Raw genomic sequence first — 72,089 nt, forward strand, 5'->3', positions numbered from 1 at the left:
TGAATGGGAAGGAGCTGGATGGTAGAAACATTACTGTTAACCAGGCTCAAAGCAGAACTGGTAGAGAGATCATAGAGAGGGCTCCGCTCGCTCCTCCTTCCTCCTTTGCTTTGCCTTCCTGCCTTTTCTTCTTCTCACGTCCAGCGCAGAGTACCATTTTTATCACTACCCCTCCTTTCGATGTTGGATCAAAAGCTTACATTAGCCACCATTTAGAAATTCCCTGCGCCCCCCATGCCATCCTATTTTCCTCCCGATTCCTCTGCGTTCCTTTTCTCCTTTCGCCTTCTGATTCCCCAAAAAAAACTCCGTGTCTTCCTTTTTTCCAGACCATCTTTTCCCCCCAAATTTGATTCAAAAACAAAAGCTCCTCCCTGTCCTCAGAAAAGCAACACGGCCAATAAAGCTCTCCTTTTTTTCCACAATGGCCTCTCTGAAATTTTACTTTAGTTGGAGTGGCTTTACACCCTTTCAGTGGTATTGACAGATCTTGAGATGTCTAACGGTGAATTTCCATGCAAAAATGTGACCTTCTCGACAAGTTCCACAAAACAATGTGAGCCTTTGGTGCTCTTCGTTTAGTTTCCCTTGCAATGATACTGAAAAGAAGTATTTGTATAGCTGAGCTAGTGACATACCAAAAAGATCCACTTATTCCATATGTAAAAGTCTCATTTGCTGACTATAAGATAATTAAAACCCATGTCCAATGGCTGAAAAAATCTGAACAAACACCCTCTAATTACATGTGATAATAAGAAGCAAGTGCCTTGACAAATAGTCCATATTCAGCATATCCTTTTCGATGGATTCCACATCTCGGATGCGCAGCAGTACGACATCCACCCCCTCTAATCCTGCGCATCCTCCGGATGGGCCAACTACCCATGATCGTTATCATCAAGATCCACAAACAGATCAATCTCTTCATTATGCATTTCCGGTATATCAACAAGATTATCTGTCATATCATTTGTCTCTTCCATTGGAGTTTCTTCTCGTTGCTCTTCTCTTGAAAATTCTTCCAACTCATAATCCTCATCATCCCTTTTCTTGAAAATCTTGATTCTTTTTCCAGCAATAGGCACTCTAAGCACTGTTCCATCCAATTCTATCAGCTCATATGTTGCATTATCAAAGACATGTCTAACTATGTACGGCCCAAACCATCTCTTCACCATCTTCTGAAGTGCAGTATGCTGATTTTCAAGGCTGCTATCAAAGACCAATACCCAATCTCCCTCATCTATTGCTCTAGGCCATAATCGATGCCTGCTGTCAAACCTGTCCTTATTTCTTAGTCTAGCAACCTTCAACCTGTCAATAGCTAGCTGAATATCCTCTGGTCTCCTCTCCAACTGTCGAATCCGAAGAGCTAAGAGCTCTTCTCTCGTCAAATCCTCCTGGCAAGGTAAAACTGACCAAGTTAAAGCACAAGTCTCAATCGGCATAACAGGTTTCTGACCATACATCAACTGTACAGGCATATATCCAGTGGTAACACTATGAGTCGTACGATCAGCCCATAAAGCAAATGGTAGAAGTCTTGGCCATTCTCCAATCCGTTCTCTGCATGCTTTGGCTAATGCTTTCACTATCGGTGGATGCCCTCTTTCACTCTTTCCATTTCCCTCTAGATTGTATGCTGTTGTTAGAGCCAACTTGATTCCTAGCTGAGAGAAAAACTCCCTACCTTCATCTGCATTCAATTCACCACGATCCGCAGTGATCTTACCCACACAACCATACCTGCAAAAAATTTCCTCCAATAAGAACTTACACACTGCACTAGTGGTCTTCGTTCTCAAAGATCTGCCCTCAACATGATTGGTAAGATCCTCTCTAGCCAAAACAATGTATCTCATCTGCCATAGACCCATAGGCATGGTAACCAAATCAACTATCCACTTATAATGAATGCATAGTGGATAGGTCAGATGAAGCTCATCTCGATGACGCACTACTGAATACATCTGGCAGTCTCTGCAAGTCTCAACAAAGTGAGAAACATCTCTATACATGCCTTTCCACCAATATTTCTCCTTGATTTTCTCATAAGTAGCCCATATTCCTCTATGACCAGCCCAAGGACTCTCATGAAACTCCCTCATCACCTGTAACTGTGTCTCTCTATCGCAGACAACCCGCAAAGGTAATCCGCCTCTTTTCTTTGGATGCTTCCAAAGAAATCCGTCCTTGAGAAAATAACCATAGGCTTTCCTTCTGATCTTCTTGAACTCTTCATCTGTCCATTCATCTCTTTTGCTTAGTGTACTAAGGTACCTACCAATCTGCAACCAATCTCCAACATAGAGTTCTTCTGTGAAAGCCACAATATCATAGACATGACAAACATGATCAACCATAGTGGCTAAAATTTCTGCATCATCCTCTCCTGCAAGTAGAGTCTCCTCATCATCATATCTAGCTCTAGACAACATATCTGCCACTGGATTATCCTTCCCTGCTATGTGTTTAAATTCCGGATTTAATGACTTGATGTATGCAATCCATCTCAACATGGCTATATCCGGAGTAGAGCAACTCGTGATCATACCAATCAATGGCAAGCAATCTGTCTCTACGACAACTGAAGCTCCAATAAAGTACTCCTTGTCACATTTGAGAGCCGTGACAATCCCCAATAACTCCCTCTTGATTTGCGGATATTTTCTCTGTCTGTATTTGTTGATCACTGTCAGGTGGAAGCGGTACAGCAACCGGCTTCACCTTCTTATCCACAGTTTTGTATTTCGTGTCAACCCTGGCTTCATTATGCTCTTCTGCATTACATAAACCTTGCTGTAAATCAGCAATTCTGCACTCTAATGGCTGAATATTCTCAGCCCTCTACTCTATGGACTGCATAGGAACAGCCCCAAACTCTGAATGCTGAAATATCTCAGCAGTAAACTCTGTTGGCTGAAAGTTTTCAGCCCTCTGTCTCTCTGAAAGCTGATCATAACCAGCTGGAAACTCTGTTTGCTGAATTTCTTCAGCACTCAACACTCTTTGCTGAGTTACCTCAGCCTCTGACTCAATCTGTGACATAAAAATCTGCAATTTCATGAAACATATCCAAGGACTGCATTAATACATTACCGTGACAATTCAGCATATCAGTTTTCAGCATATCTCCCATCTATGTCATCGTATCTGCACAAATCACATTGTCATACATCCCATCTATGTGCTCATCATCCTCCAAAATTCCTGCATTTTTCAAATTTTTCTCCTTCTTGCATATATACTGCCTGGCAGCTCTAGGCAACCTAGAAGTCTTCTGATAACTCATCGAACTGTTTACTGAAATCCCAACAAAACCGCAGGAGAAAACACTGCTGCCAGGAGGCGAGAACTCTAATCTCCTCTCTATACCACCGTCATCTCGCGAAACGGCGGTACCTAATGAAAACGCGAATCCCTCACAGTGGGCAAAGGTGCATCTCTGAGAGTATCTCTATTTCTAACATGGTTCACACATACAGTCATAAACTGAACTGCTCTCATACCATCTTTACTACGAATCCGTGCATAAGCAGATCCATCATCCATGACCTTTGTTTCCATACGCATCTCTGTAATGAATGACTGACCAAGAAATATGGGATAAGAGCATGAATCCTGCACAAAGAAATGAAAATCATCCTCTACATCACCAATAGAAACCCTGACACTAGGACAAGCAGCATATAAATCACCTGCAGTGTTATAGGCGGCTCTCATATGCCACCCGTGCTCTACATCCATAGGCCATCTGTTACTCTCATAAACTCCACGAACTATGAGATTAATCTCTGAACCATGATCAACCAATGCAACATAAGGCACCTGTTTCTCTCCAATCTTTACCATCGTCTCTGTAGTTGCCCTAGCCCAATGGCTCCGCAAAAAATGACTACGCTGTATCATGACAGGCTCATCAATTTCAGCATAATGCATAGGCTGAACCCTCTTCTCTACCTGCGGGAAAACAGAAGCATTATCAACCATAACCTCATCCTCATCCTCATCCAACTCCCTAATCAAAACTCCCTGTGTATCAGTGGTAGACAATGCATGTCTTTTCCTCTTCAAGTCCTCCTGAAACTGATCCTGAAACTCTCTTTTTGAGATGCCCAAAATCTCAGAAATAGTGAAAGTCACCTCACTGCCAACTATCTTATCATTAAAGATTTTCTTCATGTCTGTAGATGTCTCAATATCGGACATCAATCTGAATCCTGACTGCTTTCTCTCTCTAGGCTCTTGCCTCTTTTCTCTCTTTTGAGCATCTTCCATCTGTCGATCTGGCCCTGGTCTTGAAGACGGTCCTGCAGTAGGTGGAGTAACAAACTCACCCCCTCTAGTCTTCTTAGCTGCACTTGGATTTTCTTCATCCCTCTTACGCTTCTCCTCAACAAGTACATCTGCACCATGAGACTTAGCCAAATAAGCATAAATAGAGTACCTGTCAACAGGCGAGTCCCAACCTGTCTCTAATCTGATGCTAGAGCCTGCACTAGTCAAAACAGTTTGCCGAATTTTCCCCTTGTTTGCAGTCTCCATAGCATAAGTCCATAGTGCTGACTGAGTCTCTGAACCCTTCTCAATCTGTACTCCATATGCAGAAGCATCACCTCTAGCTGTCACATAAGAAGTACGCGCAGCCATGTCCTCCACTAACTTCTTCATTCCACCTTTACCAAAGTTGGTAGCAAGTGGAGCTCTTGTCTCAGACAACCAAATCTTACCATCTTGCCCCCAATATACCAAATTCTGCCTCCTTGCATCCTGGAAAGAGTCACAATCCCTGCAATGCTGATGCTCCGTACTATCACACCAAATACATCTCCGATCTCTCCTAGGTGCACTAGGAGCACTCCTAGGTACAGTACGAGCGCTAGAAGAAGCAGTAGGTGCAGTCGAAGCAAACTGCTCCTTCAACTTTCCCACCAACTCCGCTTTGACTGACTCCAGTGTCAAATCTGTGATGCCTTTGATTATGTCATCAAGAGAAGTAGGTACCGATGGAGCGGATGGTTTTGGAGCAGAAGGTGTAGGCATCGGTCGTGGAACAGGAGGAATAGGTGGAGTGGCAACAGTAGGCACTGGCATAGGCCAAGAAACTGGCTGAGGAGGAGAAGAAATAACAGGGATAGAAGTAGGCATAGGAGCTGATGATGGTGTAGGTGTCATGGAACCATTCTGTAGGCGAGTCTTCCATATCCTCCTCTTGGTCAAAGTCGAGACTGCATCCTGAGCATCCTGCCAATCAGTTTTAAGACCCATAGGCTTCGTGCGATCCTCAAGAAGCTCACCCAATTCTTCTTGAAGAGCAGGATCTGCAGCTTGCAAGAAAAGCTCAACTTTTTCAACATCTAATGCTCTTTGTTCAATGGCATCAAGCTGACTATACCTCTCCTCAAATTCTCGAATCAATTTCGAAGCAGCTAGACCTTTGTTTGGCATGTAGACCCACTCTCGGAATGACCGCCGAGTAGCCATACCAAAGTCCTCAAGGAAGTATTCTTCTTTCAAGGCCTTCTTAAAATCTTTCCAATGTGTATTTTGAATAAAAAGATCAGTCACTTTTGTCCTCAAAGCAGGCGTGACAAGACGAAGGAAGTACTTACTCATAAGTCCAGTAGGAACTCCAAAAAACCCCATCTTGATCTCATATGTCTTCAAATATGCTGAAACATTATGCTCGTCAAATAGCTTCTTCTCATTCTCAACTGCTTCAATAGCCTTAGTCGCGCTGTTTGCATTCTCCTGCTCCGAATAGAGTTGCCTTTGCTGAGACAACTGCTGTTGATGCAATTGTTCTTGCTGCTACATATACATTTGTGTTTGTTGATTTTGGAGCTGCATATACATGGACATATTCTGTAAAATCTGCTTTAGATCCTCTGTTGAAGTACTTGACGCTGCAGCCATTGATGGAGCTGAAGTAGAGGCAGCTGGAATTGTAGAAGAAGCTGAAATAGAGGCTGAAGTATCTCCCATCCTGAAATTTCTGCGACGCTTTCACGTCGGGTTCACCAAAGATGTCGAAGGATTCGTGAAAACAATTTCGCATCCACAGAGGATTTTGAATAATTCCAGGATAGAAGACCAATCAAGTGAATGTTATGTATATGGTATTTATTCAGTTCATCTTATAAGATAATTGACAGCTGCAATTGAGGTTCATGAACGAATACAGGAACTGGATACATAGTTCAGAAGCTCCGTTCAGAAGCTCCTAGTTCACTCAAGAAGTCATGACATTAACATCACAGAAATGCAGCAAAGAACACTACAAAAATCAGTAGCAGTTCTAACTTTGTTGAACTTAGCAAACTCTAGCTCACTAGCACTTTCATTGCAGCTATCACTGTCACTGCCACTATTGCTATCAATGTTGTAGTTGCCAACTCAGCTGTGTCATCTCCGCAAAGCATACGAACTGTCGCAGTTGACAATAATCTATTAATGATATGGCCACTTTCAGCAACACGACGAATACTCTTTGATTAATGAAGCTCCTCCTCCTTTAGAGCAGGTGAAGAAGACACGTCTTTTGATGATGAAGAAAGAGAAGAACTGCTATGTGAGCATGTAGACGTCGTTCTTTCAGCAACAAAGTTTAATAGTAAGCCGACAACCTTCTTGTTGTGCTCCATTTCCCATGCTGATGGTAACACTGAATAGTGTTATTGTCTACCCTCCAGTTGATGCGATGACTCCCTATGATATGCATGTGTCTCCTTCTCTTATGCCACCTCATGCACGGTTCTCGTCCTCAGATTGTATCAGTATGGTGGTCTGAACTCCACAAGCACCGTGACTTTGAGTATGGCGGAGAGAGGTCTTGAGTTAGTAATTTTAAGGTTGCAGAAGTTCTTTGCGCCTCTAAGAGAGCTCTCATAGGAAAAGAAGGGCAAATCCGTACTCACTGTATTGCTTCCGCCATAACCAGTCACCCTCAACCTTTACCTTATTCTGCAGTACAATAAGGCTCTGTCTGCACTATCCACATAAGAAATTTCTGCATACCATGGCGCATAGTTCTGTAGAATAAGTTCTTTCCGTGATGAAACGTTCCAAACGATTATGATGCCCAGTCTCTACGCCACAGTTCAGCTGCAGAGTACAGTATTTCTCTTCCATTCCAGTAGTCGTCTCCTCTCGAGCTCTCCTCTGTTTTTCCTCGTATTCCCTTTTGGTTATTTCTCCCTGCAATTCCTCAGCGCTTTAAACTCGGTATTTCAAAATCAGCTGCGTCCCAATCTTACTCGACAGGTTCGGTGATAGGCATCTCAATCTTCTGCTCAAATGCTCAAACTGACTTTCATGACAGTGAAGATCCAGCCCACAAAGCCCCTAAGTAACTGTGCTCACTATCTCCAGATGACCTTGCACCTGACCTGCAATTTGAGGTCTCCATGTGGTTGAGGAAGGCGACTGCTTCGTTGGAGGCCTCGCTTGGTCCACTGATGATCGTAGCCTCGGAGATGCCTTCTATGCCTTTGGTGAAGTGATCGAGTCCAAGGTTATCAATGGTAGAGAGATCGGTAGATCTCGTGGTTTTGGCTTTGTGACATTTGCTGAGGAGCAGTCTGCGATAGATGCTATCGAATCAATGAATGGGAAGGAGCTGGATGGTAGAAACATTACTGTTAACCAGGCTCAAAGCAGAACTGGTAGAGAGATCGTAGAGAGGGCTCCGCTCGCTCCTCCTTCCTCCTTTGCTTTGCCTTCCTGCATTTTCTTCTTCTCACGTCCAGCGCAGAGTACCATTTTTATCACTACCCCTCCTTTCGATGTTGGATCAAAAGCTTACATTAGCCACCATTTAGAAATTCCATGCGCCCCCCATGCCATCCTTTTTTCCTCCCGATTCCTCTGCGTTCCTTTTCTCCTTTCGCCTTCTGATTCCCCAAAAAAAACTCCGTGTCTTCCTTTTTTCCAGACCATTTTTTCCCCCCAAATTCGATTCAAAAACAAAAGCTCTTCCCTGTCCTCAGAAAAGCAAAACGGCCAATAAAGCTCTCCTTTTTTTCCACAATAGCCTCAGAAAAGCAGCCCTTTTAAATCTTGCACCTTTCTCTGAAATTTTACTTTAGTTGGAGTGGCTTTACACCCTTTCAGTGGTATTGACAGATCTTGAGACGTCTAACGGTGAATTTCCATGCAAAAATGTGACCTTCTCGACAAGTTCCACAAAACAATGTGAGCCTTTGGTGCTCTTCGTTTAGTTTCCCTTGCAATGATACTGAAAAGAAGTATTTGTATAGCTGAGCTAGTGACATACCAAAAAGATCCACTTATTCCATATGTAAAAGTCTCATTTGCTGACTATAAGATAATTAAAACCCATGTCCAATGGCTGACAAAATCTGAACAAACACCCTCTAATTACATGTGATAATAAGAAGCAAGTGCCTTGACAAATAGTCCATATTCAGCATATCCTTTTCGGTGGATTCCACATCTCGGATGCGCAGCAGTACGACAACGCTACAGTAGGCCACGAGGGAGGGCAGGGCAGCGTGATCACCAGGAAGTAGGGGTGGTTTTGTTTCTATTCCAGATGGAGGAGGGGGGGCTACGCTTTTAAAGAGCGGGGGAAGGGTGGTATGGCCGCCACCCCTCCCACCTAGGGGGCTGCATGTGGCCCATCACTCACTTCACTCCCAGATCTCTCTCTCTCCCCGATGTGCTGTCAGCGGGGAGAGACAGAGGGATTAAAAAAATTATACTAAAATTATATTTTTTTAAAAAGGGGGGCATATTACATATATGGAGGACTTTGTAAGATTTTCTTTTGTTTTGCTTACTTATTTTTTTGCAATATCCTTTGTACTGACAATCGTGTTTCTAATGGTTAGTATTTTGTTTCCTTTCAACACTCCATTACAAAACGCGATCCGACGAGCCTTGAGTCTCGATATGCAAAGAGTCACGATCTCATTGCATTGATTGACTGATTGTATGGATGCGACGGCCCTATAAGTCACTCATCTTTCTTGTCTGTAGTTACCATGTTTAATTAGAATGCATTATTGTATGGTGGACTGATGTGTAGTTGTCTCTTTTTTTGCAGAGTTTGTTCGATGCTCCTTTGTGACGGGACGAGCTATTAGATAGCTCACCCTTGGATCCCTGGAGCTCACACACCCTTCTTTTTTGGTCACGTGATCTGTGTAGACATTTTCTATGTAGTAGTGATATCTTGACATGATTGTACTAGTCGCTTTCATTATGCAATCATGTATTTATTTCATGTATCAGTGTTATGATTTAAGTACACTTTGTCTTTATTTACACGAGAATTGTACATAGTGCAGAAACTATTTTGTATGGCCCAAATAAAGCACATAGTGCTATATGTGGCAGGGCAGTAAGCTGCATTGCCACAAAAAAAAATTTCCATGTTACCATCGCTATTAGCGTCACAAATTTACTACACGCGTCGTTATTGTCATCGTTATTAGCATCGCAAAGCTTCATTGTTAGCATCACTATTTGCGTCGGTATCAGCTGGTACCGACGCAAATAGTGATGCTGATAACGACGCTAATACCAACTCTTCTATAGCATCCCCAATAACGACGCTTTTTGCGATGACGGGGGCAAATTTCTTTATTTACATTTTCGTCGCTTTTAACATCGGTATAAGGCCTATATCTTGTAGTGAGTGGTAGTGGTAGTGGTAGTAGTGTAGAGAGAGAGTTGTTGTGGTAGTCATAGTCGTGATCGTAATCGTCATAGTCATGATTGTAATAGTAGTACTAGTAGTAGTAATAGTAGTTTTCTTGTTTGTAGTAGTAGTAGTAGTAGTAGTAGTAGTTTTTTTTCTTTTTTTGTTTATTGTTGTTTATTTTTCTTATTTTTTGTTGTTATTGTTGTAGTAGTAGTCGTAGTAGTAGTGGTTATGGTCGTGGTCATGGTCGTGGTCGTAGTTGTAGTCATAGTTGTTGTCATGGTCGTAGTCATAGTCATACTCATAGTCGTAGTTCTTGTAGTCATGGTTGTAGTAATAGTAGTGGTTTTCTTGTTTTTTGTTGTTGTAGTAGTAGTAATAGTTTTTTTTATTTTCTTGTTTCCTATTGTTTAGTTTTCTTGTTTGTTGTTGTTGTTGTAGTGGTAGTAGTAGTACTTTTTTCTTCTTTTCTTGTGTTGTTGTTGTTATTGTTGGAGTACTAGTAGTAGTTGTTGTTGTTGTTTTTTCTTATTTTCTTACTTATTATAGTGGTAGTGGTAGTGGTAATGGTAGTGATAGTGGTAGAGAGAGAGAAAGAGATGATTTGTTAAAGAAAATTGGTAGTAGAGAGACAGATATGTTTTGTTAAAGGAAGTGAGAGAGGGAAATGAAAATAAAAAGAAAGAAGGAATGAGAGAGAGGGAATAAACATACAACATAATAAAGAAAGAGAAAAAGAGAGAGAGATGGAAGGAGAGGAGAGAATGAATGGATAAAAAACAAAGAGAGAGTGGTGGCGAGGTCCGGTGAGGTCCGATGCAATACAACAAGACGGAAAACACTTTGACATACGTTGTCGAAGGGTTTCAAAAGCAATGTCGCGACTTCAGAAGTCCTTGATAAATTTCAAGATAGAAGATCAGTTCTAAAATAAGAGATATCGGTGATAAAAGATGGATCAATGGATCATCTTGTGTTAGATCTTTTCTATTCAAAGCCGTGCACAGCTGAGAAGTACAAAATTTCAAAAATAAATTCTTCCCAACAATATGAAATCCAAGTTCAAGGAGAAATTGAATCTGAAAATCACAGCAGCAGAGATGTATTCACAAAAAATTTGCCAAGGATTTTGCAATTCATGGCCACACTCAGGAAAGCTTGAGCTTACAAGTTGTAAAAGGACACCTTCCCATTCTCAGCAAGAATTAGACCTTTGTATACAAGGTTTCTGAAGGCTGGCTTATTGAAAAGTGCAGTTGTCAATATCATAAGTGTTTAGAACCAATTAGGGTCTAGTCTAAACTCTCTGTCACTATGTTACTTAATCTGAATTCACTGTTCATCCTGTATACATTCAGCATATCCAGGTAGATAAGTGATATTTGTGTAAGGAAAGGTTATCCAAGCAAAAACAGGGCTGCCACAATCTTGACAAAGGTCAAGAAAGAGTACAAGATCCAGTATGTGAGCCACTGTTGATCATCTTCTTTTGACTCACTTTTGATGGCCTGGACTGACGCATACAAAGGATAGAAAAGCATCAGCAGGGCCAGCACCAGCCATGGGCGTGCCTTCCAAGAGCCCCTCCCTAGATTGCATAAAGAAATTCTGTCTTCTAGTTTCTTCCTGCACTTTTAGAAGTCTGTCACGCTCTAGTTCAAACAAAGATCCTCCAACTAGCTTATTCTCTGGCAATAGGCAAGGTCCATTCGTAATATCCAAGATCCCTGCAGCAGAAATTGTTCGTTGGTATTGTTTGTCTTTTCTCTGAGCTAACTCACAGCCTCCTCTTTGTCAATCTGTTCCAAAGTTGCAACTAGTCAACAACTTTCTCCCACTCTTTGCTGTAACGCATAACGATGCTGCGGCACTCTTCGTTGTAGTTGTCAATGCTCATGGACAGCACCTGGCCTCCCACCAACAGACGCTCTCCATGTAGTGAGGATCCATGGTCTTGTAATCATCCTTGAAATCGATCCAGCTGCAAAATGTCAGTTTGATGCTGATAGATCTTTGGGTACTATGATGTTTACAGGCGTTGCTGAAGTAATGGAGCTTGTTGAATTAGGCAGTTTGAAAGACACGCTAGTTGGGATACCGAGGCTGACTGGTCTGATAAGCTAGGTGATTTTGTGCGCCAGGAGAGATACTATAAGGAAGTTTTTTCGACCTGTGATGCCTGAGATCAGTCTTGCCTGTCTTCCCCTTTGCTTTCCTTCCCCTTCCGACTAGTAAAGCGGCCTCAAATTGCTTTTCTCCCCACCAGAAAAGCTTCCCTTCGCCAGAATTGTAGAAATTCCCCTGCGCCTCAGAGAAATCTTTCCCTCGAAATAGCCTTTAACACCCAGAAAAAACCAGTTATTGCATATACAGACCACACTTATATTTGTATTAAGGCTAGTTTACGAAGTGGACTAGAAGGATGATTAACCCTGTATGCACCAAACCACCAATTTGCAGGCACAATCCTCAATGAACCAGACTACAAATTAGTGTTTTCATATGCTGCTTCCTTCTCTCAATCAAGCATGTGCCCAGATATCGAGTCCAGAATTGGGACATATCCTTCATGCTTCATGCCTGGATTGATATAAAGTTATCCTCATTTCCTCTATTTTGTCTGCATCCCTCCACCTACAGGCAGCTGAATATATATCAGCCATTAAAACATATGCAGCAGCACCTTCTTGATTTGCCTCCAGGAGCTGCTACAAGTACCAGAGAGAGAAACAAACACCCCTACCATCCAGCAGAGTCCCTAAAGAGATCCAAGGCAGTGAGACTGAACCCATTTTAAATATATCTTGGCATTAAAGCATTCCATGACACTTCATTTCTTTCCAGCAAGCCCTTGAAGACTTTATGTGCTTCATTTGAAATTCCACATTTGGCATACATGTCCACAGTCATGCTTCCAATAGCAACATCTGATTCTAGTCCTTGCCGTATCATAAGATCATTTAACAACTTATGCATTTGATGCTGCTACATGCCTTCATAAGGCACAGAAAAGTCACTCTGTCTGGTCTAGTGCCTTCTTGTTTCATCCTCGTAACATTCAAGAGCAACAAGACCAAGTCCATGTTCAGTGTAGCCTGTAATCATGGCACTCTAAGAAATGACATCTTGATATGACATATTGTCAAATACTTCTTGGCTTTTCCAAGCATACCAGATTTTGCATACATGTTAATCAGAGCATTATTGATTAATTCCTCTTACTCCAATCCCTCTTCCACGTAGAACAAAAGTATAAACACAACAACTAAATATGTACAAAGTATCAAATCCCACACACACAACTTTTGGGTGGTTTTCACACCTCGAATGCGCAGCAATACGACAACGTTAATTTGTGGGTGGGTGGATACTTTACATATGTTAATTTTTGCTGAGTTACAAGAGAAGAAATCCCTTCTCAAACAATTTAAGAAAGAAAAAAAGAATGATAACAAAAACAAATTATTTTTCATAATGTAGAAAAAATGGAAAACAATGAAGGTCGTGATGTTCAAGATCGCAAGGCTTATCTTAATCAGTGTGTCCCATATCCTTGCTCTCAATGTAAGCTGGCAATTAGATGAAATCATCGATTTTCGGGGGCTGCTAAACAGTAAATTTTGAGGAATCCAGAGCATATTGGTCATAAATTTTCAGCAGAGACTCTTGCTGAATTGAAAATTGGAAATGGTGATTTCTTGCTACCCATAGAGAAGCAATGCTTTCAGGATATGCTTGAGCATCATGGAAGGGGATTTGCTTTTTTCCCACATGAGATTGGATGTGTGAATCCTGATATTGTTGCTCCTATGGTCATTTTTACTATTCCTCATATTCCATGGAATCTCCGACCTATTCCAGTGCCTAAAGCACACTTGCCAAAGCTGATTGATTTATTGAATGAGAAAATCAGGATGGGAATCCTTGAGCCTTCATCTGCTCCATACTCAAACAGGTGGTTTACAGTTCCAAAGAAGAATGGCACTCTTCGATTTATTCAAGACATGCAGCCAGTTAACAGAGTTACTATCAGGAACGTTGGTATAGGTCCAGTTGTGGATGAGTTTGCAGACGCATTTGCTGGACGTGCCATCTATTCTTTAGGTGATTTGTATTCAGGGTATGATCAGTTTCAGCTGGCTTTGGAAAGCAGGGATATAACCACTATGAGAACTCCTATTGGGCTTGTCAGGATGTGTACCTTGCCTCAAGGTGCCACTAATTCTGTTGCGCATATGATGAATGCCATGCATAAGGTCCTTCGTGATTACATACCTCAGCTTACCATGCCTTTCTTGGATGATGTGCCCATTAAGGGGTGTGCAGAAGAAGAGAAGAATGAGAGCCTAAATGAGCAGGGATGCAGATACTTTGTGGCTGATTATATTTCAGCATGTGAGAAGATTTTGGCCAGGTTAGAAGAAGTAAACTTGACACTTTCAGGGCAAAAATCTGTTTTTGGAGTGAATGAGGTTGTCATTGTTGGACATATGTGTGGATATTATGGTAGGAAACCCTCACCTGATAAGGTGAATGTTATAGGCAAGATTGCAGAGTATTGTTCTACTACTTCAGAGGTACGGAGATTCATTGGTGCTTGTGTGTTTTATATGATTTGGATACCTCATTTTGCACACATAGCAGATTGTTTGTATCAGCTACTTCGAAAGGGGCAGAAATTCTATTGGGATGAGAGCCACACTAGAGCCATGCGGAAATTGAAGAAGTTATTGCAGAAGCTCCTATTCTCAGGAAAGCGGATTATAATTGTGAAAGGCCTATTGTATTGACAGTTGACACTAGTCCAATTGGCATAGGTTGGGCTGTGGGTCAAGATGATGCGTATGGAAATAGGTATGCTATTCGGTTTGGGGCGAAAGTCCTAAACGAGAGACAGAGGAGATATCCGCAAATCAAGAGGGAGTTATTGGGGATTGTCACGTCTCTCAAATGTGACAAGGAGTACTTTATTGGAGCTTCAGTTGTGGTAGAGACAGATTGCTTGCCATTGATTGGTATGATCACGAGTTGCTCTACTCCGGATATAGCCATGTTGAGATGGATTGCATACATCAAGTCATTAAATCCGGAATTTAAACACATAGCAGGGAAGGATAATCCAGTGGCAGATATGTTGTCTAGAGCCAGATATGATGATGAGGAGACTCTACTTGCAGAAGAGGATGATGCAGAAATTTCAGCCACTATGGTTGATCATGTTTGTCATGTCTATGATATTGTGGCTTTCACAGAAGAACTCTATGTTGGAGATTGGTTGCAGATTGGTAGGTACCTTAGTGCACTAAGCAAAATAGATGAATGGACAGATGAAGAGTTCAAGAAGATCAGAAGGAAAGCCTATGGTTATTTTCTCAAGGACAGATTTCTTTGGAAGCATCCGAAGAAAAGAGGCGGATTACCTTTGCGGGTTGTCTGCGATAAAGAGACACAGTTACAGGTGATGAGGGAGTTTCATGAGAGTCCTTGGGCTGGTCATAGAGGAATATGGGCTACTTATGAGAAAATCAAGGAGAAATATTGGTGGAAAGGCATGTATAGAGATGTTTCTCACTTTGTTGAGACTTGCAGAGACTGCCAGATGTATTCAGTAGTGCGTCATCGAGATGAGCTTCATCTGACCTATCCACTATGCATTCATTATAAGTGGGTAGTTGATTTGGTTACCATGCCTATGGGTCTATGGCAGATGAGATACATTGTTTTGGCTAGAGAGGATCTTACCAATCATGTTGAGGGCAGATCTTTGAGAACGAAGACCATTAGTGCAGTGTGTAAGTTCTTATTGGAGGAAATTTTTTGCAGGTATGGTTGTGTGGGTAAGATCACTGCGGATCGTGGTGAATTGAATGCAGATGAAGCTAGGGAGTTTTTCTCTCAGCTAGGAATCAAGTTGGTTCTAACAACAGCATACAATCCAGAGGGAAATGGAAAGAGTGAAAGAGGGCATCTGTCGATAGTGAAAGCATTAGCCAAAGCATGCAGAGAACGGATTGGAGAATGGCCAAGACTTCTACCATTTACTTTATGGGCTGATCGTACGACTCATAGTGTTACCACTGGATATATGCCTGCAGAGTTGATGTATGGTCAGAAACCTGTTATGCTGATTGAGACTTGTGCTTTGACTTGGTCAGTTTTACCTTGGCAGGAGGATTTGACGAGAGAAGAGCTCTTAGCTCGTCGGATTCGACAGTTGGAGAGGAGACCAGAGGATATTCAGCTAGCTATTGACAGGTTGAAGGTTGCTAGACTAAGAAATAAGGACAGGTTTGACAGCAGGCATCGCTTACGGCCTAGAGCAATAGAAGAGGGAGATTGGGTATTGGTCTTTGATAGCAGCCTTGAAAATCAGCATACTGCACTTCGGAAGATGGTGAAAAGATGGTTTAGGCCGTACATAGTTAGACATGTCTTTGATAATGCAACATATGAGCTGACAGAATTGGATGGAACAGTGCTTAGGTGCCTATTGCTGGAAAAAGAATCAAGATTTTCAAGAAAAGGGATGATGAGGATTATGTGTTGGAAGAATTTTCAAGAGAAGAGCAACGAGAAGAAACTCCAATGGAAGAGACAAATGATATGACAAATAATCTTGTTGATATACCGGAAATGCATAATGAAGAGATTGATCTGTTTGTGGATCTTGATGATAACGATCATGGGTAGTTGGCCCATCCGGAGGATGCGCAGGATTAGAGGGGGTGGATGTCGTACTGCTGCGCATCGGAGATGTGGAATCCATCGAAAAGGATATGCTGAATATGGACTATTTGTCAAGGCACTTGCTTCTTATTATCACATGTAATTAGAGGGTGTTTGTTCAGATTTTGTCAGCCATTGGACATGGGTTTTAATTATCTTATAGTCAGCAAATGAGACTTTTACATATGGAATAAGTGGATCTTTTTGGTATGTCACTAGCTCAGCTATACAAATACTTCTTTTCAGTATCATTGCAAGGGAAACTAAACGAAGAGCACCAAAGGCTCACATTGTTTTGTGGAACTTGTCGAGAAGGTCACATTTTTGCATGGAAATTCACCGTTAGACATCTCAAGATCTGTCAATACCACTGAAAGGGTATAAAGCCACTCCAACTAAAGTAAAATTTCAGAGAAAGGTGCAAGATTTAAAAGGGCTGCTTTTCTGAGGCTATTGTGGAAAAAAATGAGAGCTTTATTGGCCGTTTTGCTTTTCTAAGGACAGGGAGGAGCTTTTGTTTTTTAATCGAATTTGGGGGGAAAAAATGGTCTGGAAAAAAGGAAGACATGGAGTTTTTTTTGGGGAATCAGAAGGCGAAAGGAGAAAAGGAACGCAGAGGAATCGGGAGGAAAATAGGATGGCATGGGGGGCGCAGGGAATTTCTAAATGGTGGCTAATGTAAGCTTTTGATCCAACATCGAAAGGAGGGGTAGTGATAAAAATGGTACTCTGCGCTGGACGTGAGAAGAAGAAAAGGCAAGAAGGCAAAGCAAAGGAGGAAGGAGGAGCGAGCGGAGCCCTCTCTACGATCTCTCTACCAGTTCTGCTTTGAGCCTGGTTAACAGTAATGTTTCTACCATCCAGCTCCTTCCCATTCATTGATTCGATAGCATCTATCACAGACTGCTCCTCAGCAAATGTCACAAAGCCAAAACCACGAGATCTACCGATCTCTCTACCATTGATAACCTTGGACTCAATCACTTCACCAAAGGCATAGAAGGCATCTCCGAGGCTACGATCATCAGTGGACCAAGCGAGGCCTCCAACGAAGCAGTCGCCTTCCTCAACCACATGGAGACCTCAAATTGCAGGTCAGGTGCAAGGTCATCTAGAGATAGTGAGCACAGTTACTTAGGGGCTTTGTGGGTTGGATCTTCACTATCATGAAAGTGAGTTTGAGCGTTTGAGCAGAAGATTGAGATGCCTATCATCGAACCTATCGAGTAAGACTGGGATGCAGCTGATTTTGAAATACCGAGTTTAAAGCGCTGAGGAATTGCAGGGAGGAAGAACCAAAAGGGAATACGAGGCAAAACAGAGGAGAGCTCGAGAGGAGACGACTACTGGAATGGAAGAGAAATACTGTACTCTGCAGCTGAACTGTGGCGCAGAGACTGGGCATCATAGTCGTTTGGAACGTTTCATCACGGAAAGAACTTATTCTACAGAACTATGCGCCATGGTATGCAAAAATTTCTTATGTGGATAGTGCAGACAGAGCCTTATTGTACTGCAGAATAAGGTAAAGGTTGAGGGTGACTGGCTATGGCGGAAGCAATACAGTGAGCACCGATTTGCCCTTCTTTTCCTATGAGAGCTCTCTCGGAGGTGCAAAGAACTTCTGCAACCTTAAAATTACTAACTCAAGAACTCTCTCCGCCATACTCAAAGTCACGGTGCTTGTGGAGTTCAGACCACCATACTGATACAATCTGAGGACGAGAACCGTGCATGAGGCGGCATAAGAGAAGGAGACACATGCATATCATAGGGAGTCATCGCATCAACTCGAGGGTAGACAATAACACTATTCAGTGTTACCATCAGCATGGGAAATGGAGCACAACAAGAAGGTGGTCGGCTTACTATTAAACTTTGTTGTTGAAAGAACGACGTCTACATGCTCACATAGCAGTTCTTCTCTTTCTTCATCATCAAAAGACGTGTCTTCTTCACCTGCTCTAAAGGAGGAGGAGCTTCATTAATCAAAGAGTATTCGTCGTGCTGCTGAAAGTGGCCATATCATTAATAGATTATTGTCAACTGCGATAGTTCGTATGCTTTGCAGAGATGACGCAGCTGAGTTGGCAACTACAACATTGATAGCAATAGTGGCAGTGACAGTGATAGCTGCAATGAAAGTGCTAGTGAGCTAGAGTTTGCTAAGTTCAACAAAGTTAGAACTGCTACTGATTTTTGTAGTGTTCTTTGCTGCATTTCTGTGATGTTAATGTCATGACTTCTTGAGTGAACTAGGAGCTTCTGAACTATGTATCCAGTTCCTGTATTCGTTCATGAACCTCAATTGCAGCTGTCAATTATCTTGTAAGATGAACTGAATAAATACCATATACACAACATTCACTTGATTGGTCTTCTATCCTGGAATTATTCAAAATCCTCTGTGGATGCGAAATTGTTTTCACGAATACTTCGACATCTTTGGTGAACCCGACGTGAAAGCGTCGCAGAAATTTCAGGATGGGAGATACTTCAGCCTCTATTTCAGCTTCTTCTACAATTCCAGCTGCCTCTACTTCAGCTCCATCAATGGCTGCAGCGTCAACTACTTCAACAGAGGATCTAAAGCAGATTTTACAGAATATGTCCGTATATGCAGCTCCAAAATCGGCAAACACAAATGTATATGCAGCAGCAACAACAATTGCATCAACAGCAGTTGTCTCAGCAAAGGCAACTCTATTCGGAGCAGGAAAATGCAAACAGCGCGACTAAGGCTATTGAAGCAGTTGAGAATGAGAAGAAGCTATTTGACGGGCGTAATGTTTCAGCATATTTGAAGACATATGAGATCAAGATGGGGTTTTTTGGAGTTCCTGCTGGACTTATGAGTAAGTACTTCCTTCGTCTTGTCACGCCTGCTTTGAGGACAAAAGTGACTGATCTTTTTATTCAAAATACACATTGGCAAGATTTTAAGAAGGCCTTGAAAGAAGAATACTTCCTTGAGGACTTTGGTATGGCTACTCGACGATCATTCCGAGAGTGGGTCTACATGCCAAACAAAGGTCTAGCTGCTTCGGAATTTATTCGAGAATTTGAGGAGAGGTATAGTCAGCTTGATGCCATTGAACAAAGAGCATTAGATGTTGAAAAAGTTGAGCTTTTCTTGCAAGCTGCAGATCCTGCTCTTCAAGAAGAATTGGTGAGCTTCTTGAGGATCGCATGAAGCCTATGGGTCTTAAAACTGATTGGCAGGATGCTCAGGATGCAGTCTCGACTTTGACCAAGAGGAGGATATGGAAGACTCGCCTACAGAATGGTTCCATGACACCTACACCATCATCAGCTCCTATGCCTACTTCTATCCTTGTTATTTCTTCTCCTCCTCAGCCAGTTTCTTGGCCTATGCCAGTGCCTACTGTTGCCACTCCACCTATTCCTCCTGTTCCACGACCGATGCCTACAGCTTCTGCTCCAAAACCATCCGCTCCATCGGTACCTACTTCTCTTGATGACATAATCAAAGGCATCACAGATTTGACACTGGAGTCAGTCAAAGCGGAGTTGGTGGGAAAGTTGAAGGAGCAGTTTGCTTCGACTACACCTACTGCTTCTTCTAGCGCTCCTACTGCACCTAGGAGTGCTCCTAGTGCACCTAGGAGAGATTGGAGATGTATTTGGTGTGATAGTAGGGAGCATCAGCATTGCAGGGATTGTGACTCTTTCCAGGATGCAAGGAGGCAGAATTTGGTATATTGGGGGCAAGATGGTAAGATTTGGTTGTCTGAGACAGGAGCTCCACTTGCTACCAACTTTGGTAAAGGTGGAATGAAGAAGTTAGTGGAGGACATGGCTGCGCGTACTTCTTATGTGACAGCTAGAGGTGATGCTTCTCCATATGGAGTACAGATTGAGAAGGGTTCAGAGACTCAGTCAGCGCTATGGACTTATGCTATGGAGACTGCAAACAAGGGGAAAATTCAGCAAACTGTTTTGACTAGTGCAGGCTCTAGCATCAGATCAGAGACAGGTTGGGACTCGCCTGTTGACAGGTACTCTATTTATGCTTATTTGGCTAAGTCTCATGGTGCAGATGTACTTGTTGAGGAGAAGCATAAGAAGGATGAAGAAAATCCAAGTGCAGCTAAGAAGACTAGAGGGGGTGAGTTTTTTACTCCACCTACTGCAGGACCGTCTTCAAGATTAGGGCCAGATCGACAGATGGAAGATGCTCAAAAGAGAGAAAAGAGGCAAGAGCCTAGAGAGAGAAAGCAGCCAGGATTCAGATTGATGTCCGATATTGAGACATCTACAGACATGAAGAAAATCTTTAATGATAAGATACTTGGCAGTGAGGTGACTTTCACTATTTCTGAGATTTTGGGCATCTCAAAAAGAGAGTTTCAAGATCAGTTTCAGGAGGTCTTGAAGAGGAAAAGACATGCATTGTCTACCACTGATACACAGGGAGTTTTGATTAGGGAGTTGGATGAGGATGAGGATGAGGTTATGGTTGATAATGCTTCTGTTTTCCCGCAGGTAGAGAAGAGGGTTCAGCCTATGCATTATGCTGAAATTGATGCGCCTGTCATGATACCGCGTAGTCATTTTTCGCGGAGCCATTGGGCTAGGGCAACTACAGGGACGATAGTAAAGATTGGAGAGAAACAAGTGCCTTATGTTGCATTGGTTGATCATGGTTCAGAGATTAATCTCATAGTTCGTGGAGTTTATGAGAGTAACAGATGGCCTATGGATGTAGAGCATGGGTGGCGTATGAGAGCCGCCAATAACACTGCAGGTGATTTATATGCTGCTTGTCCTAGTGTCAGGGTTTCTATTGGTGATGTAGAGGAGGATTTTCATTTCTTTGTGCAGGATTCATGCTCTTATCCCATAATTCTTGGTCAGCCATTCATTACAGAGATGCGCATGGAAACAAAGGTCATGGATGATGGATCTGCTTATGCACGGATTCGTAGTAAAGATGGTATGAGAGCAGTTCAGTTTATGACTGTATGTGTGAACCATGTTAGAAACAGAGATACTCTCAGAGATGCACCTTTGCCCACTGTGAGGGATTCGGGTTTTCATTAGGTACCGCCTTTCGCGAGACGACGGTGGTACAGAGAGGAGATTGGAGTTCTCGCCTCCTGGCAGCAGTGTTTTCTCCTCCGGTTTTGTTGGGATTTCAGTAAACAGTTCGGTGAGTTATCAGAAGACTTCTAGGTTGCCTAGAGATGCCAGGGAGTATATATGCAGGAAGGAGAAAATTTTGAAAAATGCAGGAATTTTGGAGGATGATGAGCACATAGATGGGATGTATGACAGTGTGATTTGTGCAGACCCTCTGGCAAGAAAGTGGCATGTCCTTGATATACCATCTTCTTCATGGCTCGTGACCTTCGGGAGTCTAACTCTAGCCCACACAATGGACATGCATGATAACCTGAGGTAACCAAACCTGTCCCAACACCTCTATCCAATGAATACAAACTTGAATGAGCTATGATAGATATTACCAACGAGAATGGAAACCTACTTACTTGAGCACTCTCCAAATCCCGGACAGTCATGCATTGTCCGCATGAGAATGGCTTGAATATTGGCAGACCATCGACCATCGCGCTTGCTCATATCTTACATGGTGACTCCCTTCTCCCACAAAATCTTAAGCTCATCAACTAATGGACGAGGATACACGCCCATATTTTTGACTTTGTGGAGCCAACAGAGCCATCAGATTTGGGTTCCGGGCAGCAGAGAAAGAGCGTATTTTTCTTATCCACATTTTTGGTCTACGAAGGAGCTCCAGGAGAGCTAATGCTTGGAGATTGCTTCTGAGAAGAGCAAAGATTCCAGGTTCTTTCAATACATATTGTTTCAATTCATTGTGATTTGTTTTTTTCGTGTTTACCACTTGGGTATTCTCTATCTTCTCTTCCATCTCCTATCTCTACTTCCTTCTACTTCTGATCCCCGGTGGATTCGACCTTTCGACAAAAACCCCTCCGACATTGGTGAACTCGATGTGAAAGGTCGTCACAGAAGAAGGAAAGATAAAATGGGAGAACCTTCAAATACAATCTCCAGTGATATTTTGCAAGAGTTGGTGCAAAATATGAATATGCTTATACAGGTACAACAACAACAATAGGTGATGCAAGCTTTAGCTCAAACAGAAAGTGTTGTGATGAATGCTTTGCAAGCAGTTGAGCATGAGGTGAAGTTATTCAATGGCAGGAATGTATCTGCATATGTACATACCTATGTTCAGAAGATGAAATTCTTTGGAGTGGCTCAATTTGCATGGAGCCGGTATTTTGTACGTGTTATTGTTCATGAACTGAAAGCACAGATTACTAAATTATACTTGCAGGATGCTAACTGGGTAGCCTTCAAGAAGACACTCAGGGAAGATTTTTACATTGAGGACACCAGTTTGATTACGCGCAAGACTTTTCAGGAGTGAGTTATACAACCCAAAGGGTCTTGTGGCTATAGAATTGTTAAGAGAATTTGAAAATAGATTTGAGCAGTTGGATCTTACAGAACAACAAGCTCTTGCAAGTCAGAAAATTGAATTGTTTCTACAAGTAGCTGATCCTGAGCTTCAAGAGAAGCTTGATGATTTGCTGGAGGATCAGACGATAGAGACAGGTTTGAAAACAGAGTGGCGACATGTCAACGAAGCTGTTACTGTGCTCGTGAAGAAACATAGAAGAAGAGAAAGATTGCATGTCTCTAGCTTGCCCATTGTTACGGGTAAGACAATTGAAGTATCCAGTAAGCCACCCGCTTCTGTGGCTAACCATATGGCTATACCTACTATTGTTCCCTCTGTTAGGGAAGATGTCTTAGATGAATTGGTGAAAGGGATGCGAGATCTTCAATTGAAGGTTGCAAAATTGGATGAAAAAGGACAAGAGGAAAGGGGACGGGCGGCAGCCCCTAAGCCTGGAAAAAGATGTATGTGGTGTGAGAGTTTGCAGCACGAGAGAAAGAATTGTGCTGCCTATTAGGAGGCCTTGGCACGACAGCTTATCTTTTGGAAAGATGGCAAGATCCATGCACAAGAAACGGGATTGCCCCTTGCTTTGAATTTTGAAAAGGGAGGTATGCAGAAGTTGTTGAAAGACTTGGCTGTCTGAAATGCTTATGCGGCAGTACATGCTTCTACTTTTGGTCTACAGTTGGATAGAATGCATGGCCAAGTGATGGTTGGTCCAAAGGCTGAAATATGGACACATGCTTTACATGCAGCTGAAAAGAGAAAGGTCACTAATAGTGAAATGTCTCATGCAAGGTAAGACATTCGTGGCATAACTGGTTTGGAATCACTGGTAGATGCATATTCAATGTATGCATATTTAGCAAAGGTACAAAACATAGATGTACTTGTGGAAGAAAAACGAAAAAGAGATGAAGATATTGTAGGGACATCTAAAAGAATGACAAAAAGAAGTATGGATCAGCCTAAAGCTGCAAATCAGCCACCTCCCGAGCATGATATGGAAGAGGCCAGTTAGAAGCAAAAACAGGATAACAAACAAGAGGGCAAAAAGAAGGGCAAATAGCCAGGATATAAGCTGCAATTTGACATTGAGACAACGACAGATCTTAAGAAGGTTCTTGAAGAACAGATCCTTAAACACTCAGGTGGAATTTACCTTGGGAAAGGTGCTTGGCATTGCCAAGCAAGAATTTCATGATGAGATCATTGACATAATTAAAAGGAAGCATCAATTTCTTGGTGATACCACTAGTGCATTGCTACAATTTGAAGAGGAAAATGGTTTGTTGGGTATTCGGACTGAATATGAGCATGAAGTAAGTACAGGATTGTCTATGCAGGATGTTACTAATCAATGGACAGCAAGTGGAAAAAAAGTGGTTGAAATTGCATTGTCTTATAGCAATATGCATGGTGGAGTAAGGCAAATGCAACAATATGGAGAAGAGACTCTAGGATTTATTCCTTGAAGTCACTAAACAAGAAATCATTGGGCTAGAGCTACCACTGAAATGGTAGTGAAAATAGGGGAGCGTGAAACTCCTTGTGTTGCTTTACTTGACCATGGGTCTGAGATAAATGTCGTTGAGCGGGGATTGTATGAAAATGGTGCATGGCCTGTGGACACTGATCATGGTTGGTGTATGAGGGCTGCAAATAATTCTTCAGGGGAGATCTATGCTGCATGTCCTAATGTAAAAGTAAGATAATTCCTCATATGCAGTGATTTTGGGACAACCCTATATTACAGGTGTGCGTATGGAAACAAAGGTGCTTGATGATGGTTCTACTTATGCAAGAGTTAGAAGCAAAGATGGGAGAAAAGCAGTCCAATTTCTTACTATTTGTATTAATCATCCTAGAAATCGTGATATGCTTCAAGAGTCTCCTTTGGTTCCAAATGCAAGGGAATTCAAAGACCTGGATTTTCATTAAGCACTGTTGTAATGCGGGGCTATAGTAGTGCTGATCAGAGGGTGTACTCGCCTCTTGATGAAATGAAGCATGTATTTACTATTGGTAATTCTCAGTTTACAACAAACAGTTCATGTTGGTTTAAGCCTATGAAAGCTATGTATAGGGTTGAACGCATATCTATGAAACGGGCTATTAAGAAACTGAGATCATTAGAGATGTTAGCTGAAAATGATGGCATTTCAGGCATCTTTTATGGGCTGAATATTATTGACACTATGGCTGAAATTTCAGCAACTATACATGCAGAAAATGAGGCTGAAAACAGAGTGTTGTTAGTATGTTCTTTGGATATGTATGATGTTATAGCATTTTTTGCTCAGCAGGAAGGATTACAATGGGCTAAAGCACTTGTGGAGACAAAGTATAAGACGATTGACAAAAAGATGAAACCAATTGCTTTGCCACTTCCATCAGAGAGTGAGGGTATATATGAAAAAGTGTCAAGGCAGCCAAGCTTACGGGATCCTAAAGATATAAGTCATCAGTTTACATCTGAAACATTACATGAATTGAAAGTTGGTGTAGAAGGGTTTCTTTTGCCTGTTGAGAGAAACTGTTTTATGCAGATGTTGGCTAGACATGGGAAGGCATTTGCATTTCAACCAAGTGAAATAGGTTGTGTGGATCCAAATGTTGTCTCTCCTATGGTCATATTTATTGTGCCACATGTACCATGGAACTTGAGGCCTATTCCAGTGCCTAAAGCTTACTTGCCAAAGCTGATGGATTTGCTAAATGAAAAGATTCGCTTGAAGATCTTGGAGCCTTCTTCAGCCCCGTACTCAAATCGTTGGTTTACTGTGCCCAAAAAGAATGGGGCTTTGAGATTTATTCAAGACATGCAACCAGTCAATAAAGTGACCATAAGAAATGTGGGTGCAGGTCTTGTGGTTGATGAATTTGCAGAGGCTTTTGCAGGCAGAGCGATCTATTCTTTGGGTGATCTTTACTCGAGGTATGATTAGTTTTAGCTTGCAATTGAAAGTAGGGATATCACAACCATGAAGACTCCTTTGGGGTTAGTATGGATGTGTACTCTCCCACAGGGTGCAACAAACTCAGTGGCACACATGACAAATGCTATGAATAGGGTACTCAGGGATTTTATACCACAATTCACTATGCCCTTCTTGGATGATCTTCCAATCAAAGGGTGTGCAGTGGATGAAAAGAATGAAGAGATGGATGCTCATGGATGTAGACAGTTTGTTGCAAATCATATTGTGGATTGTGAGAGGATTTTGACACGTCTAGAAGAGGTGCATTTAACTCTCTCTGGACAAACGTCTATCTTTGGAGTTGAGGAGTTTTTTATTGTTGGGCATATGTGTGGGCCTTATGGGAGAAGGCCATCACCAGTAAAAATAGATGGGATTGATAGAATGCGAGATGTATGCACGAATGTATTGGAGGTGCGTAGATTATTGGGTGCATGTGTGTTCTATCTAATGTGGATTCCTCACTTTGCACATGTAGCCGATGTTCTTCATCAGCTTCTACAGAAAGGTCAAAAATTTCATAGGGAAAAGAATCAAATTATTCAAAAGGCGAGAATCTACTGCTTATGAGTTGCCACAATTGGAAGAAAATAGTGGCAATGATACAAGGTCTAGCGAGGAAGATATTGAAGATGAAGAAGTAAAGGATATGGTTGCAGAGGATGAGGAGGACTCAAAATTTTTTGACAACTAGGATTTTGGCACATACCGGAGGATGTGCAAGTCCAGAGGGGGTGGATGTCATGATGTTATGAGGACATAGTGTGAAAATATATGGAATGCATCATCATCCGACTTCTCTATTGATCTGAGCCATTAGTACTAGTGCGAGTTGCATGAATTATTCAAAAATACTAGATTTTTGGATAATTTTAGTTTATTTTTTATATTATTTATTATAAAAATCTGAAAAAGTTAGAAAAAGCTTCTAGGTTAGGATGGCATGTAAAAAGCTAGTTGTTTTTTCAGCCAGTTAGGGAATTTTCAAAAGAAGGACAGATTGATGAAATCGCGCGCGTCGCGATCACTGTAAACAGGCTGAAAACTGTAGATTGAACTGAAAGAAGAAGAAGGAGTGATCTGGGAGATCTGTGAGCAAGTGTCCTAAGGTTTTACCCCCCTTTCGGAGCCAACGGAGCCATCAGATTTGGGTTCCACGTAGCGGAGAAAGAGCGGATTTTTCTAATTCATGTTTTTGGTCTACGAAGGAGCTCCAGGAGAACTAATGCCTGGAGATTGCTTTTGAGTAGAGCAAAGATTCCAGGTTCTTTCAATACATATTATTTCAATTCATTGTGATTTTTTTTTTTGTCGTGTTTACCACTTGGGTATTCTCTATCTTCTCTTCCATCTCCTATCTCTACTTCCTTCTACTTCTGATCCCCGATGGATTCGACCTTTCGAGAAAACCCCCTCCAACAACGTATGAATGCCCAAAGTTGGTACGAGCTAAAAATGGTCCACATGAGTCACATCCAAACAGAATGTGACGATTCTCATTTTTCTATGAGTTGCTATATTGGATCCACTTACAGATGAACCACTTGTTGGATCCCTTGCATATTTTCAAAAACGTGGGTAGCTTGCTATGGGACCATGTTGAGTGTTGAAATGACTTGTTTTTTGGCTGATTTTTGTTGTTTTTGAGAGCTAAATGGTTGATTTTATGAGATGATTGATTGATTTGGAAGTGGTTTGAGAATGTTTTGGATGATATTGATGGTGTTTTGGAAGTTCATGATGTTTGTTGGTGGTTCTGTGATATTCTGATAGGTTCTGATTGGTTCTATATACCTTCTGTTTTGCTCTGTTTTGGTTTGTTTTGTTCTGATTGTCTTCTGTAAGGAGGGATGGAGTATTGATTGATGAAGATTGAGATATTGTGAAAGTTTATTGAATGGTTTGTGAGAGTTTGGAATGATTTGAGAATGAGTTATGTGGTTTTGATAACCTTCTGTAACCTTCTGTAGGTCTTCTGTAGAGCTTCTGTCTCTGTTCTGTTCTGTTCTGTACTGTAGCTGTTCTGGTACTGTTCTGTAGACTGTTCTGTATGCTTCTGTATGTGTTGTGGTGGATGAGAGTGTAGCTTGGGAAAGTTTTCTAGCCTTGGAAAGAGGTGAATACAAGTGCAAAAGAGCTGGAAGAAGTGGAAGAAGTAGCTGCTGAAGACTCAAGTAAAGACTAGAGTGAAGTGACAGTAGTGAGCTATGAAAGGACACTGTAGTGGCTCTGGTGACCCTTCATATCAGACATACCTCTTGGGAGGGGTATCCACGACCTAAGAGGGATTATTGAGTGTGATTTTTGAGAGATTGTAGTGAGGATATGATGTATTATTGATGGAGAGAGAGAGAGAGAGGCAGAGATAGTCAATTTTACTGAAACAGAGTGATTGTATATGAGAGATTGAGAGAGAAGACTATGAAGATATTGAAGATGAATACTATGTGATGTATTTCCATTCAAAGATGGTGTATTCCTTTGCTTTCTTTGTTCAATTGATGGATTTTGTGAAGATATTGAAGAATATGGTTGATTCTATTAAAAATCGTGGGAGATCTACATGATGCTGCATGAAGATTTGTTGTGCCTGGTGTTCTTTTCTTCATTGTGATCATATGGAACATAATAAACAAGCTTGTTGATGTTACAAGATAGATTTTCTTACAAGAGAATTCCCTTTTCCTTGGTGTTCCTCTTGGGGCTCCATGTTTTTGGTGCGCAGCCGGGGAAACTTGCCATCAACAAGCATCAGAAGAGGCTGAAAATGAAGGAAATGGCATTGCCAAGAAGAGAAGAATTCAATGGATGTTTGTAAAGTTTCTTCTTCCACTGAAGAGTTGGAATTCCTCATAATCAAAGCCACTTTCCACAAGAAGTTCATCCCACAATGGCGGAAACACATCACCATCATGATGCATGCTCTATGTGGTGGACAGTTTCCTCTTCCTATTGAAGCAACAGAAACTTGCATCTTGGTGGCAAACTGTTTGGGAATAAACTGAAGAGAAGAAACAGAGAGAATGACCATCCATGGAAGATTTGGCATTCATTGAGAAGTTTCCAGACAACATCAAGTGGGAGATTGTGAAGAAGCTTCAGGAGTCTTGGTCTGTAGAGGTTCACAAAGATAAGAAGGAAAAGAGTTGGAATTTGTTTGTGGACGCTCAACAGCAAGATACATGGGATGCTTGGTGTACTAATAATCTTCTGTTTGTTCAATTAGCAACCCACTGGAAGTTGGTAGACAGAGTGTTTTTCACAACATACACTGTTGAAACCATCAGAAGCTGGCATTACTATGATGATGGTACCACCACAATGCTCAGACGTATGCATTTTGACACCTTCCGAACCGAATACCTTCCTCTGTGCAGTGGCATGAAAGCAGAATTCAGGGACATTGAAAGGAAAGAAGTAGAAGAAATGTTGGCAAGAGAGTCCTCCAGAGACTGAAGTCTTCTGTTAACCCTCTGTGGAGCACTAACAACATAGTGGAGCCACACCCCTGATGAATGACGCAATAAAAAGGCAAGCGTTAAAACGAGTCCAGAGGTACGTGAGAAGAGAGAAAGCAAAAATCAAGGCTGAGAACGAGCTAGCAGCAGAAGCTGCCTTTGACGCCCTTGCGGAACTCTTTACAGAAGTCCCAATGGCACATCAAGCCCTTCCTCCTGCTGGAGGTCCACTTCCAAGCCAGATCCGTCCTGAAAATATTGATGATAGGCCAGCGAATGTAGTCCCATTGCCAGTTTTTAAGGGAGAGTACAATGAAGACCCCGATCTTCATGTAGCAGAGTTTATGGTAGCGTGTGTGGCTAACAATGCCAGAACCCCTGAGCATTGGTTAGCAATATTCCTCGCCACTTTCAAGGGCGCGGCGTTTCAGTGGTATGAGAGACAAGCAGCAGGAACTTTTGGCACATGGGACGACCTGAAGTTGACCTTCCTCACTAAATTCAGGCGTGAAGGTTTTGAAGAGCGGATGCGAGAGGAATTTATGAACCTAAGTCAATCTTCTGGAGAAAGAGTGGAAGCTTATGTCTCACGAATGGAATCCATCCTGAAGAGATGGACTAACCATAATCTAGATGATGGCATTCAGAAGGGGGTGTTTCTCAGAGGATTACAACCAGAAGTCCGTAAGTTTGTGGAGCTACAAAGACCAGCCACCCTGCAAGCTGCAACAGAAGGAGCAAGACTATACGATGAAGTGGAAGCTCGATTAGCAATGAATACAGGAAGAGGAGTCCTACCTCCTTTGATGCCAGGAATGATGTATTCACCAAATGCAGTCCCAGGGACTGTTCCCTACCCCTACCAACACATGTCCCCGGTATCACAGTACAGTGCACCAAATCCACAGTGGCCACAATCCATGCCACAAATGATGGTTCAGCCACAACAACAATGGTCCCAACCAATTTCCTCAATGCCAAATCAACAGCAACAGTGGAATCCTACCAACTGGAGCCAACAGCCAACAGTTCAAACAGGAGCACTGAATCAGAACCAGAACAGAGACCCCTCTGTACCAGCCCAACCCGTTTATGCAGTGATTACAGAGACTCCTCAAAACCCTCCTGCCAGTACGTCCGGAGGAGAAAGCTTGAAGGATTACTTATCCAACTCAGTTGCAAACATCAAAAAGGAGTTGATGGATGTGATCACAGAGCAACTACAGACGTTGAAAGTGAACACCGCGAGCATATCCAACATTGCAGGAGCAGGAAGAGATGTGATGCGGTCAAATACTTGGTGTGGTAAGTGTCATCAAGCAGGCCATTCAGCCACTGAATGTACACGAAAACCAACCATCCCTGGAGCCTTCTGTTCCTACTGTTTGCGGAAGAACCATACCGAGGACATTTGCTCTCTGAAGGAGATGCATGATAGGAGAAGGAAGGAAGAAGACGCAAGATTTAACTTGCTGGAATCCAAAATGACAACACAAGATATTGGACCCAAGCCTAGAGAGTTTGGTCCTAATTTCGGACCCAGAAGATTTCCTTCCCAAAGTTACAGAGGAAGACAGTCTGGCGGTGGTCAGAGATCAGAAGTGGAATGTTACAGATGCGGAGAAAAGGGACACATCTCACCAAATTGTCCAAATCCTCGAAGGTCAGTGGATTACAAGCCCTTATGCAGTCGATGCAAAGGAGAAGGCCACACTGCAAAAGACTGTCCAAGCCCAGCCCCAGTGAAAAACAGTGCTACTGATAGTCCGGCCAAGGCCCAAGAGCCTACCTCCAATTTGGTGGAATTGGAAGTTGCTGCCATCACTCGTGCAAAGCAGAAGGAACCACCTATCCAGAAAGAAAATAACCCTCCTGCCAAAACAGTGAAGTTCAATCTTCCACCAGAAGAACAGAACAGAACAGAGCCTAACAGTGCCGTACAGAGCCCTACAGTGCCACAGAGAGTTATAGAGACAGGACCAGAGGTCCAGGAGACAGAAGAGGAGGAAGTGCCACAGGTGGCAGAAGAAGTTCCCATAATTCCTCTGTTGGAAGAAAGAGGGAAAATGAAAATGGGTATTGCCCCATTCCCTAACCGGTTAGAGAAGCCAGTGGATCCTATTAAGGAATACGATCTGGTCAGAGATCTAGATACCTTTAAACCAAACCTCACATTCCGACAATTATTGATGTTGTCTCCCAGTTTCCGGAAAAGGTTCAAAAGTATACTAACAAGAAGACGTGGCTTAAGGATTGCTCCCTCAACAGCAACAAAGTCCAACAAGGCTTCAGAGCCCGTACAAGAAGTGGATGTGGCTGACGCTTTCCTAGATCCGGGTACTCCAGAGACTAGCGTGTGGATAGAAGGCTGTTTCATCGCAAATGCACTGATTGATGGGGGTTCATCAGTGAACATTATGACGGATGTTACAATGAAGGATCTAGGCCTACAAGGAGTGCAACCCACCCAATGGCTCATCAGATTGGCGGATCAGAGTAGAATCAAGCCTTTGGGTATTCTCCCATATGTGAAGACTACAGTGGCTGGAAAAGATTATTGGCTAACCTATTTGGTGGTGAAGCCAAACTCTTATGGTACATCCTATCCTCTGTTACTGGGCAAACCATGGCTTTTTGAAGCCCGAGCAAGGACGGATTGGCTCAAAGGAACCTTGACCTTGGGCAGAGGACCCAATAAAGTGGTGCTGAAACTATATGGTTCTCAAAAAGGACATGGGTCCACCTCCTTGGAATTATCTTCTGACTCCCCTAATGAGGCTACGGATGGAACATCAGCAGACGAAGATGCTGTCAAACAGATCCTTCCCAAGCAAACAGTGGCACATTCCTTAACAGTGGATACTGTAAGCAGACTTCCAAAAGATGCAAAGCCATTATCAATGGGTGAATACTTCCTGCCTGAACCAGGAATGACTTCTGAAATCACTTCTGACAGTGAGATAGAAGCATGGATGTACTGCTCTCCCTGTTATATGGCCATAGCAGAGACAGAGACAGAGGCAGGAGAGGAAACAGAGAATCTATTCTTCTATTACAGAGCTCCTACAGAAACAGAAGCAGAAACAGAAGCAGAAACAGAAGCAGAGACAGAAGCAGAGACAGAGACAGAAGCAGAAGCAGAGACAGAGACAGAAGCAGAAGCAGAGACAAAAGCAGAGACAGAGACAGAAGAGGATGAATATGATATGGACGAAGAAGGTGATGAAAGTGAGCCAGAAGAATCTATCCCACTTGAAGAGGATACATTTGAGGAAGAAGTTCTAGAAGCATCAGAAACAGACGAGCTCATGCTACGGGACAGAATGGTGATGGTACCATTTGGTCTGGTAAATGGATCTTCTCATATGCAAAACCTTTATAAGAAATGGATTAAGAAGAACAAGCCGTCTTTCAAGAGTGGCTCCTGCCGTCCTAACCCATCCTTGCCAAACAAAGATGATGATGATGCACCGTGCCAACAAGCACCAATCCCACCAACCCAACAGGCATCAGAGGGTCCCTGTTATGTGACGTTCCTAGATGTGTCATCTTCAGAAGAGGAGTCTTCAAGCCAAGAGGTAATTAGTTTTGAAACCAAACCTGAAACGGCTCTAATCCCATTTCAACATCTTAAGGAGCAACCTAAGTCTCCACCAAAAGAAGAAGTTGGTTCTAGTGGGACATCAGAAGAAGACACCACTCCCTTGAAGGAGTCAGATCTGTACCCAGAAGCAGTCCGTGGGACCTTCATCTGTGAAGTGGAAGGTGAAAGGCAGTTAACCTTTGTGGATGCCAATGGCACTGAACGCCACTTGAAGGTGGATAGCAGCCTCCCAGAAGAGGAGTTGTCAACTTTGTACAACTTGTTGAAAGAAAATTTGGACGTGTTTGTGTGGTCCTACAAAGACCTAAAGGGGATTGATCCCACAATATATCAACATCATATTGACTTGGAGCCTAATGCTAAGCCAGTACGGCAACGACAGAGGCGAATGAACCCGAATTATTCCACATTGGTGAAAGCGGAGCTGCTGAAGCTTCTGGAAGCCGAGTTCATCTATCCAGTGGCAAATAGTGAATGGGTTTCACCCATCGTGGTTGTACCCAAGAAGAATGGCAAATTGCGAATATGTATGGATTTCCGAAAGCTCAATTCTAAAACAAAGAAGGATCACTTTCCTATCCCTTTCACATACCAACTGTTGGACACAGTGGCAGGACATGAGCTTTATTTCCTTCTGGATGGATTCAGCGGATACAACCAAGTCCAAATCGCAGAAGAAGACCAGTCCAAAACAACCTTCACCACAGAATGGGGGACCTACGCTTACCGAGTGATGTCATTTGGGCTCTGCAATGCCCCTGCTACTTTCCAACGAGTCATGATGGCCGCATTTCAAAATCATTTGCACGATTTCATTGAAGTATATTTGGATGACTTCTGTGTCTATAGTTTGATCCGTGAACACTGGGAACACCTGGAACAATGCTTTGACCGATGCCGGGAGTATGGGATTTCCCTCAACCCCGACAAATGCATCTTTGGAGTCTCTTCTGGAGTTCTGTTGGGCCACATTGTCTCTGCACAAGGGATATCAACAGACCCTGCAAAGATTGAAAAGATCGCAGCTCTGACAGCACCCACCAACCTCAAACAGTTGAGGGGATTCCTAGGCCATGTGGGTTACTACAGAAGGTTTATAGCCCATTTTGCGACAAAGGCAACCTCCTTGCACAAGCTTCTGAGGAAAGATGCAGAGTTTACTTGGACAGAAGAATGTGACAAAGCCTTTCACACTCTGAAGCAGTGTCTGATTGAGGCACCCATTCTGCAACCTCCTGATTGGATGAAAGAGTTTCATGTACACACTGATGCATCAATTGAAGGTTTAGGTGCTGTCCTCTGCCAAAAGGGCTCCTCGAAGTTGGATCAACCAATCTATTATGCAAGCCGAAAAGTCACTAATAGGGAACGGAACTATACAGTGACAGAGCTGGAGTGCTTGGCAATGGTGTTTGCCCTGGAGAAGTTTCGCCATTACCTCCTATCCACCCACTTTAAATTTTATGTGGATCATGAGGCCCTGTCCTTCTTGATGAACAAAGCGGATGTGAAAGGACGAATGATGAGATGGCTCCTTTTATTCCAGGAGTTCGACTTTGAGGTGATTACTAAGCCTGGTCGTTCCCATGTTCTGGCTGATTATCTGTCGCGTATGCCACAAACTGCAGACGAGGAGCAGGATGATCCAGACATCCCTGATGCTTCCCTATTCTTGGTAGAAACTGTAACTCCCTGGTATGCAGACATTGCCAATCTGTTGGCAACCCAACAGTATCCTCCTGGTATCTCTAGTCAGGAAAGGAAGAAGCTCATGCTGGAATCAGCCCCCTACACCCTGCTAGGCGGTGCACTATATAAGAAAGGCAAAGATGAAGTGCTCAGAAGATGTGTTGCAGGAGATGAAATTGGGATTGTTCTGAAGGCTTGCCATGACGAACCATGTGGAGGTCACTTTGCAGGAGAAGCTACAGCCAGGAAGGCTCTGCTAGCAGGTTACTGGTGGCCTACCATCCACAAGGATGCCTATGATTACTGTAAAAGATGTGATGCTTGTCAGAGAATGGGGAAACCCACCAAGACAAGTGCCATGCCACTGCAACCTATCCTTCCTTTGAAGTCGTTTGAGAAGTGGGGCATTGACTTCGTAGTTCCGATCGATCCTCCTACTAGAAGGAAACAGAACCGATACATCCTTGTATATACGGATTATGTCACAAAGTGGTGTGAAGCTAAAGCCTTAAAGCGGGACGATGGTAACAGTGTGGCCCTGTTCATGTACGAAAATATCATCACCCGTTTTGGCAGTCCCTTAGAGCTGGTAAGTGATAGAGGCACTCATTTCCTTAACAAAGTCATGGAAGAATTGACAGAGTTGTATAAGATCCGCCATCGCAAGTCCACTCCTTATTACCCCAAAGCCAATGGCCAAGTCGAAGTCACGAATCGCATCCTCTGCTCGATTCTGACAAGAACAATTGCCGCACATCATCGTGATTGGGATGATCGACTTACAGAGGCCCTCTGGGTATACAGAACCTCCCATAAAGCAGCAACAGGACAGACACCCTTCCAGTTGGTGTATGGTACAGAAGCTGTTTTTCCTGTTGAACTGGAACTACCCTGTTTGAGAGTGGCTATCAAAGAGCGTTTGGGGGATGATGATTCACTACAACGCCATCTCCTGCACCTGGAATGTTTGGACGAAATTCGTAGGATGGCTCTACAGTGCATGGAAGCCACGCAAGCTCGACGTAAGGCTTACCATGATAGCTTCATCAAGCACAAGGAGTCCAAAGAAGGTGATTTGGTCCTAGCCTATGATTCATGCTTTGGCAAGTTTCCTGGCAAGCTCCAACAGCGGTGGATGGGCCCCTATAAGGTACTTGCCGTCAACCCTAATGGCTCTGTCCAAGTACAGACCGTTGATGCCTCTGATGATCCCTTTCTGATCAATGGATATCGCCTGAAGAAGTACTTCCCTCCTTGGGGATCTTGACAATTACGGACACTTGATCTTTTTCCTCATTGGCGCGGCATTATACTTCTTATGATGCTACTTCTGATAGCCGTTCTTCAGTCACTCCTGATGAAGTGGACGCAACCCTCTGTCCCCTCAATTCCACCCTCCAACCTTGATCTCTTATCCTCTATTTTCCACCAGCGATAGTGGCGAGGTTGGTCTTGATACATGGTCTTTCTACCATTCCCTTGCTCAATTTGAAGAAAAAAAAAGAAAAAAAAACAAAACATATCAGTCATGGGAGAAAAGGACTAAGGTCCCTGTCATGCCGGCCTATTCTTCGAGAAAAGGTGGAAACACCCTCGGGAATAGGGGAAAAGAAAAGAGAAAAAAAAAAACAAAAGAAAAACAAATCTGTTATGAGAGAAAAGGAAGCAATTCCCTGTCATAGCAGGCCTTGTTCCAGGAAAATGTGGTAAACACCCTTGGGCGAGAAGCTGGCTGTGGAAAAGGTGGTAACACCCAGCAGTCCAGAAAGTGGATTCATTAATTGATATCCCTAGGATCCAATTCCGAAGCTACCTCCCTTGGTACGCTGTGTCCTGGGTCTCTCTGCGAAGCGTCTAACTGTCCTCTAGCAGACGACATGTTCCTGTCCAACACAACGATTCGATTTGATGGCTACCTCCCTGGGTACGCCTCTTCAACAACTGACGACACGATCTTCATCGACCAACAATCAAGTGACGTGAGCTTTCATCCTAACCGGATGGGGAAGTGAGTATGGGTTGCCCTCTGTAACTATCAACAGAGAGTGAGACAGAGGGTGGGCCGAGAGACCAGTCTTTTCCCTTCAACTCAAATGAGAGGTGAGTAGTGTGAATGAAGTGTTGCACCCACGGGATGGGCCTCTCAATACATAAAGCACAATTTGTTTCTGTGCACTGCACTATCAGGCTCCCTGGCCTTTCTTCTCGCACCGTATGCCGGCACAGGGCGGGATGCACAATTGCACCATCAAATGCGCACAAGGCATACAACCTTTGCACAAGTGACTGTGAGGATTACATCAATGGGTTTCAGGAAAAGGCTGCCCTCCTGTATCTATCAACAGAGAGTGAGACAGAGGGTGGGTTGAGTGTGACTGGAGTTTCTTCAATCAATTACCGAGAGGTGAGATTGAGGAACGTTACGACACTTGGAGTCAGGTATGTTCCCGTTTTCCTATGCACCCACGGGATGGGTCTTTACCGTCAACACAAGACACGTCACCCTGTTCTGTACATTGCACTGTAAGGCTCCCTTGCCTTCCTCCTTGCACTTATGCCAGACAGGGTTGGACGCACTAATGCACCATAAACTGTGCACCCTGGCATACAACTCTCTGCACCATTTCCTTGTCGATTCCTCAACCGGGTATGAGATATGGGTTTCAATCCTTATTCCTCGAGTGATATTAGTCATGGGGCGAGTGACTGTTCTTTCATTCCAATTGAGTGACTGCGAGTTGAGTGAAATATCCCTCATCATCGACGCATTTCCTGCGATTCCTTCCATCAACTACCTCCCTGGGTGCTGCCGCGTGGTCCCTGCCATGAAGGACGTGTGCTGTAAAGATGCCTTGGTACCTCCTACAGTCGACAACAACACTAGACGTGCCATCTACACTCAACCTTGCTTCTTGACGAAATGGGCCAAGTTTTTCTAACCCTCCCACTTTGGTTTCTCCGTGACGTTCATGTTTTAAGTGTGGGGAAGTTAGTGGATGGTCTGTGGCGTGGTGCTAGGTCCCTATTGCTCGGTTAATCCTATCCGTTAAGGTCTTAAGTGTGGGGACGCGTCCCTACGCGTCTATATTGCATACCCCTCTGCATATGCCTTAACCTGCTCATGCATGATTGCCATGACTTGCTTTTACCCTCATGGGGTCCCTTCCCACCCACCCGGTTATGTTCCACCCACCCTTGGGGCTCTTCCCTTGCAGTTTTCCTTCATTCTCTGATTTTGAGGTCCTGCCATGTGACTGCATCCTACGTTCACCGAAGTCCAAATCCAACCTTATAGCCCTGTTCCTCCCTTTGAATGGACCATTTTTCCTTTTTACCTACTCCTGTTCCGATGCACGTTTTTTGAGTTATTAATTTTTGAAGCATTTTGCGCAAATTAGCCGGTTTCCCATGTGAACGTGCTTTTCTTGCTTCGGAACCATGCTCTGACATCATAGCCCTGCCAACCACTTTTCCCCTGACATTTTTCATTTTTACTCCGAGTCATTTTGTTACACGGTTTGTCCACTATTAATTTTCCGGTTTTCGTGCATCTTTTTGACATTTTTCCATGTGAACCTGCCCTGTTTGCATCGGAATTCCAATTTGATCTACCAGCCGTGTCCCCTGTGTCTTCCCCTACCTTTTTCCTTTTTCCTCCACCCTTTTCGACTTCCGGATTTTTACTTATTAATTTTTAAATACGTTTTCGGGAGTATTTTTGGTGTTTTTTCACATGTGAACCCCTCCTCCTTCCACGGGAACTGCGGTTTAACATGATAACCCTGTGTCCCCCCTTCTTGTGGACATTTTTTCTTCTTACTGCATGTCATTTCAGTGCACGGTTCGTCCGATATTAATTTCCAATCTCATTTTCGGGTTTGTTTTTTGGGTTTTTCCCATGTGAACGCGTCTTATCTCCGTCGGAATTATGTTTTGATGTGATAGGATTGTCGGGCATATCTTTCTGCACAGTTTTTCTTTTTTCTGCACCTCATTCCGCTGCACGGATTTTTCGATATTAATGTTTAATTGTGTTTTTTGGTCCGTTTTTCCTGTTTTTTGCACGTGACCGTCCTTTTCCCCTCCCAAAACCTCCGTCATATATTTTTTTTGTTTTCCCCCTGCAGTCCTGCCCACTTTTTGTTTTTACGCTATTTCGTTTTGACGTCCGGATTGGGAGTTATTAATTTTTTTTATTTTTACGTGTATTCGCGCGTCCGTTTTGCGCGTGAACGCCTTTTTTCGATTTTACGAGTCTCCACGCGCCCCGGTTGTGTCCGCATGACCCGTACCGTCATCCCGGTGCCATTTCACTCCCGTCACGGCAAATTTTTTTTTAACCCCGCCCCGCGCACGTGCGCGGGACGGGGATACGTGCCCTTTTGAACCTGCCCACCCCAACCCTTTGGCCTTGCCCACCCCCTACCCTCTTGACCCCTACCCAACCCATGGTCCCCCATGGGCCCCCTCCCCTATTCCACCCCCTTTGGGCCCTGCCCACCATCCTTTCCCACCCCCCTTGTCCCTGCCCACCCGACCCCCAACCACCTCCCTCCCCATCTCCCTTCCCTCCTCCTCCTGCATTCTTCCTCTCCCCTCCTCCTTCCCCTTCTTCTTTCCCTTCTTCCTCCCTATCCCCTCCTCCCACCCTCTCCTTCTTCCTCCCCCCCCGCTGCTTCCTTCTCCCCTCCATCTTCTCCTCCTCCCTACTCTTCCCCTCCCTCCCCCGTCCCATGCCCTCGCCGCCTCAGGTTCAGCCGTCGCAGGCCGCCGTTTAGTCGCAGCAGGCCGCCGTTTCGTCGCAGCAGGTCGCCGTTCCGTCCCAGGCCGCCGCCCTCGTCGCAGGAGGAGGCCGCGCCCCGTTGCCGTCGAGCCGTTGCCGCGCCACTGTCGCCTCCTGCCCGCGCCACTGTCGCCTCCACCAGCCTGTCAGACGGCACCTCCCGTCCGCGATCGTCGCCGCTGCGCAGGACTACCGCCGACGCCGCCGCTCGCCGCCCTCCACGCCCTCCTCCTCCTGCACCTCCACCTACCTCCACCTCCTCCTCCTCTACCCATCTCCTCCTCCTCTAACCACACTAAGGTTAATCACTAACCTAAGCTTCGTTAATCACTAACCTTAGTTACTCACAATTAACTTAACATTAGTTAACCTCTAACTTCACTCCAGTTAACAACTACCTAACTAACCCTAGTTAGTTGGTTACTAACCCTAGTTAGTTGGTTATTAACCCTAGTTAGTTTGTTACTAACCCTAGTTACCATCCCACTAACCCTAACCCTAACCCTAACCCTAACCCACCTTAGGTTACCTAACCCTCTTTAGGTTAGTTTCTACTAACTAGACTTATCTGACTTATTCAACCTGACTAACTTAACTTGACTTGACTTCCTGTGACTAACATGACTTACCCAGACTACCCAGACTTAACTGACTTACTTCTAACTGCCTTATTTGATTAACATGATTTATATGATTTAATTAATTTTTAAATTACTTTTTCCATTAAAAAAAATTCAAAAAAATTTCTAAAAATTCCCTTTGCTTTTTGCCAATTTTTGGGAGTTTGTCCGCTGGAAATTACCTACCCTAAAATTTCGAAAAATTCAATATTTCCTAATTAATCCCCCAAATTGCCAATAAATGTAGAAAATTCATTTAAAAATAGTAAATAATTCTAAAAAGATTCTAAAAAATTCCCCTCACCTCCCTTGCTCATTTTCCATTTATTCAACCATAAATAATCACAACTTAACACCAAAACCAAAAAAAAATAAAAAAAAAATAAAAAACCAACACAAACCAAATCCACACATCCGCTAAGGTGTTGTGTTTGTTGTTTCATTAGTGGTCTTTACTTTTCCTTTACTGGATTCACTTCTTTTGGGAGACTCTTCCGTGCGCATTTCTGCATTACATACACACCCCTTCCAGGTATTTATTTTATGTGTTTTATTTATTTTTATTTCTCCCTTAATCAAAAATTAATTGTTAAAATGAACTCTTTAATTCACTCACAGTTTCCACGTGCATTCGCACTCAACACACACATACTTTTTAATTAAAATAAACTAGCCGTTCACTTAGCACGCGCTACGTGCGCTAAAGAGGCACTTTAATTTTTATTTAAAATGAACCAGCCGTCACATGAGCACGCGCTGGCAAAAAAGCGCTCCACATCACCTTAATTTGTAATTAATGAACTTGCATTTAGAGACCCAGTCGGGTATCGAAGTCCGGGAATCGAATTAATGCACCGCTTCACCTAATAATTGGTAATTTAATTTATAATAAGGAACCGCCGTTTTCTTGCTAAGGTTTATCACCTAATAAAAATTCACCCATTCTTAATCATTTATTAAAATAAACCCTTCATTAAATTAATTCCCCCTCACTGCACTTAATTCCCCTTTTCAATGAACCGTTTTGTGGGATGGGTATGCGCAGTCCTGGTGTATCAACGATGTAGTCTTGATATGTATCGGATGTGGTATTGTTTTGGTTTACTGTCTTTGTTACGGTTACGGGTACGGTATGCAGTTTTTTTCTTTGATTGCCTGATACGGGGTTCAGGGTGCTTGTCTGATGCATCGCATGAAGCTTTCGGTCGCATTTGTCTCAAGGTCATGTCGAATTTTTTCTAGGATGTGGTTTGCTTGGGGTTAGTTGGTCGGGTCACGTTTTCTTGTTTGGTTATTCTCTTATCCATGGTTTTTTTTATCTGTTGCTTTGCAGGCATTCTCCTTGATTGTCTGTGTTTGTGGTGTGTGTGTGTAACCATCTGAATGGCGCCTTCTCATGCTTCTCCCCCTATCCAGTACGTTCCATTAGTTAGTAGGGATTACTCTTCCCTACTTACTTTTGAGCCTCTCACGAAGGCGGGCCTTGCTGCTTTTGTGGCCACTCCTTTTCCATTGCTTCCAAAGGATCTGTCGTTATGTGATGAGTTCCTGGCCTCTTACAGCAAGAAGACGCCTCGTCCAGGGCATTTCTATGACTTTGACACCTCGAGGCTTAGGGAAGGCTCTGTCTCTACCCTTCAAAGGTGAACCTTTTGTGACCACTCGTCAGCTTTTCTCTAATGAAGAGATTCTAAAGCTGTTGCAAAAGCAGACAAGGGAAATGCTCGATGTTAAGAAGGTGATCAACTCTTCAGGAGTTTCTTTTTCTATGATCACTGATCCCGTATGGAAGACGATCTGTCAGTTTCTTCAGGACAGGTTTATGCCTGCCAAAACGCCATCCCAGTATTTGTCCAAAGAGCTTTTTACAGCTTCCAGATGGTGCTGAAAGGAGTTGCTATTGATTGGAGCACTTACCTCCTCACTAAAATGGATCAGCATTTCGTTAAAGTCACCAGGGGTAATGTTACCAATGTCACATATGGATCATATTTGTCTGCCTTCTTGACCTATTCAGGTTTACAGAAGACTGTGCCTCCACCTCCTCCATCAGATCCAGTACCTCCTCCTCCACCTTCAGAAGAGTCAGAACCCATTGACATAGAGGATGATGATTCTCCGCCTCCACTGGTCATACAGCGCAAACGCTTGAAGAGGGTCGCGGATAAAGCTCCTTCTGTACTTCCTTCAGTGCCTATCCCTGCTACTTCTGGCAATGAACTCCCTGGGTATCTCACTTGCAATAACCTATTCCCAGCACATCGCGCAGGATCATTGGACATCTCTGTTCCCTCCCTGAACAATCTAGTTTCAGGAGATGCAATTCCTTTCCTCTGTAAAGATATTCAAAGTTCCATTGAGTTGTCAGTGACAGCCTGTGTTCAACAGCTGTACGCGTCTTTTTATGAAGAGCTCATGCAGTCTAAGGACCAGTTGCATAAGGCAACTTCTGAGTTAGCTTCTGCTAAGGATACCCTAGCAGATTTATTTAAGCAAATGGAACAGCAAACCCAACTGGTTGCCACCCAAAGCGATGAGATTTCTTCTTTGAAGACCCAGTTATTAGAGGCTCAATCACAGGTTACTAGCCTTTCAGCAGAGAAGGAGAGGATGTCCAGAGAAGCGAAGGAATTCCAAGCTATCTTAGATGACAAACTTTCAGCTTTACAGACTGCTAATGACATAGTGGCCAACCAAGCCTCCCAAATCCAGTAGTTGCAAGATCAACTTGCAAAGTCCCGCTCTGTTCCTCCAAGCCCTAATGTTCCATTGATTCCTTCTCTTTCACAGCAGGACTTGGCTGCTCTTCAGAGACAGGCTACTTTATGCCCTCTATTTCAAGATAAAGTGGAAAGATTGCAGTCCAGAATGGACTTGTTATGGTCTACCTTTGAACAGTTTCAGGAATATGTCTTACCAGACCATTCTTTCTTTGTCCACTACCACTTACAGAAGTTGGTCTTCTACATGAAGCTTTCCACGATGGATTTACCTTTTCCAAAGGATGGCTGGAGTGGGGCTTGGTCTGCTGAGTTGTTGACAGAGGTAGTCAGAATGGTCTTTGAAGATTCTGTCACACCAGATACCATGTTGATGTCGTACATGTATCTACGGGGAGACTTGTTAGTTCCAGATGAGGTGGATATGGCATGGTATGTGGGGGATGTGGTCTTACAGGCTGTTTTGTATGTCAACCATTTGGAGTTGCGCATAGCTGACATGTTCCAGAGTTATTCTTCCAAAGTAGCTGACTGTCATGATAATTCTTGGCATCCCATGATTGATTCTGTGGTCCTCAATCAAAGACAAAACACAGCTCCTACCTTTGCCCAGAGTACTAATCAACTGAGGATGGATCTCTTAGCATATCTTTCAAAACATAATCCGTTTGATGCTCCCTTCTTTGATGCCTATCATCGACGATCTCTCTTAGGACCTTCTGTTCCTACCCTCCTCTATTACCAACAAATGGCTCACCGCTATGCTATATATCTTTCCCTTTGTCAATCTAATTCCACAATTATTTTACCCCTTCTTTTCCAACCTTCATCTTTCCCTCAAATTCCCATTTTTAATTATTGTTCCTTTATTGAGGATAGGGTATTTTCCCCTTCTCCACCTTGTTCTTCTCCCTCCATTAATATACCCTCTACATTTCCTATTTATCAGTTAACACCCTTCCTTAGTGATTCCTTACAAATTTCTGCCACTCCTTCTTTAACCTTTTCTTCTTTTTATGATTTTTCCTATCCTTCCCTACATCCACTCTTCCTTATACCATTACCCTCTCCTAACACTTCCATATCTCAACCACCTCAGTTGGTTAGTGACTGTGACGGGTTTGATAATCAGATTTCCAGAAGAAGGGGATGGAGTTCGGATGATTGCCTTACAGGACCGCAGATCAATTGGCCAGTAATTCTAGGAGAATGGACAGCTTCCAGTCAAGCTTATCAGAACTATGTTCATTTTGCCCAGCAGTATTCACAATCTGCAGATCCCTCAGTGAGATTAACTGCTCACTTTTCTTGGTACCTGGCGTATATGCATAGGCACTCTCATAATGATTCCAAGCCTATTCCAAAGTTGTGCATGAATGTCAATGTGAATATTGATTCCCAGCAGCTGGATATATTGTATTTTCATACCCTTTGTTTGCCTAGCAGATACTTGGTCCTGTTGGAAAGGATGTGCTGTCTCCAATTTTTTCAAAATCCTCCCAAAAACTTTGTAGATGAATTCTTGTCTATGGATCATTTCCGACAACATCAATCTTTTAAGAGGGATCATCTTCATTGATACCTTTCCAATGTATGGTGGAAGCTTTCTAATGAAAAACTCTCTTTTTGAAGGAGTCATTCAGATGGTTGTGTTGTGTATTAGTGTTTGTGTTGTGAGTTCATTTATGTCATACGAACGTGGTGGTTTCCTATTGGATTTCGTGTACGAGCTACATTTTGGAGAATTGTGGTGTTGGGGTCGTGGTTGCAAAGTTGAAGCTAATGCTGATGAAGAAGAAGAAAACTCTTATATCCTTTACAAATTTGTTGTGATTTTTAGTTTGATAAGAGGTGTTAATGTATACAGGGTTTTCCTTTCTTTGTATTTTTATATTAGAAACAGGTAATAAGTTGGGGTCGTGGTGGATGGATGATTTTTGAGAAGATATTGAAGATCAAAGTTGAGCTTTTCCCTGAACTTGTATTCCCTTTTTCCTGGGTCGCGAGGACGCTTCCTTATTAAGTGTGGGGATATGTTGAGTGTTAAAATGACTTGTTTTTTGGCTGATTTTTGTTGTTTTTGAAAGCTAAATGGTTGATTTTATGAGATGATTGATTGATTTGGAAGTGGTTTGAGAATGTTTTGGATGATATTGTTGGTGTTTTGGAAGTTCATGATGTTTGTTGGTGGTTCTGTGATGTTCTGATAGGTTCTGATTGGTTCTGTATACCTTCTGTTTTGCTCTGTTTTGGTCTGTTTTGTTCTAATTGTCTTCTGTAAGGAGGGATGGAGTATTGATTGATGAAGATTGAGATATTGTGAAAGTTTATTGAATGGTTTGTGAGAGTTTGGAATGATTTGAGAATGAGTTATGTGGTTTTGATAACCTTCTGTAACCTTCTGTAGGTCTTCTGTAGAGCTTCTGTCTCTGTTCTGTTCTGTTCTGTACTGTAGCTGTTCTGGTACTGTTCTGTAGACTGTTCTGTATGCTTCTGTATGTGTTGTGGTGGATGAGAGTGTAGCTTGGGAAAGTTTTCTAGCCTTGGAAAGAGGTGAATACAAGTGCAAAAGAGCTGGAAGAAGTGGAAGAAGTAGCTGCTGAAGACTCAAGTAAAGACTAGAGTGAAGTGACAGTAGTGAGCTATGAAAGGACACTGTAGTGGCTTTGGTGACCCTTCATATCAGACATACCTCTTGGGAGGGGTATCCACGACCTAAGAGGGATTATTGAGTGTGATTTTTGAGAGATTGTAGTGAGGATATGATGTATTATTGATGGAGAGAGAGAGAGAGAGGCAGAGATAGTCAATTTTACTGAAACAGAGTGATTGTATATGAGAGATTGAGAGAGAAGTGAAGGATGGATTTTAGGCCCCGGAACATGCCTAAAAATAGGAGAAAAATGTGAAAATGCGGGGAAAAATGCTCAACCACGAAGGCGACAGCTCGACCTAGGACGATTTTAAGCGTCAAGTGCTTGACGGGTGCCCGTACGACACTCCGAGAATTATCATAATTTTTTCGTGCACCTGTGCCAGTCAGTGGAGCTGCCGGTCAGTGCGGGATGTCGAGACGAGTTCATAGAAATTTTCAGAGGGACGATCGGGTTCCGTACGCGCAAGATGCCCCGAAACCGGCCGGGGTGCCCAAAGGGGGGCCCAATTTGGGAAATCCCAAGAGGTGTAAGGGAGGGGGGTGACCTTTGGCACCCCACCCCTCCAAAAAAATCGTGATGTAGGAGGGGGGCGGCGGCTGTTTTTGCAGCCACCGAAAAAATCGCGCCCCCCCCCTCCCCCATAATCAAGATGGCAGCCTCTATACACAAGCCATGAGAGATCATGCCAGGCTCCTGCCTCCAGTCTACGCTCCGCATCGCCTCCTCTGGCGCGCAAGATGGTGGCCTGGTTGGAGAGAGAGAAAATCAGTCTTTCTCTCTCCTCCCTCTCTCTCCTCTTAACCCCCGTTCGTGCGTGGAAGAGTAGAATGGAAATGGATGGCCGGATGGATGCCGATTCTTGACGAGATTGAAGGGCAATGCCAAATCATTGTAGATTGCTGATTCCAAGCAGAATTCATGGCTGGAAATCAATCGTGGGACGTGCCAAATTTAATGGAAAACCCGCAAGACACGGTAATAATTATTTTTACAAAGAAAATGGCCTTTTGATGCAAATTTGGTTGATAAAAATGTGTTCATATGGATTGAGTTTTGAGTATGTCGTGCTTTGAGTTGTTTTCTGGCTGTTCTTCATTTAAAAATCAGAAAAACATGTGCGGCATAGTAGAAAATAGAAAATCGAGACACGAAAAATCATAAAAATGAAGGAAAATAGGGTTTTTTGGGCTAAAAATGATGCAATAAATTAATCCACACCTACTAAAATTCTTTTTCTGTTGAAATGAACTAAGGGCCACAGCCCATAAACTGAACTTAATTTTCAGCAATTAAAAAATGGGAGAAAATGGGGAAAATTGCAAGAAAATGGTGGAAAAACCCTAAAAATAGGGGAAAATTTATATTTTGGGCTTCGGAAAATGGGGAAAATTATGAGTAATGTCCGTGAATGTATAGTGAGGCTGAGGCATGAAGATTTGCTTCAGATCAGCCTTGCTTCCGTGTTTTTGTTCGGTTTTTTCCGCTTTTGATATGAAAAATAAGAGAAAAAGCCGTAAAATGCCATGCAACGAAGCATACAATCGTTAGAAAGAAACCATTAAAAGGATGTTTTTGCACTTGTGCACGATACTGTTTTACTAAATGTTTGAGCACTAGACATCCACGAAATGCATAGAGCATGAAAAGAATTTAAAAGTATCAGTGATCAGCTCCTGGACATGCATTGCAATTGGTTTACTAGAACATGACCTACGTTGAGAGGCAGTGAGATACCCATGCTGTAGGCTAGTCGTGGGATCCTAAAGGGGAAATCAAGTAAGGACAATGGTACATTCCTGGACACGCTTATTTGGTACCTTGAGCGACGTTTGTGCGAAATGACTAAATGTTGAGCGATGCATCGAGGGGCCAATCCCCAAGGTGTAGGAGAGTCGCAGAGGGTTGACGGCATTCAGCCATAGGAGGAACCCCATGTGTATGTGATTCGAGCCTTTTGGCTATGTGAAAGGGACTCCCTCTGAGGAGTAATATTGGGTTAGGATCAGTTGGACTACAACGTATTACAAACGCAATGTTTAGGAAGGCAGAGATTTTGATAGACGCTCCTGGCCGCGAGCCGAGGGGTTGTCTTGTGCGTAGTGACGAGGCCCGGCTAGTGCATGAGCCAGTGCCGGCCCTTTTTTGGTCCATCAGTGGTGCGTTTGCCGGGAGCTGCTTAAAAGTGGCGGTTCTCGAATCCTGGTTGTTTAGGGGCCAACTAGCAGTTTATGCCAAAGGATACTGAGATTGATCCGTTATTTATTGATAAGCATCGTCTAGCAGAAATCCAAAAGCAAGAAAGAGACGAAAGAGCTAGGCGACATGCTGAAATTTTTAGGAGATATTCCCCTAAGCGTAGCGGTGCTGAACCCTTACGAGGGAGTGGATCTAGTGGTCTTAGGACCACAAGCAGCAAGTTAGGAGAAGGTGGAAGCTCTAGTGCTCCCCTTCCTTCTATAAGCCAGTCCACGTCAAGTACGGGAGGTGTAACCCCACCATTCCTTATTCCTAGTGCAAATCCAATCCGCGTCATGGCGCAGCCTATTGCAATTCCAGCAGGAACGACGGATTTGCCGGCTCTAGGTTACCCGCTACCCATTTTTAATGGGCTAGTTGAGGAAGATGCGGAACTCCACATTAGGGAGTTTCAAAAGCTGATGTTTAATTGCCGCATCCAAGAAGAAGGACATTTAATGATGTTCTTCAACATGACTCTCAAAGGAAGAGCCGCTATATGGTATCATGGTTTAGAAGCCGGAACCATATTGAACATTGATGCATTTTATGGAGCTTTTCGAAGGGAGTTTGCCCCTGAAAGGGGTGGGCAATATTGGTTGCGTGTACTCAACGTGACCCGCCAAGAACCACACGAGGATATTCGTGCTTATGCGAAGAAGATAAAAAAGGTTTTCCGTAAGTTGGACACCTCTATTCCCATCCCCGCAGCTGCCCAATTGCAATATTTCCTTCATGGTTTGGACTTTAATATCCAATTGCAGTTGAGTAGTGTTCCCTTGGGGGATATAGATACTGCCATTACACGAGCACAAGAGGTGGAATCCCGACTACAAGCAGCCTATGCTTCTCCAGGCAATTTGAACATGGGTTTAGTATTGGGAAATAATGTGGCAATGGCCAATGGCAGTAGTGGTCAAGGGATAGCGATGGCTAACCCTAATGGGAGAGGAAACATGATGCAGAATGTCCCTTTATTACCAGCTCCCCCTAGCATGTCGATGCCTACGGGCAGTCAAATGATTCCAAACAGTGGAAGCCAGGCGGTTAATTCTAATACCATGCTTGTGGCTCAACAACCAGTGCCTAATCGAATTGTTAGGCCGATGGAACGACATGGTAATGACCAAGGCTATGAGTCGAGTGCTTCCAATGTTCTTGGCGAGGTTAAGGACATGATGAAGCATTATACCGACATGATTACGGAGCAGTATCGACAAATAGCCGTTGATGTCAACTTCCTTAAAAAACAACAAAATTTGATAGGAAGTAGATACCCAGAAGAGGGTGCACCGTCGAGGTTTAGTTGCAAATGGTGTGGTGGGCAGTACTATCCAAGAAACTGCCCAAATGTTAAGTGCGACATCTGTGGAAAATCTGGCCATTTAGCAGCTACTTGCTGGAGTAAGATCAGTTCCCTCCAGCGAGGAAGTCGGCAACCAGGGCCTGTTAATCATCGTGCCCCAGGAAATGATTCCCAGCGAGAGGACGGGCCTAAACAAATACTTCAACGACCAAAGACTACAGTGGAGGAGCTACCAAGTGGTAGTGGGGTTAGTTTGATTGAGGCTGTATGTGTTAACGATACTGAAACCTCTAATTTACGAGCTGTTCTTACAAGAGGTCAAAAGGGTAGAGAAGCCGACAAGGATAAGCCTGTCGACGGGAACCCTAAACAAGGCGACAAAGGAACACAAGTTTTGGATCCTTCCATGGAAGGGGGACCTTTGAAGCCCGTAGAAAGTAAAGTCGATAAGGAATCACCAAAGAAGAAGGTGAAAGTTAAAAAAGAGGCAATAAAGCCAGTTCAGCGACCTAAAGAGTGGATGGTTTGGTGTGAAAAGCGAGCTCTATCAAACTATCATGAATTTGATTTGGCGAGCTCTCTTTGCGAAGTCAAGCTGGATGTGAACCTCTTACAGCTTATTAAGCTTTGCCCAGGAGTACGCAAGGAATTTATAAAGATCCTACGTACCGGGTATATTGTAGAACCTTTGGGTATTGCGCGAGTTGGTGATGACTGGTTTGAGCATGTTGAGAAGCATTGCCCAAGGGTTACAGCCTATGTCGATGGGATATTAGTAGATTATGCCATTGTCGACACGGGATCATCTGTTAATATTATGAGTTCTGAACTGATGGAAAGGTTGGGTCTTGCGATCCAGAAAGATACCTCCACAATTCTCAGAATGGCAGATGATAGTTTGAGACAGCCGGAAGGCTGCATTACTAAGGTCCATGTTACTGTTGCAAATGTAGAATGCTTGTTGGACTTTAGGGTGATTCGTTTTGCAGGCCGTCCAAGTTACCAAGTATTACTCGGACGACCTTGGATCTTGCAAGCGGACTGCCAAGTAGATATACCCGCCGGTCGACTGATATTCGGTAGAGGTGCCCAGCGTGTGGTGGTTGATGCTTATCCTGAGTCCCCGAAGAGTGAGAGAGCTCCTCTATCTTCTACAGAATTGGAGACACTAGAAGATTTATCTGTCAGTGAGACATCATCGAGTGATGAGTCCAAAGAGGGATCCACCACAAAGGACATCTATCAGATCACTTTGAATGAGCCGATAGAGGGTCAAGATCGTATAAGAGATGCAGATGTTATCGAGCTAGACCTTGGTATGCCTGATGATTCGCGGCCAATCAAATTAGGTTCTATGCTCAGCTCAGCAGAAAGGGAGGACTATGTGGCCCTGATTCAGGAATTCCGTGATATCTTTGCCTGGAGTTATGATGAGTTGAGAGGCATCCCTCCTAGTCTTGCTCTGCATACAATTCCGTTGAAAGAGGGCAGTCGTCCTATACAGCAGAAAGTAAGGCGTATGCCTTTCGAACTGAGGGACGGGCTGTTTGAAGAGTTACAGAAGCTTCGAAAAGCGGGTTTGATTTTTCCTGTGCAACACACGGAATGGTGTTCACCAGTTGTGATTAGAAAGAAGAAGAATAATCAAATCCGTTTATGTGTAGACTTTAGGGAGCTGAATAAGCAGACAGTTAAGGACTACTACCCATTGCCATTTATTGACCAGATTTTGGATCAATTAGCGGGTAGGGAGATATATTCGTTTATGGATTGTTTTGTAGGATACAACCAAATGGCAATTGCAGAAGAGGACAAGTTGAAAACAACTTTCATCACTGTATTTGGTACTTTTGCGTACCATGTGATGGCCTTTGGTTTATGCAATGCGCCTGGTTCGTGGCAACGAACAGCAGATAAGACATTCGGTGACATATCCCCTGAAGAGTTGAAGGTGTTTATTGATGACTTAGGGGCCGCCACCGTGAGAGAAAGGCAGTTGATCATTTTAAGAAAATGCTTTGAGCGCTGTAGACAATTCTGCATCGCCCTAAATCCAAGGAAGTGTGTTTTTGGAGTACCTTATGGGCTATTGCTGGGTCATGTGGTCAGTTCGGTAGGAATTGCGACAGACCCCGAGAAGGTTAAAGTTATAGTTGCCATGGGTCCACCACGCACTCCGAAGGAGGTGTATAGCTTTCTGTCTTCGGTTGGTTACTACCGTAGATTCATCAACGCCTTAGCAGAAAGAGCGTTGCCGCTTACAAATTTATTGTCCTTTAGCTGTTCGTTTGTATGGGGTGACCCTTGTAAGGCAGCATTCGAGGATGTGAAACAAGAGCTAGCAAGAGCGCCCGTCTTAAAAGCACCTAAAAGAGGTGAGGTGTTTTATATATTTTCAGCAGCCACGATGTATAGTATCAGCTGCTGTTTAGCCCAAATTTGGGAGGAGAAGTGGTACCACCCGATTGCTTTTGCTAGTCGGAAGCTGGGGGTATCCGAAATCAATTACACCTACATGGAGAAGCTGTGTCTAGCGATGGTCTTTGGGACCAAGAAGTTCAGGCATTACATTCTCTACGAGAAAGTCGTGCTTTATACAAAGGCGGAGGGCCTTCGACTATTGATGAATAAGTTACAGCCGCCTGATCGTCTAGCAAAGTGGTTAATCACTTTGCAGGAATTTGATTATGAAATCAAGAGTAAGCCACCAAGGTTGCAAGGCATCGTGGAATGTCTTGTGGACTTTGGGGAGCCGAAAGAATCTGTGACTGAAGGTAGTGACATGGAGTTGTTACTTAAGATAGATACGGCATCTATTCCCTTCTGGTATGCTGCAATAACGCATTATTTATCAACAGGAGAGGCAGGATCCGAATTATCTAAAGCTGAGAGAAGGAAAATTAAGCAGCAAGCGTTAAAGTTTGCCTTGATCGCAGGTACATTATATCGGCAAGGGGTTGATGATATCTATCGCCGGTGTGTGATGCCTGACGAGGTGCCATTCATTTTGGAAGAGTGCCATGATTCTGCTTGTAGTGGCCATTTTGCTGGACGGCTTACAGCACAAAAGGATTTAAGAGCAGGTTATTGGTGGCCTGCCATCTTCCAAGATGCATTTGCGTATGTTAAGCGATGCGATATTTGCCAACGGCATGATAGTCGAGAGAATAGGAAACGACCACTCACCCCTATAATGGCGATACTTCCATTTGAGAAGTGGGGAATAGACTTTGTGGGTCCTATTACTCCGTCGTCGACTACACAAAAAAGGTACATCATTGTCGCAACTGACTACTTCACAAAGTGGTCAGAAGCACGTGCAACAAGGAAAGATGATGCTAAAGAAACTGCTAGTTTCCTTTTAGAGCAGATAATATGCCGGTTTGGTCCGCCGAAAGAATTAGTGTCGGACCGCGGAACCCATTTCCTGAATAAGGTGATCAAAGGTTTGACCGAGATGTGGCAAATCAAGCATAACAAGACAACCCCCTATAACCCGCAAGCCAATGGGCAAGTTGAAAGCACCAACAAGTAGCTTGTGGGCATCCTGTCCAAAATTGTGTCGGAAAAGAAACGGGATTGGGATAAAAAGTTATACGTGGCAGTGTGGGCTTATAATACGACCTTCAAACGAGCCACTGGCCATACCCCGTTCAAGTTAGTATATGGGGAGAAGTGTGTCTTGCCTTTAGAGATTGAGCTGCCGACTATTCGGTTTGCCATCAATCATTCTTTGAGTGATGAAGACGCACTTTTTGAGCGCTTGACGACACTGACACATTTAGATGAGCTTAAGTTGCAGAGCTTATTGCACCAAGAAGTGGCGAAGCGCCGAATGAAGCAGCTACACGACCTCAAAGCCAAGAAATACACCTTCAAGAAAGGACAGCTTGTTCTGTATTATGATGCACGACGTGAATTATTTCCAGGCAAGCTAGAGCCCAAATGGGATGGGCCCTATAGGATCGTTAGGATAGGAAGGAATAAATCCACTGTCTTGTTAACTGACCTTGAGGGGATAGAATTTAAAAATAAGGTTAATCTTAATAAGATTAAACCTTATTACTTCTGACTGCACTAATGCTATGACTGCCTTGCAGGTCTAGGCGAGATCGATCAAACATCTGCAAGGAAATCGTGATAGAGGTTGATGAAGGATGGATTTTAGGCCCCGGAACGTGCCTAAAAATAGGAGAAAAATGTGGAAATGCGGGGGAAAATGCTCAACCACGAAGGCGGCAGCTCGACCTAGGACGATTTTAAGCGTCAAGTGCTTGACGGGCGCCCGTACGACACTCCGAGAATTTTCATAATTTTTCCGTGCGCCTGTGCCAGTCAGTGGAGTGGAGTTGCCGGTCAGTGCGGGATGTCGAGACGAGTTCATAGAAATTTTCAGAGGGACGATCGGGTTCCGTACGCGCAAGATGGCCCGAAACCGGCCGGGGTGCCCAAAGGGGGGCCCAATTTGGGAAATCCCAAGAGGTGTAAGGGAGGGGGGGTGACCTTTGGCACCCCCCCCTCCAAAAAAATCGTGATGTAGGAGGGGGGCGGCGGCTGTTTTTGTAGCCGCCGAAAAAATCGCGCCCCCTCCCCCCCCCCCCCCCATAATCAAGATGGCAGCCTCTATACACAAGCCATGAGAGATCATGCCAGGCTCCTGCCTCCAGTCTACGCTCCGCATCGCCTCCTCTGGTGCGCAAGATGGTGGCCTGGTTGGAGAGAGAGAAAATCAGTCTTTCTCTCTCCTCCCTCTCTCTCCTCTTAACCCCCGTTCATGCGTGGAAGAGTAGAATGGAAATGGATGGCCGGATGGATGCCGATTCTTGACGAGATTGAAGGGCAATGCCAAATCATTGTAGATTGCTGATTCCAAGCAGAATTCATGGCTGGAAATCAATCGTGGGACGTGCCAAATTTAATGGAAAACCCGCAAGACACGGTAATAATTATTTTTACAAAGAAAATGGCCTTTTGATGCAAATTTGGTTGATAAAAATGTGTTCATATGGATTGAGTTTTGAGTATGTCGTGCTTTGAGTTGTTTTCTGGCTGTTCTTCATTTAAAAATCAGAAAAACATGTGCGGGATAGCAGAAAATAGAAAATCGAGACACGAAAAATCATAAAAATGAAGGAAAATAGGGTTTTTTGGGCTAAAAATGATGCAATAAATTAATCCACACCTACTAAAATTCTTTTTCTGTTGAAATGAACTAAGGGCCACAGCCCATAAACTGAACTTAATTTTCAGCAATTAAAAAATGGGAGAAAATGGGGAAAATTGCAAGAAAATGGTGGAAAAACCCTAAAAATAGGGGAAAATTTATATTTTGGGCTTCGGAAAATGGGGAAAATTATGAGTAATGTCCGTGAATGTATAGTGAGGCTGAGGCATGAAGATTTGCTTCAGATCAGCCTTGCTTCCGTGTTTTAGTTCGGTTTTGTCCACTTTTGATATGAAAAATAAGGGAAAAAGCCGTAAAATGCCATGCAACGAAGCATACAATCGTTAGAAAGAAACCATTAAAAGGATGTTTTTGCACTTGTGCACGATACTGTTTTACTAAATGTTTGAGCACTAGACATCCACGAAATGCATAGAGCATGAAAAGAATTTAAAAGTATCAGTGATCAGCTCCTGGACATGCATTGCAATTGGTTTACTAGAACATGACCTACGTTGAGAGGCAGTGAGATACCCATGCTGTAGGCTAGTCATGGGATTCTAAAGGGGAAATCAAGTAAGGACAATGGTACATTCCTGGACACGCTTATTTGGTACCTTGAGCTACGTTTGTGCGAAATGTCTAAATGTTGAGCGATGCATCGAGGGGCCAATCCCCAAGGTGTAGGAGAGTCGCAGAGGGTTGACGGCATTCAGCCGTAGGAGGAACCCCATGTGTATGTGATTCGAGCCTTTTGGCTATGTGAAAGGGACTCCCTCTGAGGAGTAATATTGGGTTAGGATCAGTTGGACTACAACGTATTACAAACGCAATGTTTAGGAAGGCAGAGATTTTGATAGACGCTCCTGGCCGCGAGGCCGAGGGGTTGTCTTGTGCATAGTGACGAGGCCGGGCTAGTGCATGAGCCAGTGCCGGCCCGTTTTTTGGTCCATCAAGAAGACTATGAAGATATTGAAGATGAATACTATGTGATGTATTTCCATTCAAAGATGGTGCATTCCTTTGCTTTCTTTGTTCTATTGATGGATTTTGTGAAGATATTGAAGAATATGGTTGATTCTATTAAAAACCGTGGGAGATCTACATGATGCTGCATGAAGATTTGTTGTGCCTGGTGTTCTTTTCTTCATTGTGATCATATGGAACATAATAAACAAGCTTGTTGATGTTACAAGATAGATTTTCTTGCAAGAGAATTCCCTTTTCCTTGGTGTTCCTCTTGGGGCTCCAGACCACATCACAGGAAAGAGAGACACTATAAGGGCACGAATGGATTTGAAGGAGGTAGGCAAGATGGAGGCACTTTGGTCGCAGTCGAGTGCCGATGGTCGCTTGTAGCTACCTCGTGCTCCTTGGGTTTTGTGCACTAAAAAATAGCACATTGTGAAGCAAATAGTCAAGTCTATCTGCACTCTGATGGGTATGATGCATTCTCTTAGGATTGCATTTTCTAAAGACGACCAATCATCAGGGCTAAAATCCCATGATTGGCATAAGATATGTCAGGTTTGTACTACGAATGGATTGTAAGTGGCCTGTGTATTTTGCTATTTGGAGTGTAATTGTTGTTCATAATGTTTTCTTGTTTGTGGCAGTTTATACTACCGATCGCGATTGCGAGATGCCTTACTCTAGAAATACGCAGGGCAATTTACAAGTTTTTGACATTAGTGCAATGGATCTCATAGAAGGAGATTAAGACGTCCTCTATTGAATCCGCAAGGTGGGGAGCAGTGGAGACGGTCTGTCTCTTTGGAAATACCTGCCTACCAACATGCTCATGATACAAATCCACCTTCGTATGCATCTTGTAGATGAAGTGGAGATTGCTAGACCTGTCCATACACGGTGGACGTTCTTCTTGGAGTGTTTCAAGAAAACCCTGAAAGTCTTTGTGCGACAACGAGCTCGGTCAGAAGGTAGCATGGTGGCTGACGGTTGGTTGGTGTCTGAGGCGCTAGTGCATATTTCACAATGGCTACCAATGATGGATTCAGACAACAGTATGCTATGGTCGCTGAAGGATGATGATAGACTAATCGGAGATGTGGTGGTTGGAAATGAGGTAGAAGAAAGAATGGATGCTGCAATGGAGGAGAAAGTGAATCACTTTTGTATGTTGCACCATGCCTCTATGGAGACGTGGCTCGCTAGGTACCAGCAAGCTAGGAAAGATTGAGAGGAAGCGTGATTTGAATTTCAACGTATTATGTGCCATCGACCGATTCGATATCCTGAAGGAATAGAGGAGATGCCACGGTTTATGTCAATGCAATGGTTGCATGGAGCTTTGACCGCAGCGTCTCGCAAAGGGGCGGAGGTCTCAACCGAGGAGTGGGAATTCTCGAGGGGATGTAGTCCAAAGGTGATGACGTTTTTAGGGTTTGTCGTGTCTATATTTTATATGCGACAACTAATTGAGTGTTTCAATGTACAATACAAAATATATAGTGCAGTGTGGTCGTGCGGATGGCATTTCTGCGTGGAGAGTATTGACAAAATGCACTCCACAATAGATTGTGGTATCGTGGCAAGGTTTGAGCAAGAGAGCTGACGACGAGAAACGTATCCAAACATGGTTATAGATGAGATGGAGTATTTTGGAAACTTGCAAAGTATTGTTACGGTGGATTACCGTAGCTTCTCCATGATACTATTCGATGTGCAATGGTTCAAAGTGGTACTTTAAGGATTGGAGCAATAGTTCGATGAGGTCCATCTAGATTTCTCAAAATAGATTTCGAAAAAGAATGGACGGATTTGCACGACACCTTTGTGTTGCTGGCCCATTGTGAAGAGGTGCATGAACTCATTTGTTTGTTAATTGTATTACAACATGATACATGTCACAATAGCTAAATCTCTCTTCTACGTGTTTGTGAACATGTAATTTTCTATCCAAACCCCCGACAATCTTGATGGTGATATATTATACCTTCAGCTCCCCGAAGTGCAAGAATATATGATCAAAGCCATGTTCTGAGCATACATGAGGACAAGATACAAATAGAGGGGTTGATATTGCAAGGGGTGGAGGCCACAGAAAGCTTGGAGCATGTAGAGAAGCCAGCATCGGGTAGCAATGATGGAAATATAGGAGTCCAAGAATTCTTTGATAACGAGGTGGACTCATCCTTTTGTGGTGACATGTATATCGATCTTCCAGTTTATACCAAGTTGTGTCAGGAGATTGACATGGAACCATAGGATACTTCATACTTGGAGCATCCACTTACTCAATTCGTTGACAAATCACTTATAAGGGTACATAAGATATGCATTTTAAGTAAGATCATTTTTAAAAGATTTACATTACCATGCTTTGTATGATTTAAATTGATTATGCTAACATCATTTTTTGTATATGCAGGTGACCTTTGTGGATACTTAGATAATCAGGATGAGTTGAGGGATGAGCAATAAGGAGTTGGAGGAGATCTTCACGCGTATGTCTCCAGATCAGATGGCGAGATTCAGAGACATGGCGGACCAGGAGTTGTCTCGGACACAGTCAAGCTGCTCTATTAGATCTACTTTGGTGCGATCTGATGCTTCAGTTTCTAGCAGACGAGGTCGACGCTCCAAACTTGGGCCACCAAACTTGGGCTAGACAAAGGGAGTGATTCAGGGGGATGCTGTAGAGATCCGGATGCAGTGAGTGTGGCTCAGGTGGTTCCTATGGAGGCACGGACACGGTGTCTCCATCTTGCTATTCTGCTAGAGTTGCATCACCTCCGGGATTTGTCACACCTATGGGAATGTCTACTCCAGTCACTCCAGCTTTTGCTCAACCCACTCGTAGGTGGCACCTCTATAGGTGCTACTCTAATAGATACTACCCCAGTCGGTACACCAGATGTATAGGGGTCTCCTGGATATGCCTAGAAGCATGGTTGCAGGTGGGAAAGGATCCATCTTAGGTATACCGTAGAGGGATATACCTACCTTATAGATGATAGGTCAGGAGCCATCATCATGAATGATGAGGGTAGAAGGGTGATGGCTCACATGAGAGAGTTGTGCCAACAAGTTTTTCAGCACAATGTCTTGGATCATTGGAAGAACATACCGGAGGGGAGTAAGGACTACATAGTAGCATCCTTGCATGAGGAGTTTCCGGTACCAGCCGCACTAGATAGGTTTTCTACGGGCTAGATGATTTGCATGCATATATGGCACATAGACAATCAGATGCATGCAAGGCACTCAAAAGTGGGGCTTCATAGCCCAAGTGGGTAGAAGCGGATGACTGGTGCCAACTCAGGGACGCTGACTCAGGGAGGAGGCTACAAATTCTCTAGGACGTTGGAGACAGTAGTGCGAGGCGGCAAGGGCACGACTAGAGGCCGGAGTGGTCCATCATCTTGGGAGTGGCAGCCACAAGACATATCTGGAGGACTTTGTAAGTTTTTCTTTTGTTTTGCTTGCTTTTTTTTTGCAATATCCTTTGTACTCACAATCGTGTTTCTAACAGTTGTATTTTGTTTCCTTTCCAGCACTCCATTACAAATCGCGATCCCATTGGCCTTGAGACTCGATATGTAGAGAGGCACCGTCTCACTGCACTGATTGACCGATTGTATGGACGCAGCAGCCGTGTAAGTCAATCATATTTCTTGTCCGTAGTTACCATGTTTAATTAGAATGCATTATTGTATGGTGGACTGATGTGTAGTTGTTTCTTTTTTTGTAGAGTCCGTTCGATGCTCCTTTGCGGCGAGACGAGGTTTCGGATGGCAATGATCTATAGCTTGCCCTTGGATCCATGGAGCTCACACACCCTTTTTTTTTGGTCACGTGATCTGTGTAGACATTTTCTATCTAGTAGTGATATCTTGCCATGATTATACCAGTTGCTTTCATTATGCAATCATGTATTTATTTCATGTATCAATATTATGATTTAAGTACACTTTGTCTTTATTTACATGAGCATAGTATATATTTTTAAAACTATTTTGTATGGCCCAAATAAAGCACATAATGCTATACGTGGCAAGGCACCTTACTGCCCTGCCACAAAATTTTTTCTTTCCCCTATTACCGTCGCTATTAGCGTCGCAAAATTTACTGCCGCATCGCTATTAGAGTCACAAAGTGTATCACAAAGAGTCGTTATCAACGTCATTATTTACATCATGATACCGACGCAAATAGCGACGTTGATAACGACGCTGATACCGACTATTCTATCGCATCGCCAATAACGACACTTTTTGTGAAGACGGGGAAAATTTTTGTTATGAACATTTTTGTCGCTTTTAACGTCAGTATAAGGCCTATATCTTGTAGTGTCACTATGAATAAAGATTAAATGGGAGGCACAATTAGGAGGCTACTCAAGAAATTGTAGGAGGGCTTTTGTTCCATGTGCATGCACTTTAAATTTTGTAGAGGCAATTTAGCCCATGGATATGTAATTCTATCATTCTTCTTTGCTCTTCTTTGCATTTTCATTTTTCATGTTCTTCCTTCCCCCAATGTCCTTGTTTCTAGAATTTCGTGATATCTTTGCATGGAGTTATGATGCGCTGAGAGGCATTCCTCCCATCCTGGTTGTTCATTTACGATTCCTTTGAAGCAAGGTAGCTGCTCTGTGCGACAAAAAGTAAGGTATATGCCTTTCGAATTAAGAGAGGGGCTATTCAAAAAATTGACAAAAGCTACAAAAGGTTGGCTTGATATTTCCGATTCAATACACATAATGGTGTTCACCAGTTATTAGGAAGAAGAAGAACAATGAGATTCAACTTTGTGTAGATTTCAGAGAGCTTAATAAGTAGATGGTTAAGGATTACTACCCATTGCCATTCATTGATCAAATTTTGGATTAGTTAATAGGTAGGGAAATTGATTCGTTTATGGATTGCTTTTTTAGATATAACCAGATGGCTATTACGGAGGAAGACAAATGAAAAACTACATTGATCACTGTCTTCGATAGCTTTGCGTATCATGTGATGGCCTTTGGTCCATGCAATGCACTTGGGTCTTCTCAATGAACAGCTGATAAGATCTTTGGTGATATCTCCCCATAGGAGTTAAAAGTCTTTATTGATGATCTAGGGGCAGCCACCACAAGTGTAATGTCCCTGCGATCCCCATAAGAATCCCCCCCTAGGACAAAATTTTCAAATTTCTTTTAAAAAAATTTACCCCCTCTCTCTCCCCTATCAACTGCATGGCGGGGAGAGAGAGAGAGAGAGAGAGAGAGAGTGGAAGTAGTAAGGAGAGGAGGGCATGCAGCCCCCCACGTGGTGGGAGGACGTCGCCTCCCAGGTGACGTCCTCCCCCCACCCAGGTGAGAGAGGGGGGCATGCAGCCCCCCAGATGGCAGGAGGACGTCGCCTCTCCCCCCCACACCACCTCTATAAAGCCCCAATGGAGGCTCCTCAAGAAGAAGAAGCTCCCCCCTCCTCCAGACTATCAGGCGGTGCCTCCCCTCCAACACCGTCACTTGTACCAGCCACCCCTCCGACTGATGTAGCAGCGGCCCCCTCCCTCCATTTTTGCAGCGCACCCCCTGCTAGCGATAACAGCGGCCCCTCCCGTTGCTATGAGCTCTTCCCCCCCTATGGCACTACAGCAGAACGCCCCCCTCTCACGGCAGCAACGACTGTCCACGTGGAAGCCTGGCAGGGAACCCCCCCCCCCTTAGACCGTCATTTGAAAACCCCCCCCTCGGCCATTATGCCAGGCAACTGGCCATGAGAAGAGAAGGTAGGAAGAGAGAGGAAGAGAAGACGGAGAAGAGGAGGGAGAAGAGAAGGAGAAGAAGAAGGGTGAGAGAGAAGAGAGAAAAGGGGAGGAGAAGAGAAGGAAGAGAAGGGAAGAGGAAGGGAGAGAGAGAAGAGAGAGAAGATGAGGAGAAAAGAAGGAAGAGAAGGAAAGAAGAGTTAGAGAAGGAGAAGGAGAGAAGGAGAAGAAGAAGGGAGAGAGAGAATAGGAGGATAAGAGAAGGAAGAGAAGGAAAGAAGAGTGAGAGAAGGAGGAGAGAAGGAGAAGAAGAAGGGTGAGAGAGAAGAGAGAGAAGAGGAGGAGAAGAGAAGGAAGACAAGGGAAGAAGAGGGAGATAAGGAGAAGAAGAAGCGTGAGAGAGAAGAGAGAGAAGACGAGGAGAAGAGAAGGAAGAGAAGGGAAGAAGAGTGAGAGAAGGAGAAGGAGAGAAGGAGAAGAAGGTGTGAGAGAAGAGAGAGAAGAAGAGAAGAAAAGAAGAAGGGAGGAAGAGAGAGAAGAGGGAGAGAAAGAGGGAGGAAGAGAAGAAGGAGGAGAGGGAAGAGAGAGGAGAGGAAGAGAGAGAGTAGTAGAAGAAGAGAAGAAGAAGAGGAGAGAGAGAGAGTAGAGGAAAGGGAAGAAGAAGAGAGAGAGAAAGAAAGGAGAGGAGAAAAAGAAGAAGAAGAGAGAGAAAGAGAGTAACTGCCACAAGTCACCCAACGAACCCCGTCCAGCGGTCGTACCCAACCAAACCTATCAACCTGAATCCTGCCAAGGTCTCGAGTGCCCAATCTCCATGAGGAGAATGGCTCCCAAGAAGAAATTTGCAGGAAATGTAGGCATCCAAGCCACCGGTAATGCTGGAGGGACGAGCGGAACGAACAACGTAGCACACACGAATCAAGGCCAGGTTTACACACATGAAATGATAGGCTTTTTCACATATTTCACATAAAATAATAGGCTTTCACCCAAACTAGTACATGAATAGTTATCTAGGGTTCATGGTTCGCGCCCGTGACTTCAATAAACACATGAAATGATAGCTCCCGTTCTTAGCATGCAAATGCACAGTTGCATGGAAAAATTAGGCTTCATGTATTTAAGCCACACAAATGCATGCATAATAGGATTAAAAAAAGTCATCGACTAAATGTGAAGGGAGTTAAGGATTGTAGATTGTGTTTGTTTATTAAACAACCCTTGTGCGCAGAAGATGAGTTTGATGGCAAAATTCTGCATAGCATCGCACTAAGAGAGGATGGAAAGAATGTATGACAAGTCTTGCAATATATTTAATGTGTTTTAAAGATTGCCAAGTATGTTAAAAGACGTGCAAGGAATCGAGAATTCACAACTTGGAACCCTAGAGAAAAACCCAAGGGAAAGAGGGATTCAAAACAAGTTGAGTGCTTAAACACACGTGCTTGTGAGTTGTTTTTAAGGATCTTGTCTTAGATTATTGGAAGTGGATATCCTCCAGGTTTAAGCTAGGCTAGTAACTGACTCTAAATGGAATCTTGATCAAGGCTTATGCTTGATTGTTTCGAAAAGGATATTTCTAAGTCAATTGACTGGTTGCCTTGGTAAGAGGAGATCCTACTAAGGAAAAGTGGTTTATAAGCAAAGTGATTGCTTGATGTAGAAAATGATATTTTCTTTTTTGGAAATGAAAGGGATGTTTTTCTTAGTAATTGTTTGTAAGCTGGGTGCTTCAGCTGTGATTGATTCCCTAAAGGAATAATTAAGGAAGGACGGCGCTAGCTACCCCTACGAGCTGCCAGACCCTAACCAAGGGGGTTATGAATCCGCGCCAAGAATGTGGACTGAACCCGCTACGAGAGGTCTCTCTGTGGAAATTACTTGGCGTAGGAGGACGCTTGGGTGCCAGTGGAGGCTCTGACCGTAAATCCCAATGCCTCCGAGCCCTATACAAGTGTTCTACGTGACTCGAGATGGGATCTCGAGACCTTGATACTAGGTACAATGCAAAATCTTGGGAGGATAAACCTTCGGGTTTTATTGCCGGGAGATGGAAGGATTTTTCTGTAGAGGCAAAAAGGAACACTTAATTCTCTTGTATGGGCAGGAGGAAAATATTAATCTTAAGATAAGTTAAGGAAGTGTTTGATCTTGTTTTATCTTGGTTAGTGTCCTAAATTACATAAAGGAACCCATGACTAACGGGTTAATTAAGGAAGCTGCTTTTATGGTCAAACATAACGTGGTAGGTAATTAGATAACTAAAAAAACCCCTGAGGGAAGTGTGGTGGATGTGACCAATGGGTCTATCCTACGGAAGGGTGGTCTCGGTTAGCCGAGAGTTTTCCTCAAAATGAAATGTTAACGAGGAATGTTAGGGAAGGACGGACAATGACCTTAGATAATGTTGGTTGATTCATACCATTTTAGGGGACCGGAATGGGACTATGCCCTACGGGCAGAGAGGTCGAGCGATGCATCCCTCTCGTTTCCCATTCTCTTTGAACCAAGTGCGGTATGAGTCTGCTTGGGTTCAGTTGTATCTACGCAAAGTGGAGCAGTTGTAGACCGACGCTAGAAGGCTGTTAGGAAGACTCGACTGCTAGTAACCCAGATTTCAGGTCGATCCTAGTGGGAATGACTAGATAAGTTCCCTTGCGGGGCAGACTCGAGAGACCCTAGTTGGCAAACCCCGTGTCATTCCTTGGGAGTGTCGGGCGCCGTCTTCTAGATTGATCTCTTGATGGGCTGCTAAGACGTGTCCCGCGATTTGAGAGGCGGGCACATTACAGTTGGTATCAGAGCAAAACTTCTTAATGATGCATGATTGAGAGCATAGGCATGACCTAAATAACCTAAGTGGTATGGCTTGACTGTCAGGCACCTTCTGCACCTACGAATGCTGACATGCAAGAGAATAAATTCCTTCTCAAGCAAATTAGGTCACCCGAGTTTGATGGCAAGGGAAGGACTGTTCAAGTGGACGTTGAGATCTAGATTGAGTCCATGGAGGACTATTTTGAGGCAGCAGGAACTGAACTTGCTAACCAATCCATGCTCACCAAACTTAAACTTACAGGCGAAGCAAGACTTTGGTGGAAACAGTGGTGCAGAGACCAAGCGATCTCGGAGGGGACAGTCACTTGGTAAGGACGCTATGGGAGGGAGGTATCTGCCACCTACCTATCGCACACAGAAGATGAACAAATTCTATGAATTAAAGCATCTTGGACTATCCCTTGATGCATACTATTCAAAATTTGTCTCTCTCTTAAAGTACGCGCAACAAATGGATATGACGCAACAGGTGTCAAAGTTCTGTGCTGGGTTGAATCCACCCATAAACACTCGATTGGAATCAATGCGCCCAATGGACTTGCAAGACGCATTAGTCCAAGCGAGTCCCATTGTCCAAGAGCTTAAATTAGGCAACTATGATAAAGATGACTCACGGATCAAGACAAGAGGTGCCACAAGTGCGGAGAGATAGGTCACATCCGTAAAAGATATCCCAACTGCCGATGTTTCCACTGCAATGGACTAGGACACATCCAAGCAGATTATCTTGAGTTGAACCCTAAGAATCAGGAACGTGCAGTTGAACAAAGCCGTCTAAACTTTACTTTTGGCAACATTATGGACCACATGATGATGAAGGCTTGGAGCCTATTGTAACCTTTGAGCATGACTAGATATCCTAAGAAGATCCTCTTGAGATAATAAGTCTTGTACTTGGAAAAAACCCAATTCAACCCTATGCGTTGTGACAAGTTGTCATTTTAATAATTTGAGTAATCAGAGTAGCGCAGCGGAAGCGTAATGGGCCCTAACCCATAGGCTCTAAGGCCCAGTAGTGCTTGACTCCCCCAGGTCTTTTCGAGATGAGGACATCTCGATTCCTCTAAGGGAGAGAGGATGTAATGTCCCCTCGCTCCCCATAGGACCCCCCCCCAAGACCAAATTTTCAATTTTTTTTTAAATTTACCTCCTCCCTCTCCCCCTATCGACTGCATGGCGAGGGGAGAGAGAGAGAGAGAGAGAGAGAGAGAGAGAGAGAGGAAGTAGTAAGGAGAGGGGGGCATGCAGCCCCTCAGGTGGCGGGAGGATATCGCCTCTCCCCCCCACACCACCTCTATAAAGCCCCAATGGGGGCTCCTCAAGAAGAGGAAGCTCCCCCCTCCTCCGGACTGTCAGGCGACGCCTCCCCTCCAGCACCGTCACCTACAATAGCCACCCCTCTGACTGATGTAGCAGCGGCCCCCTCCCTCCATTTCTGCAGTGTGCCCCCTGCTAGCGATAACAACGGCCCCTCTCGTTGTTGTGAGCTCTTTCCCCCCTACAGAACTACGACAGAACGCCCTCCTCTGGCGGCAGCAACAACTGCCCACATGGAAGCCTGGTCGGGAAAACCCCCCCCATTTTGCCAGCAGGCGACTGGCCATGAGAAGAGAAGGTAGGAAGAGAGAGGAAGAGAAGAGAGAGAAGAGGAGGGAGAAGAGAAGGAGAAGAAGAAGGGTGAGAGAGAAGAGAGAGAAGGGGAGGAGAAGAGAAGGAAGAGAAGGAAAGAAGAGTGAGAGAAGGAGAAGGAGAGAAGGAGAAGAAGAAGGGAGAGAGAGAAGAGAGAGAAGAGGAGGAGAAGAGAAGGAAGAGAAGGAAAGAAGGAGAGAAGGAGAAGAAGAAGGGTGAGAGAGAAGAGAGAGAAGAGGAGGAGAAGAGAAAGAAGAGAAGGAAAGAAGAGTGAGAGAAGGAGAAGAAGGGTGAGAGAGAAGAGAGAGAAGAGGAGGAGAAGAGAAGGAAAGAAGAGTGAGAGAAGGAGAAGAAGGGTGAGAGAGAAGAGAGAGAAGAGGAGGAGAAGAGAAGGAAGAGAAGGGAAGAAGAGTGAGAGAAGGCGAAGGAGAGAAGGAGAAGAAGAAGGGTGAGAGAGAAGAGAGAGAAAAAGAGAAGAAAAGAAGAAGAAGGAAGGAAGAGAGAGAAGAGGGAGAGAAAGAGGGAGGAAGAGAAGAAGGAGAAGAGGGAAGAGAGAGGAGAGGAAGAGAGAGAGTAGTAGAAGAAGAGAAGGAGAGAGAGAGAGAGTAGTATAAGAAGAGAAGGAGAGAGAGAGTAGTAGAAGAAGAGAAGGAGAGAGAGAGAGAGTAGAGGAAAGGGGAAGTAGAGAAGGAGAGGGAGAGAGAATAGGGGAGTAGGAGAAGAAGAAGAAGAGAGTAGGAGAAGAAGAAGAAGAGAGTAGGAGGGAAGAAGAAGAAGAGAGAGAGAGAAAGAAGGAGAGGAGAAAAAGAAGAAGAAGAGAGAGAAAGAGAGTAACCGCCACAAGTCACCCAATGAACCCCGTCTAGCGGTCTTACCCAACCAAACCTGTCAACCCGAATCCTGCCAAGGTCTCGAGTGCCCAATCTCCTCGAGGCGAATGGCTCCCAAGAAGAAATTTGTGGGAAACGTAGGCGTCCAAGCCACCGGTAATGCTGGAGGGATGAGCGGAACGACCAACGTAGCACACACGAATCAAGGCCAGGTTTACACACATGAAATGATAGGCTTTTTCACATATTTCACATAAAATAATAGGCTTTCACCCAAACTAGTACATGAATAGTTATCTAGGGTTCATGGTTCGCGCCCATGACTTCAATAAACACATGAAATGATAGCTCCCGTTCTTAGCATGCAAATGCACAGTTGCATGGAAAAATTAGGCTTCATGTATTTAAGCCACACAAATGCATGATAATAGGATTAAAAAAAGTCATCGACTAAATGTGAAGGGAGTTAAGGATTGTAGATTGTGTTTGTTTATTAAACAACCCTTGTGCGCGGAAGATGAGTTTGATGGCGAAATTCTGCATAGCATCGCACTAAGAGAGGATGGAAAGAATGTATGACAAGTCTTGCAATATATTAATGTGTTTTAAAGATTGCCAAGTATGTTAAAAGACGTGCAAGGAATCGAGAATTCACAACTTGGAACCCTAGGGAAAAACCCAAGGGAAAGAAGGATTCAAAAGAAGTTGAGTGATTAAACACACGTGCTTGTGAGTTGTTTTTAAGGATCTTGTCTTAGATTATTGGAAGTGGATATCCTCCAGGTTTAAGCTAGGCTAGTAAGCTGACTCTAAATGGAATGTTGATCAAGGCTTATGCTTGGTTGTTTCGAAAAGGATATTTCTTAGTAAATTGACTGGTTGCCTTGGTAAGAGGAGATCCTACTAAGGAAAAGTGGTTTATAAGCAAAGTGATTGCTTGATGTAGAAAATGATATTTTCTTGATTGGAAATGAAAGGGATGTTTTCCTTAGTAATTGTTTGTAAGCTAGGTGCTTCAGCTGTGATTGATTCCCTAAAGGAATAATTAAGGAAGGATGGCACCAGCTACCGCCCGTGAGCTACCAAACCCTAACCAAGCAGGTTATGAATCCGCACCAAGAATGTGGACCGAACCTGCCCTGCGAGAGGTCTCTCTGTGGAAATTATTTGGCGTAGGAGGATGTTGGGTGCCAGTGGGGGCTCTGACCGTAAATCCAATGCCTGCGGGTCCTACACACGTGTTCTACATGACTTGAGATGGGATCTCGAGGCCTTGATACTAGTTATAAGGCGGAAACTTGGGAGGATAAACCTTCGGGTTTTATTGCTGGGAGACGGAAGGATTTTTCTGCGAGGGCAGAAAGGAACACTTAATTATCCTGTATGCGCAGGAGGCAAATATTAATCTTAAGATAAGTTAAGGAAGTGTTTGATCTTGTTTTATCTTGTCTTCATGTGAGTGTCCTAAATTACGTAAAGGAACCTGTGACCACCATAGGAAGCCTTGACCAACATTTCTAATGGTGTAGATGGGGCACCGTCCCTTTCTATACACCTTTTCCCTTTCCGGTCTATCCTTCCGAGGATGAGCCCTACCCCACTCCATGACAATCATTCCACGCAACTTAGCATAAGCCAAGATCTGCTAATGCCTGGAGGCAAAACGAACATCATCATGGGGGCCGATCTCTATAACAAACACTGCATGCCTCACCTCTCCCCTCCTTGCCATATGCACTTGATAACCCACTGTATAATCCCTTCCATGCGAATAGTTTTATCCTGCATCAAGGCCTAATCCTTGGTTCCATTTTGCAGGTCCCCCTACAGTAGCAACCATGGACCACATAGTGCAACTGGCATGCAAGGAAGCTCTCCGACGTCGAAAAGAGAATAAGGCACTAGCGCCCCCACCAGAATGCTACTTGCCTACTCTAAAGAGGTATGCGCCGAAAAGAGGCCCTAAATGACACCACCCAAGACGCATGCCAGAAAACCCCCAAGCCAAGAGAGGGCTCAAGGGAGTACACGGGGTGTAGCAACACCAGCCGTGCAGGCTCCCTCCAGAGCTCGGACACCTGAAAACAATTAGGAATTTGACGCATTGTTTAAAAGCATCCTGAAAACAGTTGCGGCCAGGGACTACACCATCCGGGTCCCAACCGACATCTTCCACGCCCAACCTCACAGGAACCCCTCACCAACACAACCTCAATTGTCCGACCACCCAGACTCGCCCCACCTAGTGCAAATAGACTAGCCCCTATGATATATAAGCAACTTAACAAAGGCCATCCTGCCATAACTTTTTGTCTTTAAATGGTTAAAGGGGCAGGCTCCTCACCTGTATACACTTTCCTTACCTATTGCTAATATATGCCATGTCTTTAACAAGCACCGAAATATGCATCCTAATTAGCATTATAGGATTTTGATAAAGTAATATCTTGACATGATTGCATCTGTTCCTTGTACTTGATGCATGCAACTTGCATATACTCTCATGAAGTGACAAGTGGATGTAAGAGGACGCAGGTCCTCGTGCGAACGTGTTCAATGCCAAGGTTACCGCAAGACCGTCAACCTCACAAAGAGCTGCGACAAAGCCACGCTGCCGAAAGAAAAAATCACCCGTGTGAGTGCCCACGTCGCATGGCCCAAAGCATGATCTTAACCACTTCCTGTTTCTGGGTTACACTCTACGCCGGACACTCACGGCAGGTGTTACCTCAATTGTACCAACATCGCATGGTCCAGAGAGGGTTGCCATATCTCAAGTGTATCTCTCCATCTCAACAACTACTTCTCTAACAATGAGGCTAGGGCACAATCATCACTGTAATATCCATTTCCTGAGCCTTCGAAGCTTGACATTTCCCTACCCATTGAAAGGTTGACAGCCTCAACATATTGCAATGGTTGTACTTAGGCAAGTCCCAAAAAAAAAGAACAAGAAAAAGAAACAAAAAATAAAACCGAAAAGAAAAAAAGAAAAGAAAAGAAAAGAAAAGAACGAAACGATACAAAGAAGCACCCACGATCATAGCATAGCACCTAGGGGTCCTCAAATTAGGTACGTCGAGTGACCTTGGTTGGCTGGCTCCGTCCCTAGTTTCCTAGCCCTTTAGCATCACCCACAATTGTTGAGGGCACATCAAGGGCAGGACATACCTAGGGAGCTTGTCTTGCCTATGGTTAGACCTATTACCCTGACCCATTTGCACGATTCCCTTTTGCACTCTACCTTAATACCATCATAATCAATTGTGGTAAGCATTGCATAAATGGCCATGAAAAGTACACCGTCCTCATCAAGCAAGTCCAATAGCTCCTAGCTACCGAAAGTGTGGTGTCCTTGTGTTCACTTATGTTATGTCGTGCAGTCACAATGCAAAGGATGTCTCATACACCTTCACATGTACTTCTTCTCAACATGGACAACTTTGCTTCATCCACACATTGTTACGATAAACTAGCCCACAGTCTTCTAACTACGTAATATCTAAGTATGCACGAGCACTCACATAATATCTGCACCGAAATATATACAAGTTTGGGTCCTCAAGTACAGGACAATACTCTTAGCTTGCTTAGAGTTTGACCTGTCTCCCAAACTAATTGAACTATGTCTTGTGCACGATAGAGAAGACTAGCGCTACCTTTAGGGAGAGACCACTTATGAGAGGTTCTCAATTGCAGGTGTTGAAGACTCCAACGAAAGTGAAGTTCACTCTTTATCGACACCCAACTTTGAATTCTTATCCTTTATCATCCTGCAAGCTCGCTAAGCATCGTCATGTGCAGAATCCCCAACAAACCAACACTTGTGCTGGCCATCAGTGCAATCCCCAACAAAGAACAGCCCTACCACGAACTCCAACAACCCTACCACCAGCCACCTAGGCCACCAACGTGCCCCCAATGACCTTCCTCCACACCACCATCAACACTCCTCCATGGCAACCACCGATGTCCCTTCCACCCACATCTTCAGTGCATGCCAAAGCCTGCTACCTACGATAGTGAGTGCCATAGGACTGGCACCCATCTAGAAGGGGGGTAATGTTAACCGTCAGACGAACAAGGTGGAAAATCTGGAAAAGCTAAAGCAGAAGACAAAGGCCAAGAAAAAGTGAAATGGAAGACGAAGGTGTGCCAAGAAAAATCTAGAAACACAAGAAGTGCAAGAAAAGTCCTAAATAAGAAAAAAAGATGCACAAGGAAAAGCTCAAGTCAATACTTTTGTAAAAGAGCGCAAGTGCATCATGATTTAATTTAAAGAGCGTTGGGCTCTCACCCGTGCAATTGGTAAAGGTAGATGGGCGGTAGGAAAGAAGCTAGGAAGATAGGAGCACAATGGGGAAAATGGCCTAGGCCACGGCGGCCATGTAAAAAAGGGGATAAGGGGATGACTGCCCAAAAGGGATTTAGGGTTTTGTATATAAAGTTGAAAAGTGAATGAGAAGCTCATTCTTGTGTGTGGCCAAAAGTGGCTCTCCTCTTCTTCTTCTTCTTCTTCTTGTTCTTTCTTGCTTGAGCTTGTGCTTGAGAGAGGGAGTGTGAGAGTGTGAGGGAGTGAGTGTGTGAGGGCGAGGGATCGGGGAGGAGAAGCTCTTCATCTTCTCCTCTTCTCTTCTCTTCTCTTCTCTTCTCTTCTCTTCTCTTCTCTTCTCTTCTCTTACTCGCGGCTATGGAGCTTGGAGCGTGGAGCTTGAGGATGGAGCTTGCTTGAAGCTTGCACTTGGATCGTGGAGCTACCAGAGTGCGTGAGAGAGGAGGCAACTCATATCGGCATCAAGGTAAGCTCACTACACCCGTAGATATGGATGGTGCGTCGGCTATGTGAGAGGTAGCCATTAGTGCTCGGCTTGGAATGCTTGAAACAATAAGCGGTCCGTGGGTCTTGGCGGTTGAGCGAAAGCTCTCACACAAGGAGCAAGCAAGCATGAGAGGGAGCCCAAATTTTTATAAATAGTCTTTGGATTACTAACCATAATATCATATGCATGAAGCACATGCACATTTGAATTGCCAAATGGTTGCAACAATTCTATTTATTAAACATGTAAAGTCACACTTTCATTGTGGAAGAGTGGGTGAGAATGAGAGTGAGAGATTGAGAAAAAGAGAGTGAGAGGGTGAGGGACCAAGAGGGTGAAGCTCTACTCATCTTCTCTCCAAGAACTCTCTCTTGCCATGCCCATGCTTCTCTCTTGCATGTGGAGGTTGTAAAGGGTTGAGAGTTGAAGGAGCACTCACTTGGATCGTGGAGTGTGGAAAATGCATCATTCATGGGATTGAAGCAAGGCCATGCCACTCACTACAAACAAATGATTGTATTTGTGTGCAAAAGACTATAAGACAAGTAGTCATTTGATTCGCATCGAAGCTCTTGAAGGAATAATCGTGTGTCCAAAGTCCCACTACATTGATCTCATGTAGGACAACAAGATCCTCTAGCTTTTGAACCTTCTCATAGAATGCAAGTATATCATGCATATCATGTGTATGCATCAATTCTTCAATCTCTATCTGATTCATTTCATTAAGTAAGACTTTAGCCTCATAGTCTTCCTCATCAGCACTCACAAATTATATGCAATGTCCATCTCATCAACTTCAACCTCTTTCACATGATCCTCTATAGGGCTAATTACAGCCTTAATAGTCTCAACATAGGCATCCTCAATATGGCTAATTTGAGCCTTGGAGTAAGTAGTCTAAGATGGGCTAGTTCCTGTGCCTCTTTTATAAGTTTAGCATCCTTTTTTTGCATCCTTATTTGATCATATGCGTGTTTAAATAGTTTTTTCTTATACAATATAACAAGCCTCTTGCTAGAATTCAAAAGGTTCTTTGCAAAATCTAGTTCCCCATATCCAAGCTCAAGCATATGCAAACTCAGATATAATACTTGCTCTACATCTTGTAAAGAAAGCATATTTACATCCTCTTCTATGTCTTCTTCAACACTCACCTGTAGCATG

The sequence above is a fragment of the Lygodium microphyllum genome, chromosome 16 (assembly GCF_053477565.2).
Source record: "Lygodium microphyllum isolate KBCC chromosome 16, Lygodium_microphyllum_v1.1.10, whole genome shotgun sequence".
Lineage (NCBI taxonomy): Eukaryota > Viridiplantae > Streptophyta > Polypodiopsida > Schizaeales > Lygodiaceae > Lygodium > Lygodium microphyllum.